General features: G+C 38.9%; 3 protein-coding genes across 4 annotated transcripts; 2 read left to right on the forward strand and 1 right to left on the reverse strand.

The window, feature by feature from the left end:
- Positions 1-3,553: 3,553 nt before the first annotated feature.
- On the forward strand, positions 3,554-17,496 carry LOC124161550 (putative ATPase N2B). Of its 2 annotated transcripts, none has more exons than XM_046537926.1 (8): positions 3,554-3,775; positions 10,766-11,021; positions 11,418-11,813; positions 11,902-12,143; positions 12,292-12,463; positions 13,751-13,891; positions 15,081-15,212; positions 16,385-17,496. In XM_046537926.1, exons 2-8 carry the CDS (start codon positions 10,773-10,775, stop codon positions 16,505-16,507), a joined length of 1,455 nt encoding a protein of 484 aa, XP_046393882.1. In that variant the 5' UTR covers positions 3,554-3,775; positions 10,766-10,772; the 3' UTR covers positions 16,508-17,496. The 2 variants fall into 2 exon arrangements, with proteins under 2 accessions (XP_046393882.1, XP_046393883.1); XM_046537927.1 differs by lacking the exon at positions 3,554-3,775 and adding an exon at positions 10,374-10,509.
- Positions 17,497-20,706: 3,210 nt separating this feature from the next.
- On the forward strand, positions 20,707-31,667 carry LOC124161551 (deoxyribose-phosphate aldolase). The gene is made up of 6 exons (XM_046537928.1): positions 20,707-20,865; positions 20,971-21,120; positions 23,862-24,068; positions 26,482-26,616; positions 27,947-28,191; positions 30,431-31,667. The coding sequence occupies exons 1-6, from the start codon at positions 20,835-20,837 to the stop codon at positions 30,638-30,640; spliced, it is 978 nt and encodes a 325-aa protein (XP_046393884.1). The 5' UTR covers positions 20,707-20,834; the 3' UTR covers positions 30,641-31,667.
- Positions 31,668-34,692: 3,025 nt separating this feature from the next.
- LOC124160485 (proteoglycan 4-like) lies at positions 34,693-40,010 on the reverse strand. The gene is made up of 4 exons (XM_046536341.1): positions 39,576-40,010; positions 37,022-37,477; positions 36,113-36,294; positions 34,693-35,158 (listed from the first exon to the last, which is right to left on the reverse strand). The coding sequence occupies exons 1-4, from the start codon at positions 39,993-39,995 to the stop codon at positions 34,990-34,992; spliced, it is 1,227 nt and encodes a 408-aa protein (XP_046392297.1). The 5' UTR covers positions 39,996-40,010; the 3' UTR covers positions 34,693-34,989.
- Between the last annotated feature and the right edge of the window lie 32,079 nt (positions 40,011-72,089).

Genomic DNA, 72,089 nt, shown 5'->3' on the forward strand with positions numbered 1-72,089 from the left:
GGCGCCCATGCGATTCCACTCCACGTGACGTCACAGGGACCTAGTTTCTACACGAGAGGATAGGAGTTTTGCATCGTCTGAGATTGCCAATGCATGCATGAGTCACAGAGTTCAGGGAAACATCTCTTAATAATCACTTATTAAAATTGTCTAAGGTCGGAAAGTTTCCTTCGTTTGATCAGGTATTAATAATAATTTTTATTTAAGCCAAGCGCTACCAGCTAGCATGGTACTCTACTACCTGCTAGCATCCTGCGTCGTATCAGCGCTCAGAGACTCGCCCCAAGGTCACCTCACTTGCGGCAGCGGGAACCAGAACGACGTCACACGGCGTTTTCCCAGCATTCATACTTGGCCGTCGCGTTTTCGTGCGCTTGAAAATTTTCACTTTTGATTTAATCGTGAAAATAGATATCGTCATTCGAAAATCTAAGAGCGTGAAATGCGTACTCCAGGTGTAATAATCTTTCGATTTAGGCAATAAAAAAAAAAGCAAACCATCCTATTCTTATATCACCTGAGGTTTCTATCAATTCTAACCGTTTGCGTCAACAGTGTCCTTTGGGTGCGGCTTGTTTTTCATCACAGGTCTTCTTGGTGATTCAAAACGTTTCGCTTATCAACCGACGCATGGAATGCTTGCTTCAGAAGAACACGCGTCGCCTCCGTTGACCCCGATATGAGTCGCGATGCCTCTACAAAGTGGAAAACATGCACAAAAACTCGTAGGTCTATGATTTAGGCGGCGGCACTTTACTCAAAGACATTAAATGACATCCCGAGCAATTGATAGGGAAGTAACGATACTTCCACTGCGTCTACATTGATTTTGTTCTTTAGATATGCGTATTATTCTTGCAATGAATCACAAATAACCGATTATGGCCATAATGTTACGCTGATTTTTTTACATTTCTTTAAAGTTTAATATTTAAAGAGAACATGTTTCGCTATATTTGAATATATGCAGAATGACAGCGCAAGCTTTTTCCATACTAGTCTACGGTGTTAAAATCTCACGAAAAACTGTTTATGTCCCTTTTCTTTTTTCTTCTTGATTTTTGGATTCTTATTATTGACAGATGAAGTTTTCAAATCACTTATGGAGTTTGAGCGAGATTCCGGCTTTTTAAAAGAATCATTGTTAGTATCTATATCCATACGGGTTATGAGCGCGGAAAATTTCAGTCTGGAGCCAAGCGCTTTAGCAAATATGCCAACCTATTCCCCCTCCAACTTTCATAATGTCGTCTATTCTCTAGCTAACCGCGTATACCTCAGCGCGACACGTTTGCTTGCGTTTGAAGTTGCGATCAAGAATATTTTTTCAGTCAGATAAAAATATTGTGATTCTATGGCTTAATTAAAACAATATTTTTATCGCAGCATAGCATTGTTTTAGTTAAGGCTTCAAAAATCACTTACTTAACTACCACTATTGTCTTTGATCTATATTTAACATTAAATTTCATTGTTTTTCTCATAAAATTTTGCGTAATTAATTTTAATACGGCGTAGAAATTTCCTCAGTTGCTTAGCACGTTAAATATGTTCTCTCTGCACAGTTTTTAAGCAAATATTTTAATCCAGGATATTTTCTGATCTACACTGTGGTTTAGGCTCCATTATTTTTTTAGTGTTGGACTATTGTTTACTAATCCGTTCACTATCGATGCGCTCAAAAGAAATCAAAGCTACCGCCATAACTCCGCACGATGAATTGCGATTTAAGAAATAGGTTGGCTCTTCGAATAAATTTTCCTATACATGTTCGCCGCCAACCCGAGCAAAAACTCTTCCCTATGCATCTTTTCATGTTTACTTTTTTTTTTTAAGAAACGACTTGCAGCTTCTTGTATATTGTATTTGACGTTCACTTTTATTTTTTTCGCACGAAGACGAGAGCCCATATAGCACTTCAGCTTTGGAGTCAATAAATGGTATGGTATTTGGAGGAGGCGTCCGACAGCTGGGTTATTTGCGCCATGAGGGAAGGGTATAGGTAAGGAAGGGTGGAGGGAAACCCGGCGTCGGCATAAGCCTGTTCTTAACGAAAGGCGCCGAGGGTATCCACGGTTTACCGTCCCATTCCACATTCAATCAGGGATCGGGTAGTCTCTGAAAATTCTCTGCTGCCGCCGGGATTTGAACCCGAGCCCACGAGGTGGGAAGCCAACACTCTACCCACCACACCAACCCGATCCCCGGCGTCAATCAATCTCTCCGCCAAAGAATCAGAAGAAAAATCCTGCAAACACAACGGTAAGAACAGCTCATGTACGTGCACAAGCAATCATTGCCACCGCTACGTCCAGAAACATTGGCATGTATATGGCCACCCTTAATTTTGCTACACCTTTTTCTGTGAGGAATTAGCAAATTTCCAAACTTGGACGCAAAGGTGTAGCCAGGATCAAAACTAGGGGGGGTAAGCCACGGTTGTTCAAGTTGTAAGTAAGATTTAAGCATGAAAAAGGCGAATGAAATCAAAATTTTAAGGAAACTGTAACAGCTCTTGATTAGTTTAAAAAATTATTTTCTTGAAAAAAATATTATTTTCCTTAAAGGTATTTGAGATTGCTGCTTCAAAGGTGGGGGGGGGCTCCTACACCTCGATGGGTACGTCTATGCTTGGATGGGAAACTTTTTATAGGGCAATGTGCCGTAATATTCCCGCCCAGGGGCGGATCCAGGATTTCTTTCTGGGAGGGGCACAAGCAAGGCCGTATCCAGGATTTTGTTCAGGGGGGGGCACAAGGATACCTCGTCATACAAAATGAACGAAATGATAATGGGACCGTATTAAAAATCTAGCATATTTTTTAGGGTCTAGGGGGGGGGGCACGTGCCCCCGTGCCCCCCCCCCCCTGGATCCGCCTATGTTCCTGCCCCATAAAATTCTATTTTGTCATCCATTCCCCTCCGAACGTTTCTATTCAGGAAATTGTGTGAAAGATTGGTCGTTGCTTCTTCCATGTACTTGATAGAAGTTCTTAGGTGTCATATAAATTGTAAATGCAGAACTTTTCTGCTACTGGTACCTCCCAGTGGACCTGTTTCGCTATGTCCTGCAAAAACTACTCCTCTGACTCGATTGACATATTGTACATTTTCTCGTCTTCCTTCTTTGATCCAATGTAAAAGGATATTTTCATTTTCGGATCGGCTTTGTACACTAGGTCCGCCATTTTAGGATTGCAAAATTATTTCACTACACAACAAGGTTAAGAATGTTTTAAGTGTCACCAACCTGAGAGCTCGTAATAATTCTTGTATCAGTTCGCTAATCGTGCCATGAGAGGAGGGAGGGAGGGGAAAGCGATTATCACAACAAGGGACTTATTTTCGTGGTGGAAACTCATCAATTAAGGGGGAGATAGATAGCGAGCAAAGCGTCGATTTCGTCTGATGTGTCGGATGCGAGCGTTCTTCATATTATTTTTCGTTTCCTAACGTGGCCAACCACCGCGATTGTTGATTGGGGCGCTGTATTGACTTTGACCTCGCCGTCCTCCTCCTCCTCGTGAGATAGTCTACTCTACCCTCGCGCCGATCCGTCTCTTCATTGAGGAAGACGACTAGCTCCGGAGTAGTCGCTCCCCGCTCATCAGTCTCCATTGGCTTACCCACGTTGCCGCACGGAAGCTGGATTCCTTCGAGTTTACTCCAATCCTGGAGAGAATAGTGCGACGCTTTAGCAACCCGTAGTGATTTGCTCGATGCGCACCTGTGGATGCAGTCTTCAGAATTAGGCTTTTCACTCAGCTCTCATCAGGTCTGTATTTCCAATGCTCTCAATTCATTATTTTTCATCTCTAGTACGCATAGAGAACGACGAAGTGCTCGTCAAAGTGTGTGGGGAGCAGGGGCGTAGCGAGAAACTAAGGCGGGGGGGGGGATTTAGGTGCAACTAATACAGGGGTGTGTGGGGGTATGGAATACCCACCAGGATAAGCGGTAGGTGCGAGATTAATAAATTGCGGAGTTTTAAGATAAATGGTTCAAAATGGTGAGTTTTGCGGCTTTCTGAGGGATATTTTATTAATCCTTGCACCATTATATTAGTAATATCAATCCAATTAAGTAAAATGGATTAAACTTAAAAATTTCTCCGAGCTCTGACCGGGGGGGGGGGGTTTATCCCCCAAGCCCTCCCCCCTCGCTGCGCCACTGGTGAGGAGAGGCAAATTCTAATCGAGATGAGGAGACGTAAGGTATAAGTGTTGCTAGTATTGAGCTGGTAGAGGATGTTAAGAACAGTGTTAGATGGAAGAATGTTTGGGAAACGAGGGAGAAAAAGGAAGAGAATAGGATTTATACATGGAATGAAAGGGAGTTGGCCTTATTGTGAATTTAAGAGGGAAATCCATGAGTGAAGGGTATACTGCCAGAATACTTCTTAAGTACTCCATGGAAACCTACCTTAATCGGTGGAATACTTTAACAATAGCAAAAATAGAGTGGAATTTGAATTGCTCGAACCTTAATGGACCAGATTAGTTATTCGAAACATAGATGGATTTTATTGATAAAATTATAAATTCTCTCGTGTCATTTTAAATAAGAGACAGATATTGAATTAAACATTCTGACGCGTGCGCAAGTTTCTTTTTTTCATTTTTACTTTCGAATAACAATTGTAAAAAATGAAAACAGTAGTGTTTTTAATTGAGAGATTATTCATTATTATTCACCAATCCTAAAATTGGTGTGAGTGCTTTCTCATTTTTACTTCTTTAATATTTTTTTTATACAAGGTGTGACGGATCAGCAGAAAGTTGGGTTTAAAGACGATTCTGAATGCCTAAAGTTCGAATAGTTCAATGTTCAGTGTAGCAGGGACGCAGGGAGAATGGATCTTTTTTGAATCTTTAACAGGATTCTACTCCCGATTTATTATTATTAGTGTGCGTATTTTTTTCCGACGACGCGACTTTTCGAGAATCAACTAAATTTAAATCTTCGTTTTAAGGGTTTCTGGATCTATTAGTGTCATCGCGGAGACAATTGTGATCAGGATGCTGTTTTTTTAAGCGAATTATACTTTTAACACTTCTTGACTCTTCACCTCGCGAGACAGTAATTCCTTCCTCTGTTGAAGTAGTTCATGTACAAAGTCGCTAGACATATCTCACCGTCCGTAATTGCAAGAACAAATTGATATTCGGAATTTTGTTGGATTTGGAGATTCTCAAATCGTGCAAGAGAACTCTTCAAAATGGATTTTTTCCAGAAATTCTTGAAAATTCTCGGCACTTTGTTAAGTGTTGAAATACAGCAAAGGGTAGAATAATTATCGCTCTTATTATTCTTCATAATTAGCCAGCAGTGCTATAATTGGCTTGACTTTGCTCACCTCTCAATATTCCCATCACGTAATCTGTTGATAACAGTTCGTTTCTTGTTTTCGATCTCCTTTCTCACTTGTTCCTTGTATTCCACCTTCATTCGTAAATATTTCTATTCTCTTGTCCTTCCACAGTTATCCTCATTTATGCATACTGGTTGTAAATGCCTCATGATCTGGTATTCTAAGCAATCCAAATTTTCTGTCTCTTCAGTTTTTTTCAGAAGAATTCACTTTCCTTCCACTCGTCTTGGGATTTGTGAATCTAGCTCATTTACTAGCTCATCTTCATTCGTGAATGGCACCGAATTTCTAATGCAACCAACCTTAACATCCGCTAACGATCTTAACTGTTTTGTCATCGCACCCGCGCCTTGCTGACATTTCAATAATATTAAAAGTCATCCTACGTCAAAGACATTTTCAAATTGAAGCCCCCCCGTCCTTCTTCTCATTAGTATTCTCCTCATTCGCAACCTCCACTCACCAATTGTACTTCCTTCTTCAGCCCGGCATACGGTTGACCCGACCTCCCAATTTCCGTTGGAGCAATTGATTTAAGTATATGTACTGTGAAAAGGAAAATTATTTCGGTTAGTTTCACCCTTTTTGTGCTGCAGTTTGCAAAATAAACTCGCAAATATGTTTCTATGCATGTGCCAATGATATTGAAAAGACCTGCTAATGTTCTTAGAGGGAGGTATGATGAAAAGGGTTTAGATTGACGAAGTTAATTGGTAGTTAGCGTTATTTGAGGGCGATATTGGATAGTAATCGTTTAGTTGCAGAAGTAGGTACAAGATGTAGAATTCAATGGACTCAGGAAATTTGTACAAAAATGAGGACATTGACTTCCATATGTCATAGTTCTGACGTCGAACTTGTTCATGCGAATGAGGATATATCTGAAGATTTTGCAGGGCGATTATCTTATTGTGGGGGCAGGGCAATTTAGGGTTTGTCCTTCCGAGGACAAGACTAGACACACATATTTCTCTATCCAACCGCATGAGTCGTGAACTTGAAATATGCCGCGGATGAATAGTGTGTGGCTTCATAAATAGAAGATGGATCCTTATGTTTATTCGTTCAGTTCACATCTCTTTCTATTATCAAATACATACTGTACCGGTAAAAGATTTGTCTAGGCAAAAGCTCCATTCTTTTTTCTCAAAAGTGTTCCCCTATAAAAAAATTACGAAAGAGTCCCTGTTGCATGTAGTTTACAAAGAACAAGTGACATTGAATGTATTTTGAACAGGGGCACGTGCCCCCCCCCCCCCCCAACGCTCAAAGAATAGACAAAATTCTTAATACGGTTATCATTACGTTCCTTTTGTTTTGTGTATTACGGAGCCTCAATCATTTAATTTCCTATTTATAAATTTCATGCTAAAATAAAGAGAATATTACGTACATAAATTGTTTCATCTTGTTTTTAATCTCTAGTATGAGAAGATTGTTTACTTGTCAGACCCTTCTGCCCCCCTCACCCCCCAGAAAATAATCCTGGATCCGCCCCTTGTCGGTAGGTAATTTTATCTAATATTTAGCTAATGGTGGTTCTCAAAACAGTCGTTTCTTTCCGTAAAGACTTCTTATTCAATCATGACTACCAGGGGCGCAGCTAGGAATTCAGTCTGGGGGGGTTTAGGTGCAACTAATACCAGGGTGTGTGGGGGTATGGAATACCTACCAGGATAAGCGGTTGGTGCGAGATTAATAAATTGCGGAATTTTCAGATAAATGCTTCAAAATGGTGAGTTTTTACGGCTTTCTGAGGGATATTTCATTAATCCTTACACTATTCTATTAGTAATATCAATCCAGTTAAGTAAAATGGATTAAACTCAAAAATTTCTGTGAGCTCTGGGGGTTTAACCCCCAAAACCCCCCCTCGCTGCGCCACTGATGACTACGACTGGCTTCATTCGTACGTGTAGATTGTCTTTTAGTGTCATCCGGAAGAAAGAATAAGTTGGGGCATTTCGTTCCACCCTTTTGCGTCTCAGAATTTTCTTTCCCGCCTATTACTATTAAAGGCGGGATCCATCGTATTCATCGAAAGGGTCATTGCCCCTCAGTTGAGGCTGTGTCGGGACGATATCTGCTCCGTTGCCGCTCTCCTCGGTTATTCCGCACGCGCAGACGTCAGCAGCGTAGCTCTTTCTCTTGCTATGATTCTCGGATTCAGCCTCGAAGAAGATCAGAAGTGAATAACGAGTGTAAGGTGTTGAAAACATTAGGTGTAGTATTAACACTAGGAATGCCCAGCTGGGTCAATCTGACCCAAAATAGAATATTATGTTGATTATTTTGAAACGAAGACATTATTTAGGCTCATATTTCATGACTTTTAATTATTTAGTTTGCTTTACCACTGTGCAAAATTTTGGCCAGATATTATTATTTTTTTTCTATTTTTTCTCATCACTTATATCTGCCGTGCCCAGATGGCTCATTTTGACCCAGACTATCAAATCCATTTCAAGCCTCTCTACTTTTCCTTTGTATTCAATGCAACGGTGTGTTTTATACTGATTTTTTGTCAAAATGTTACTGTAGTTTTTATTGAACCCAATACCATTGAAATCCATTGTACCTCCCAAAACCCGTCAGAGGAAAAGCGATAGGTATTCACAAATTCGTGGAAGCTAGTTTCCCATAATACCATATAAATTGTTGAAAAACAACAATTTTAATATTTTTCGTCTAATTAAATTTTTTACTACCCTCCCAAATGCTTTATAAACAATATTAATAAATAAACTGGGAAGGAATTAAGTATTTTGATTACAATATGCAAATCTGGTCATATTGGGTCAAATTGTCCCACTCGGGCATAATAGGGCGTAAGGATTGGTCGGGCATGATAGTGTTTAATTGGATAGTAATAATTTGCCTGTGGCCCTCAAGTCATTTAAAGAACGTAATGTATAAAACGCTATTTCGAGGATTCTATTTCTATTCATCAAGTGGCGCAGCGAAGGGGGTGTTTGAGGGATAAACCCGCCCCCCTCCCCCCCCCAGAGCTCAGAGAAATTTTTAAGTTTAATCCATTTTACTTATTTGGATCAGTATTACTTATAGATAGTGTTAGGATTGATCAAATATCCCTCAGAAAGCGGTAAAACTCGCCATTTTGAACCATTATTCTTAAATTTTTTTCTGGAGGAGGGCTCCCGCGACTCCTGCTTACCCTGGTTGGTATGCAATACCCCCACACCCGTAAATAGTTGCTCCTAAAATCCCCCGTAGCCTTAATTCTTAGCTGCGCCCCTTTATTACTCAATATATATTATTAAAGGTATGGTAGTATGAATGAATTCATTGAATAATGCTAATATTCATCCATTATTGTCTGTCAGCTGTTTATCTATGTATATATCTCCATTTTTACAATATTTTTTGTAGAACCTGTATTTTTATGCCTGAAAAAATTATGTGTGACATGTTGACGTACCCCATATGCTTCTGGAAGTCGTTAGAGAATAAAATATTATTACTATTAATATTATAAAACAAGAGCAGAAATGGAGCAAAAATAGGAAATGACAGGCCTAAAGATAATTTGAGAATTATTTGCTGAGTTTATTATCCGAGTTGCAAGGGAACCGTTTTTTCATTCATCCGATCCCAATCTCAAGCAATATTAGTGTCAGAATGCGAAGCTACAGCGCCTCAAATCCTGAGCAATAGGCTCTTTTTTTAAATTTACTTAGTGGCTATGACAGGGAGAAAATAGCTGTGAAGTCATCTTCAAAATTAGCTCATCCTCCTCTCCAGTTCATTAATCCAGATTTTAATATATTTCTTCAACTTAACGTTTTCCTGCTTCTCTAAATAATCCCATGGATTTTTTTTAAATATGACCATTGTTCAGATGAATAATTCAACGACTATAGTAAAACAGTAGCCTTTATTAGAGTGAAAAACTTTATTATAGTGATTTCTACGTGAAAACTAGCGACCTCTCGTTTTCGTTGTGTTGAAGTAGGAGTGTGGAATTCTAAAGAAGCTGATTATTCACTATTTTTGTTCAAGAAAAATGTTAAAATACATTCGGAATTTTTTATGATTTTCACCGGTTGACCCATATTTAAAATTTGACGAATATTTAAATTGAAAACTTGGAAACATACGGACGTTTCCTTTTATTTTTTTAATGCCTAAATCGAAAGGTTATTACCCCTGGAGTACGTATTTCACGATTTAGATTTTTAAATGATGATATCTATATTTGGCGATAAAATGAAAAGTGAAAATTTTCAAGCGCGCGAATACACGACGGTCAAGTATGAATGCTTGGAAAAGCCCGTGTGACGTCATTCTAGTTCCGGCTGCCGCCGTGTGAGGCCACAATGGTGCGAGGCTATGAGCGCCGCTACGATGTATAGGCTGCTAGCAGGTAGCGCTTGGCTTAAATAAGGATTATATTAATACCCGAAGGAAACGTAGAAATAAACGAAGGTAACTTTCCGACCATAGGCATCTAGGTCCCTGTGACGTCACGTGGAGTGGCCAATCTGACCTATTTCAAATTAGGTTAAAGTTGATCATTAGCGGTCGTCTAAACTGGGATCTCTAAAACAAAATAATTAGTATATTATGAATACACTAATGGTGAGTAACGAATTGCAATCAAATTCTTTCGTTTTCTTTGATAAAGGAAACTATCGTGTTGACTAGCCACGACTACGAAAATTGACCGCATTGGTGTTAAAAAATTCAATCTGGCCTCTTGAGTTTTTATATTCCCGTTAAACGTAATATCTTCTCCGTAATGATTGCATTATGGGAATAGGTGTTTGAGTAAATTATAAAGTCAAATTATTGGGCGGTTTTGGCGTATATTAATCATTTTTAATTTGTGAAAATGATATTATATTATTGTACCTTTTTCTAAATTTTTGGCTCATATTGGCATCTGAGATCTTGTCATGAATTCATAAAATACTCTAGAATATCAATATTTTGAATAAATGGCACACAGTTGATGTTTTTTGATTCTGGAGTGACGCCGTGTTGCCTGGCATACATGTGTTTGCTATTGTTGGTTGTTTGACTTCCCGCGCTAATTTTGATGGCGAGAGGTTCTCGCGGTTTCTCTCTGTCATTTGTCGACCCAATTTCGAAGGCGGAGGGTATCAGCTGTTCCAATGGTGTTTAAATTTCCGTTTTATAGAGTCAAATAACTTAATTTCTTGCGAGTTCACTTTAATGTGATGAACTCAATAGTTTTTTCTTCTTGTCATGTATCAATTAGTTATCTACATTCGGCTTCCAAACTTCATTGTGAAATTTCTATTTTTAGTGCCCCATCAGTTTGGCATTGACCTAATTTGCTGGTGTATTTGCATTATTAGAAATATTTTCCGTCAGCATTGTCTAACTTTTTCGCATTATTCCCATGCACAGCATCGACATGGCTCTGAGGACATTGATACGATGGAACGAAGTGGCCGGAAGGAACTCCTGGAATAGAGTTGGAGTTTTGGCCTTGAACAAGAATTTCCATGTTCCTAAGCATAGTGTGCATAAACTAGCTACCGAAACTCAGGAATCAGGACCTATTGAAGTGCTTCAAGCTAGAGTTGAGAGTGGAGAACTTCTCCCCGATGAATACCAGAAGAAAGTTGCGGAAAGTCTGCAGCAGGTGTACAATGAAATCCAGGTAGGTGCATGTTTCCATTTTTTAAGATTTTATTAACAACTTCTGGCTTTGATTTTTTCACCGTTCCAGTATTGAAAATTAAATCATTACACATGCAAGCTCTACTATTTGTCTTTTATATTTTATTCATAACATGGCATGTTTCCTCTTCAGTACTTAAGTGTTTCTTAACGTAATTTTACCTTCTTCCTTCCTGAAGTGTCAGTTTAACGTAAACGTTAACTATTACGGAGTGTAATGCATACTTCTATTTTCCATTTAAAGATAATGAGTTGTCATTATTCTTAAATGCTATACTTTTATAGTACGAATCAGTTAATGACTAGATTTTGCTTTATGGTGGAACTCTACGAATTTGAGTGATTTTTCTCTCTCTGTATTTGTGTATACTCTTAGGGTTACACTCCCCCAGAAAGAGGCGGAATATTTCGCCGCTGGCTGGGATCGAGGAAAAGAGGCGAAGATGCCGAAAGGGAAGCACTGAAAGGGACTCCCGGTGTGCCTAAAGGTCTCTATTTGCACGGGGCTGTTGGCGGAGGTAAAACCATGTTGATGGACCTTTTCTATGGATGTGTGCCCCTACCCAAGGCAGCCGGAGGACGAATTGGTGGAAAGCGACGAGTACATTTCCACTCTTTCATGTTGGACGTGCATTCTAGAATACATGATGTGAAGCGAAACATGGGCGCTAGAGATCCCAGCAGCACTCAGCCTCAGCCTTATGATCCTATTCCACCGGTAGCGCTATCGATAAGCAAAGAGTCTTGGCTCATTTGTTTTGATGAATTCCAGGTAATAATTGATGCCCAGGAATCTGAAAATTTCAATTAATTGGAGCTATTCAATGGAGGTAAATAATAAAAAATCATTCATGTTGTAGGTTACAGACATTGGAGATGCCATGGTGCTCAAACGCTTATTTACGGAACTATTTCGAAATGGTGTTGTGATGGTGGCCACGTCCAATCGCCCTCCAGAAGATCTCTACAAGAATGGCCTTCAGCGTTCCAACTTCCTGCCTTTTATTGGGGTTTTGAAAGCTCATTGCAATGTCGTCGGGCTGGACTCTGGTGTGGATTATAGATTGAAATCTCTTCCTTCTGATACAAAAACTTATTTTGTGTAAGTAATCCAATCTTTTAAAATCCCTTTTATTTGCTTTAAAAACTTCTCTTTTAGTTCCTCTGAAGAACCAATCTTAATTTGAGCTTTACTGATCTTTATTTCACTTTGTGCTAATATTACATGACCCTATTTATTTTATTTTCAGTACCTCTGAATGTGATGCCAACAAAGAAATGGACAAAGTATTCAAATTTCTGAGCTCAATGGAAAATGATATCGTTAGACCACGCACAATTAACATCAAAGGGAGAAATGTTACCTTCAATAAGACATGTGGCCAGGTTGCTGACTGTACATTTTCGGAATTATGCGACAGGGTAAGGACTTATTCCCACCATAAGTTCTGAGGGAGCACTTAGAATATCTGGAGAAATATCTGGATTCCAAAGTAATTTAGAACTGGAGGTTTCTAAATTATTTTGGAATAGTTAAACAAATTTTACATGTGGATTGGAATCCTGAAATTTCATTCCTGGTACATAACGTCATTACATGGCATAATAGTAAAAAATTACCCTATTATGGTGGGCAAAAATAAAATTATACAATCCATTATCGAATTTAACCCTTTCCCAGCTAATGCTTTTGGTGAACTTTTCTTGGGTTTGCTGCTGGATAAGAAAATTAAAGGCAGCCAATGTTTTAGGCCCCAACTTGTTGTCCATTCTCATGCATAATCAAATAATCTTGACTGTGGGCAATGAGTTTGAGCCTAATGTTAGTTGCCTCTAATTTTCTTACCCTTTGGTGGGTCAGAGACAAGTTCATATGGGTACAATCCATTGCTGTTGAAGTTTGCCAGTCCTACTTGTGGCAGAATAAAGCCCAAGGATGTTTATTCTGGGGTTGTATTATAATAATGATCTTTATTCATCCATGGCATGGGGAAGCCCAGGCAGATGTTGTCAATTATTGCTTACAATACATTTATATAAGATTTAAAACTCTAATATTACAACGAAACATTTTAAACACTATCATTACAAAGGCCAGCTCAAAGTATTTTGGAATTTTTCCAGTACATTATTAATCTTGTAGTGTTTACTGAGCAGACTTTACCTGGCAACTTATTAAAGAATTTTAATCTCATGTTATCAGACAGATCGTTGGTCTTTAACAGCGTGGAATAATTGATATTTAGATTATGTTTTTATGTTTTGCCTTAAGTGCATAATGCTGCAAAATACTGAGTGGCTTTTTATGCTGAGGATGTGCATGTTGTTAAAAATATTCCTGCAGTTGTCTAGAAGCACAGTTTTGATGTCACAGTCATGTCATGACAGTCACAGAAGCACAGTTTACAGATTTGATGAGAATCTTCAATTCTTTGAATAAGTTCTGCCTTGATGGGTTTTTTACCATTCACAATATTAGTGAAGTTCTGTTGATTTGGTCCCTGAAAAACCTGTTGACAGGCATTTTTCAGGATTCCAAGGGCAAAAGGGGAAACAATCATCGTGGAAGGAATTAAACTTCTGCATAAATACTTAAATATTTAGCATTTCACTGATTAATCTGTAATCAAATAGTTAATGGCCATTAATGTGCCAATTCTTAGGGCAGATGTGCATGTATTAATGCTCTTCTGCTCTTTGTGCTTACAGCCTTTGGGTCCAAGTGATTACCTCCAACTCTCTCAAGCATTCCACACGGTTATGTTGAGGGATGTGCCGCAGCTGAGTTTGAGAACAAAGTCTCAAGCAAGGAGATTCATCACGCTGATTGACACACTCTATGACAACAGGGTGCGTGACTCATTTCACGAGTGCATTTCAAACCAAACTCATTGTTGGATTTGAAGTAAATAAATATTTGTACTTTGGGAAAATGAGAGATGTATAGTAATTTTTTAAATCAGATATGTAGAGATGATTCTGAACTCATGGTAATCATTTGCATGAAATAGCTTACATACCATGCATCCATGTTTTTATAGAAATTGCAATTATTTTATGCATTCTGTCGTTAGCTCTCAGGATCCATCTAATAAGTATACTTTTGCATGTTTATATTTCATGGGCATTATGCTCTTATTTTCATGTGAATTAATTGTGGATAATGATTTTTGCTTGCTTTCTGTTGTAGATAATGGTTAATTTTTTGTACCTGTATTGAACACTAGCTTTGATTATTATATAATTTTTTAAAGAAAATTTTAACTACCTACTGTGTATTCAGACTATATTTCTTCACCTTAATCTTCTCCTCAGGTTATCTTCATATGTATTTCTCTTACGCATACTCAGCTGATCCTTTTCAAATTGCTATATTGTCATCAGTTGTTTTTATGATTTCCAATCTTTTTTGCACATGCTAATTCTGACCATGCTCTGTCTCCTCATCACTCTAGGCTATCCTTTCTTTCCATTATCTCGCTAATATTTCTTGGAATTCCACTGATCCATTCTACTTTCTGAATAATTTTCACCTTACAAACCTTAATTATGTCAGTTGAGAGCCTTAGATGCCTTGCAGTATGGATTATCATTATCTCTCAATCCAATGGATATTGTTGGTGGTGGTTTTTGGGAATTGCTGCGTAGGTAACATTTTCACACTCAACGTTTCACTCCTCCCTCCTGCTGGGAGCGTGATCAAGAGAGCGTTTCCAGCGAGCGCAGCAATTCCAGGAAACCACCACCAACATTCATAAAAGAAGCTGTGAAAATCTTCATACAAAAATCCTATAGGTATTTACCCTTAGCAGTTCAGTGGCTCAATTTTGATTGTAATATTCCTTTCATTATCATTTACACTCCTGTCTTTCAATTAGATACTTCTCTATTCCTTTCTCAGTACATAGATATTTGCATTTTACCTTTACAAATTTTCATCACAACGTGTTGGTTTTCTCTTCTGCAAAAATATTGGAGAGAGTTGGTGACAAGTTACGTCCATTGCGAGTCATATCGGTTGTATTTTCCTGGATTGCAGGTTAGGGTTGTGATTTCTTCTGATGTTCCTCATCGCCAGCTGTTCCGTGTGTCAAGGGCAGAGGAGGATACCGTTGGGGAGCTGGATGCTAATAGAACTCTGATGGATGACCTGGACATTCAAGTGGGCTCAGTGAGTCTCGTTGATTCTTATATACTCTGGGCGGGTTTTTAATTTCTGGTTAAAATTTTCGGGCGAATGAAAACGAGAGCTGATGAATTCTTCCTTCATAACTGTCGTGATTATTCTGAACTGATTTTCTATTCTGTAAATTCAAAATAATTCTTAAGTTAAAGTGTCAGCTCTATCATGCTCTGGTTCATTCTTAAGGCCGTTTTACACAGTACACGGAATTGCACAATCTGACGTAGGTGCGAAGGCGCAATCAAAATTGCGTCGTGTAAAGTGGTGAATTGCTAGAACACATGCGAGAATGAACGGATGCGAGACGGCAAAATAGCCCCTGTTCTAATTTAGTTCATGCATTCGTGCAATTCCATGCCATTTTAGTAATAAATGCAGCTCTAACCTGTGCAATTCTGTGCCCCGTGTAAAACGGCCTTTAGAAGGCATTATAAAACCAAACTTTGTAATTACAACTGAAATTTAAACTTGCACAAAAGTATGTCTGTAGTAGAAGAGGAGAGGCGTATTTTGGCGTAATTGATGATTATGGCAGTGGGTTTCACCACACTTTGGCCTATTCGTGTGTGCGGCCATAGTTTAAGGCAGGGAGAGATATGTATGAGAGGTCTATGGGGATGAATGGAGGGAGATGGAATGGGTAGACTGGAGGTATGTATTAAAAAAAAAGGTATTCAAAATGCATACATTCTGGAAGTACCAGAATGTATGCATTTTGAATACCTTTGAGGGGAAGAAGGGGGAATCACAATCTGTGATGGTAAAAAAAAACAAGATTTCAATTTTAACAACTGCTGAAACTGGTTATAAAATTAACCAAGGAAATTAAAGGCTAGTCGGTAGTAGACATTCTTAGTACTATACATAGTTACAATACGTAACATAAATATTTAGGTTTCAGTAAAAATTGAAGAATCCCATCGAAGGTGAGAAGTGTGTTTGATGATGCATGAATGAAGAGAAAAAAAAAACTTTCGGTGTATTATGTGTATAAAATTTGATTTAGGTTTACCCAAAAGAACATCACCGAGTGTCATGAATCACCAACCAGTTTTTACCGATGATTGATGCAATGATTATCTTGGTAATCAAAAGCAAAGAAAATCCCATAATTAATTGTATTATGTACCTATGCTCAAAAAGTTATTATTAATTTTCAGGAAAATGCATCAGCCAACATATTTACGGGAGAAGAGGAAGTTTTTGCCTTTGATAGGACGGTGTCCAGATTATCAGAGATGCAAACTCGTGAATACTGGGAGCAGTGGGAGAAGCATAGGTAAACTGTGATGCTGAGTAGTGTGGTTGATTATGAGTAGAATGTGTGGACCCTTTCTTTCATCTCATGTACGGGGATGAATGGAAATGTGTGAAAAATTGTCAGCCTAATGCCGCCCTCCACTGAAACACTCAGCAGGATAGGTGCACGTGAATGAATTGTTATGCTTGTGAGAGAATTATATAAGCAATTGAGGATGGCAAATGTCATCAATGTGATCAGTGTGTTTGGGTTATATCTTTGAAAATGCAGTTTAATGCATTAATCAGTGACTCCGACTCTAGTCACAGTGATATGTTGAACATCTCATGATTCTGAAACATGATTGAACCTTTGTGGTGGTCTCTATGAAATCTGTCGTTACTTGAATGGAGAATGGAATTTTAAGTTCTTCAATATTTTACCTTTAAATACTTTACCATTTATATTTTAACTTACTTTGAATATTACAATTTTGGTATACCCATTGTAACCAAGTATTTTTCGTCAGCGTTGTGGTCTGGTGATTACAATTTAATCATTTTATTTTAATTTATCATACACTTCAAAATTCAACCGCTTCGTAACTAACTTACCTGTCTTTTTTTAGACTTTCAAAGGCAGTTTTTATTTTTAACCTGATTTCATTTCCTTCCTTCAAAAAGGATTTTTGACACCTCTAAATTTTCTACAGAGGTTTAAAGATATTTTCAGAAATTATTTTCCCAATTTTCTTGTGGTAACACAATGAGAAACAGAGAATGAAAGTCGTTAATGACATTTGTTATCTCAAAATGCTTTTATTAAATGATTATTTTGTAAACATTTAACAAACATCTAGACAGTTTAGTTATTAGAATACGACACAATTGCAAATGTCTTTTCTAATTTTGTTACCAGCTTACCTAGTACTTACTGATATCCATCGGAGATCACTGGTAGTCTTTGTACTTAATTACGCTTCTAAGTTGTAATGGATTACATATTTCATTACTGAATATATTGTTGTGAATTTTATTTTGCCAAAAATTTCAGCTTTAGTATTAAGAGTCAAATTTTGCTTGTTATTTATTTTGTGTATTCTGTACATATTTTTTGAAATGTAAATATTGTTAACTACACATTACTCTAGAAAGGATAAATATATATTTCTGTTAAAAAAAAAATATTTATTTCCTTTAATAAACTGGTATCCTCCCGTCTTGGAATTTTGAGTCATATTTTCCTTCGTAATAATTGTTAATAATTATCTAAGGTTAATTCAAAGTCTCCTCTCAGCTCAAACATTTCTCTGTTGATTACATAAAAGAGTTTTGGAATGCATAAATGTTTCTATTTATTCATATGCTGAACCCAAATTTGGGTTTTGGGCTCATCGTTTCTGTGCTATGCTGAACACTATTAGCATGCACAGCAAATGGGGGCACATATTCTGTCGTATTAGACAGCTTTTAAACCCAAGAAAATCTACTCCAAAGTCAGCTATCGTGTATGCCAGGTCTGGTCTCTAAGTGATAGTTTTCGAACTTCCCTGCTTGACTTAAGAATGCTGGTAGCCACGTATGATAGGGGAGCTCAAAAACAGCTGCACCTGTGTCTCCGCTAACCATACTAAAGCAGTAACGGCAGCTCTGTTCAAGTAAAGATAATTTCGAAGCAGTAAAGTGAGCAAAGCACAACACTCATTTGTCTCCTGGAAAAATGGGGGGGTCATCTTATATCTCAGAATATTGTAGTAATTTAAATTTTGGTGACACAAACAAAAACCATTTTTCTCCTTAGCACAAGCTAAAATGAAGCTAAATCAGCTTTCTTTCTGTACCAAGCATACTTTACCTTCCCAATGCACAATCAGTCACTCCTCTAGCAAAAGTAATACATATTAAATTTGTTCCCATGCATACATATCTGTCCAGTCAATTGGATGTTTCGTGTTGTGCTTGTGATCACTTAATCTTTTTTACATTGAGTATACACTGGAAAATCTAGCCTTAGTACATTCTATTCCACAATGGTTTTAATACTCAACTGGCTTCCATACTTCCAGTACATATTATTTTAAATGGACCAACGCTTCTGAGCATGGGGTAAACTTTTATGATGCCCAGGAATGGAAGGGGGAGAATGTTACCATTGTAGGTTAAAATTCAAGGTAAAATCATCGGTGAATGCCATCGCTGAACTGGAACATGTATCAAAAAATTGACTCTTGAGCCTTGCTGATTTAATCTCCAGTAGTTTGCGCATCCCATGGCTCCCATCTGTGGTAATGGTCTGATGAAGAAAATTGTTCACAGACAAGTGGACCGGTAGAAAGGCAAAGGGCAGCCCTTCATGAGTTATGTAGGACAAGTTATTGGGCATGTACTATGAGGGATAAATATTAGCAATGATGTAGAAGAGAAGAACGTAAATATGAATTAGTAGATAGGAGAGCGTAGTGAGGAGTTGTGTCAAACCAACAGGGTGGTTTCCTTTTATTTTTTCATTGCCTAAATCGAAAGATTATTACTCCTGGAGTACACATTTAACGCTCTTAGATTTTCGAATGACGATATCTATATTTCGTGATTAAACGAAAAGTGAAAATTTTCAAGCACTGGTTCTGGTTCCCGCTGCTGCAAAGTGAGGTGACCTAGAGGCGAGGCTTGAGCGCTGATACAAGGCAGGCTGCTAGCAGGTAGCAGAGTACACTGCTACCTGGTAGCGCTTGGCTTAAATAAGGGTTATTATTACCCTATCAAACGAAGGAAACTTTCCGAACTTCAATGGTTGGTATTTTCAATGGTTGATTATTAAGACATGTTTCCCTGAGCTCTGTGCCTCATGCATGCATTGGTAATCTCAGACGATGTAAAACTCCTATCTACTCGTATAGAAATTATGTCCCTGTGACGTCACGTGGAGTGGCATCACATGGGCGCCATAGTTCCATTATAAGTTCCAGACACTTAAGCCTTTATAACCCAATGTTGCTTCTGAGCAACATCAAAAATATTTAAACTTTCAGCTCTATTTAGGAAGCATATAAACTACCCATTATTTAGTAGAGTAAATTTTAACGATGAAATGTTTAGCTGCCACGATACTTATAATTGAGTGTTAAATTTTTGAGTTTTCAAAATGAAAGATCTTCAAATTTGGTTTCTCCCATACTCAGCTCTAGGTTAGAAAGGGTGTGCAGAACTTTGGGGAGCGGATAAATACCGCAGGGGAGATTGATAGGAGGGGAAGGTAAAATACCCCCTCTGCTATTGCCATCAAGGAGAAGGAAAGTCATTGGCCAACACATGAGAGATCAGTTCATCTTGTGAAATCAAATGTATTTCGTTGGAAGTGAATGCAAGCATTCTCAATGGATTCCCAAAAAAGAATAATTACTCCTCTCTTCCTGCTATCCGTCAAAATAGGCCAAAAATGGGCTTTTGTACCAGTGCAAAAAACTTAAACGGAGCTTTATCTCCCAAAAATTTTGAGGGGGTTAAGACCCCTTTGACAAGTCTTGCTGTCCACGTTCATTCACAATTTTCCCCATGGAAGCGAGTGAATTTTAGTGCTTGTCCTTTCAAATCTAGGGAGTCTAGTCAATTGTGGCCAAATTAAGATACGATGGTTCAGTTTTAGGTTTTATTTTTCAGCAATATTTCTCAATGGGGAATTTTTAATCTATATGAGGATTTTAATTGAGAATTTTCATGGGTTTTGGAAAACAGGATCTTCATAAACTTCCACATAATCAAAACGTCTCATGTACAACAAATACAAAATGTGAGCAACAGTGGTGCAGGTACTTTCTACTTGACAATTGACATCAACTTGAGGAGGGTGTGATGGAACATAGTATGAGTGACAAACATATTGTTTAGCGAATATATTTACACTGAAGGAACTCTACGTCTACATAAACTTATAAGAGTAAGTACAAAGTTATACCCGAGTGCACAAGATGAGTTTTACAATGTCTCTATGTAAACGACTTTCACTTTGGTCATTACAAATTTCGCGCTTCTGAAATACGGCAATTGTACCACCTGTTGCATACTTTCAAACTCATGAAATAACATGGAATTGAGACCAATTTAGATCATAACTCTTTGTGAACTATTATGTTACGTCCAAATTGTACAGAAAAGCTTTTAGTAACCATACCATGGTGTAAATAATAACTTTTTTAGTAGATTATTATCTTATCAATTGCCATCAATTTCAACCTTCAATTTTTTCACTTTTTTGTAGTTCCTCAAATAGCAAAGCTGATATGGTAAACAATTCTTTATTTCGGAGGTAATTGGTTTACTACGGACTAACTTACTGTGCTGATAGTGTTAAAACCACAAATAGCGGTCGAAAACATGGAAGATAGGAATCCTGGGTGCGAATTGGGTACATAATTTTCAATATTGCGTGATTGTAACCACTTGCTGTCTCACTCATTTAATTGTTAGGTATTTCATAATTGTCCTGTTCTCACACTTTTGATTTTATCAGATCTTGGATGGATATCACAAGTTAGAGTGAATTTGCCTGCCGTTAACCGAAGAGCGAGTATCATTCAGTCCAGAAGAGGAGTGAAAAATCAGTGGCAAGCTGCGTGGCTATTACGTGCCGTCACATGCATTGATCTCACGACTCTTTCAGGTGATAGCTATGAATAAATTAAATATTTTCTTGTCTTTCCTGTCACCAGATCCAAATATCATAGCATATATCTCTATTTATATCAGCATTAAGAGCACCACAGTGGGTTTCTTTTCATTATCCAATTGCATATCTCGTTTGTACTAAGTTATTTTGTGTGTCCTAGGAGAGGATTAAAAGGTAATCAATTCAAGTAATTGATATGCAGTGTGCAACATATGGGACAAAGTAATTAGTATAAAATTCTCCTAAACTGCGAGAAAGCTTGGATGCGTTTGCCGATACTCATGAATTATTAAATGACACCAATGTCATGGTGTAGACAGTACTGCGTATTACAAGGTTGATATATTTGTGCGTGTTGAGTAACTAGAAAATTACAGACATAATTCATGAATTATTGGATTTTTGGGTAAGAGAACTGATGTAAATGAATATGTAATTACTTTTTAGCATAATACCATCTTGCAAAATCATGGAATTTTTCTTGGATTGTATGATGACTTTTTATTTATAAAAGATAAAACTTTTTGTAATTCTTAATTTTTCTGACTGGCTCAACGCACCATTTCAATATAAATATTTTTGGCCGGATATGGTTATAAATTATAGTTAATGCCATAATTTTTGAAAGGCTGGCAATGAGCTATTGTCATAAAAATTCAATAATGCATTATAAAATTATCCTTAAAATATGAGCTTTGACCCTAAGAAACAAGAATTATAGCTTTTTCATTCCTTCGATATAAAGTTCTGCCTTTTTGGAGAGCAATCTCTGATGGGCTGCTTGGGAACGGGTGTTTATATTTTCCATTAAAATTCTATTTTATCAATGATGGTGAGAAGCAATTGATGATGGATGTGCGTTTCAATACATCCACTGCCCAAGCACTCAACAATAGCCCACCCGACCAATCCCGCTCATCTTGGAGCCCAACGATACCCATGCGCTCAGCTTGCCGTAGCTGGAACAAAAATGCTCCCCTCCAAGTCTCCCAGCTTCGGAGGTAAGCGTTTGTGCTCCGGCTACTTCCAGCTGAGCGCATGCACATTGGTTAGCTCCTAGATGATCAGGTGGGTGATTGTTGAGAGCTTTTGCAACGGAGGTATCGACTTGGGCTCATTTTAAGCTTGTCTTATGAAACCAAATTGTAAGTGATACATAACAAGCAATTCATGCATGTACGGTAAACCCTCTATGTAGTGAACCTCTTTACATCATAAACCTCCATACTTCATACCACCCTTACGGTCCCGTCAGATTTTTATGTAAATTTATAGGCAAACCTCTTTGTAGTGAACCTGAAATGGTCTCTTTATCATGAAACCTCCACTTATCATACCAAGGGGACACCCCCAAGACAGCCTGACTACCTCTGCAAATTGTACTGAGACAACTAGAGACCATTAATGCAGCTGCTATTACGTACATACATGGAATGACATTTTCAGCAATAAATGTTTCACACTTATTTTTTTTCTTTTACACCTTTAATATGCTGTAATTTTCAAATTGACCATTTATGTTAAGTTATGGCCATTTTGTTCCATATGAGGGCGTACCTAACAGTAAATAAGAAAAAAGACGTTCAACTGTCCTAATCATTTTAAGTGACTGTTGAATTAAGAGAGAATCACATCGTTTCCTCTCCAATCAGGGTAAAAATCACGTGATAGCGCTCCCTTTGTGCTATTATTAAATAATAAATATATGTTCACTAATGCATGCATTCTTATTTAAACGCATGAATATAATGGTTTAAAAGAGTGTAGTGCCTTTCATTTCCAAAGGTTATGAAAAAATTGTGCATATCACTAAAACCTCTCTATAGTGAACCTCCATACATCAAATTGCCCAAATTTTGGTCCCCTCCATTACGATGTAGAGAGGTTTTACTGTACTTAGTATACTAGAAATGGATGAAAAGTGCCTCAAATTTAAGGATTCAAATTGTGATTTGAGATTTTGGCAATCATATGCCATAATGGCCACTAGGGACCTCAAGGCTCTAATTTTTCCTCAGCATTGGCATCCTCAGCATTTAAGGCTGGTAATGCAGCACCCACCTCTTGTCTGCATCATATACTTTAATCAATCCAAAGATTGGTTTGTCACAGCCCTCCACCAAATTCTCCAATCAGCTAATATTTTGATATTAGCTGATAGGAGAATTATTTTTCTACTTTACTTAGCATGTAGAAGGATTTCCTCTGCCATTCTTCTCTTCCAGCTGTCTTTCAACGATAATTTTCATTAGACTCTCATGTCTAATGATGTGGCTGATTCCATTGTCCTGTCTTCTTCCCGTGTTTTTCAAAAGACTAAACTCTTTTCTCGTTCTCTTCGTAGAACTTTCACATTACTCACATATCCTATCCTATATGAATCTTCATCATTCCTCCAGTCTGCAGTGACTTATTTATTTAGTTTTGTGTTAAAGATCTGAGCAAATGTTTTTTAAGTGGAATGATTATCAGATGGTGCAGTTTCACAAAGTAACACATACTGTCATTAACAATAGCAGATGCAGGATTGGGACAAGGGGGGGTTAGGTGGGGAGTTTGGGAGGTAACCTCCCAGCAGTAGTGGGGATCCAAACAAAATCACTATTTTATCTAGTGTAAATTTTATACCCCCTGTTGGGGGGGGGCTCAGCCCCCACAGTCCCTCTCTGGAATCTGCCACTGGTCATTTTGTCAATGTTAGTTGTGACCAAGGAGAATGTGCTCTTTGTTTATAGGTGATGATACGTGGGTGAATGTTGAAAGGCTCTGCCGCAAAGCAGCCAATCCTGTCAGCCGAGATATCCTTGATACCATTTTCTCAGACAGTGAAACAAAGCCTCCAATCCACACGGCTGCAGTTTGCGTGTATCCATCACGAGTGCATGATGCCTTTCGCACGCTTACTTCTATTGGAGCCCAAGATAAAGTCAACATTGCTTCAGGTAATTGTCTAGCTTTCTACACTTATATTCTACCATTTACATTCATGGGGTAATAATTCAATAAACTCCTGATTAACCATACATGGATTTTCCATGTTGTGAATTATCCGGGCATGGCTTTCAGCCTCCTTCAATTTTTTTGCGACCTTTATAAAAAGTAAAGTCGGGTACAAAAGTACCAGGATTATTGAATATTAATGCAAGGATACTTGAGGCATTTTTTTCCATTAGAACTCCCTATTGTAAAACAGTTGTTTTCATTACTTGTTGACTGTTTCAAGTTTGCTTGGACGTGTGCTACAGTATTGCAGAAGACAGTGAGGGGCAGGAAAAAACTATTGATTAATTTTAGAATACATTTTTAATGGATAGCCAATCATAAGTTAAGAAAAATGTAATCTGTGATCTATATGTATATGTATTTTTTATATTGCAAATGAGCAATTTTTGCTGTGGTCTTGCTTGCGGTTGAATACAGCCCAAGGGAACTGGATACATATTTAACTGCATTCAATAATGTTTACACCATGAACAGTGAAGGACAAATGGTAGAAGAAGGGAGATGGGGAAGTGGAAGCAGAGATGAAGGGAGTAGAGGTTGAATGAGTCACAGCCAGACAATCACCTGCATAGTCGGTTTGATGGAGTGAATCGACTATTGGGAATACATGTACCATGACATTATCACCGTTAAAAGATCCGTGGCTGGATGAAGATAACTCAGGATGAGTCTTTGAAGAAATTGAAAATAATACACTATGCACATAAATAGTAATACGGCAGACTCCCAATTATCCGGGTTGCAGATTATCCGTGCATGATTTTCACTCTCCCTCAATTTTTTCTGCAATCTTTATTTTAAAACATCGAATGCAAAATCATCGTAATTAAGGCATTAATGCTAGGATACACGGGGCTTATTATTTCCGTTAGAATCTCTTTCGTAAAACGGAAGCGATCACCTGCTAGCTGCATTCACGGGAGGACTGTATTACTGTTTTCCAAGCCTCGTAGTGCACGACCGCTCTCCATCATCACAGATTCACGTTCCGCAGCAGTTGCAACCTGGGCAACTTGAGCGAGACATGACTACTTCGTATGGTGCCTGACAGTGTAGTTTCCGATGTCTAGCAGTGGTTTTGAAGCATTCGTGTAAACCACTTTTCTGTATCCGTGATCACACAGCCTCGGAAGTGTGGTTTTCGAAACCAGGCCTTACACAGAGAATTAATAATACGAGTACAACCATATTATCGCTGCTAAAAAGAACATGAACTGGTGAAGAAAGCTTTCATTGAGACCGGGAAGCACTCTTAAATAACAGAATAACTGCATAAATAATAATGTATTGTTTGTTTTACATAAATTATGAACAATGTAAGACATTTGAGTAGAAATTCGGGTTATCCATGTTTTCCGATTATTCGTGCCGTCTCTCCCCATCTTTAGCCCATTGGGATAATCGGCAGTGTACTGTATATTTTTTTATTTGTGTAAATTACGAACGTTGTATGAAATAAAAGTGAAAGTTTGGGTTATCCATGTTTTCCAATGAATTTTCAATTCCAATTTCTGTTCTCGTTCATATGGTCTCCTCCATATAGGTACTCCTATCAATTTTGGAATTTGCTATTTCCCATCTCTAGCATTTAGATCGCCAGCTGGTATTAAGTAGTCCCTATTATTTAACTCCCTTATTTCTTTTTGCAACTTCTCATAATAAATCTCCGTGTCTTCCTTTTTCCCATCTTCAGGTGATTATGTTCCAGGTATTGTTAAATAGCCCCTATCAAATTTTTATCATACAGTTATTATTTTGTTTTTAAAAGTATATTCTCTGATTTTATTTTTCAATTTTTTGTCTATTAAAACACTCACTCCACAACATGCTCTTTTATTCTCATCAACTCCACTGTACATATATCATACATAATCCTCGAAGCCTTTCGCCCTAAGAGTTTCTTCTTTGTTACAGTGATGACCACTATATTCACTTTGCATCTTTTAAGGGTGCCATAAAATTCTAACTCATGATTGCCTAAGCCTTGTACATTCCATGTGGCTCTGTTTTATATATCCATTATACCAGCATTCTTGCCCTTACTTTTCCTAGTTATTGTCTATTGAATCCTAACCTATTCCAAGGCTCTCTGTGAATCTTATGAGTTAAAAGTTGTGTATGGACAGATTAGTGGCCTGTTGCACAATCTCCTACCTGGAGGACCAGTGGGCTACACTTAGTCTGTCCCCTACCCTTCAACCTTAACGTGGCTTGGGTGGTCCTACCAGGAGCATACGCTTTAGCCAGCATTAGCTCTCCACGTCATTGGGGTACTCAAACCTTTGCACCATGATAAGGAGGTAGCCCATGGAGAGGAATGGAATTAAAGCATTTATTATTAATTTTTAATAGTGGCAACTGCTTTCCCAACTGGCCAATGTCCTCTTAAAACCCGCCTAGAAGAGATAAGGTTTGCTGTACAAAATGGAGCAAATGAAATTGATATTGTTTTGGATCGAAGCCTCGTATTGGAACACAAATGGCAAGGTGAGTGATGCCATAATGGATACACTAGCAACCACAAATCTTGGGAAATTGTCATGAGAGTCGAATTTTTGCCCAAGGAAATTATTGTGTACATCATGGCTTTTCACATGGCGGGTGAGAGATACATCACATAGGTTTGACTGACAAAGTCAACGGGACAGATGGACAAAACTGTCACTCTTTTATGAGGAAATAGTCTCAGAATCCAAAAACATTTTCATTAAAATGAAAAGGAGACTTCGTTGCTTTCCACAGATTTATTTCGTCCGAACGACATGTTTCGACCATAGAGGTCATTATCAAGTACATATATCAACAGTACTTGATAATGACCTCTATGGTTCGAAACATGTCGTACGGACAAAATAAATCTGTGGAAAGCAACGAAGTCTCCTTTTCATTTTCGTGTATTAATTTCAACATACTTGAGCCTAATACTATTGAACGAACACTTTCATTATTTTATGGATAACTTATTATATAAATTATTTAAATGTGTTTTAAATAATAAATGTTTGAAGAAGTAGCAATTGAAATTTGTGAATAATTAAACTACCTTTACACTAGGCAAGTTTTTGATAAATTTGGGGAATGACTTTATTCATTATGCATTCAAAACTTTTTGTTAGAATAGATGTAAACGTAGGAATTAGATGTGCATAAATCTTCATTCGATGAAGTTTTTGTGCATGAACCTTCCGGTCAAAATTTTCAAATTAATGAATGGAATTGTGTAGTTGTAAGCTCACATTAATTGTCATGGGGAAAAAAGTCACCTGGAGCGGGAATCGAAACAACTTTCCAGGCCGCTGTAGACTGCAGAGACCCCTCCATTATCCTGGTTCCTTGATTCCCATGGCAATTTTATTGAGATTGATGGTGTTAGTTGTCAGCCAATGGTCCTTAGTTTGATTCCCCATCCTGCAGAATTTTTTCTCATGGCAATTAATTTGAATTTCACCATTGCTTATGTGGCAGGCTTGAAATACACCTTGCAATTCTAAGCTGTCAAATATTTTGAGTGCTTGTGTTTCTCCAATAAAATCTGAATACGGAGAGATATTACAGGCTAATTATCATGGGATTCTGACATATATATGGAATAAAAGTTACTGGCAATTTTCCACAAATTCATAGTATCATCATGTGTGCAAAATGAATGGAAAATGGTCGTTAAATTAAATTATTCCTGAAAAATTGCCCGTAACTTCTATTTTATTTCTGTGAAATCCGAAGATCAATGCAGAAATACTGGTTTTGATGTTGAAAGTAAAACATTCACAAACTTATTTCTTTTTATCATTTCTGATTTGGCAAAATCATTTCTCAGAACTTTATCAGGAAATCCAGCAGATGAAGGAGGCATGTGGTGAGAAGGCTCACATGAAAACAATCCTAGCGGTTGGGGATCTTGGTTCCCTAGATAACGTTTACAAAGCATCCTTGGTCGCCATGATGGCTGGCTCGGATTTCATCAAGACTTCAACGGGGAAAGAAGGAGTCAATGCCACCTTGCCTGTTGGTGTAGTCATGTGCCGTGCTATTGCTGATTATTATCAGCGAATGAATTACAAGGTGATTATATTGCTGCTTTCATGTCTCAATATGGTAATAACAGGTTTATGTTATTAGTGGTTCAAATCTGGTGCAAAATGTAATGAAAGACAGAAAGGTGAGCTTATTAGAACAACATGTTGTGAAGCCGATGCACACGCAATGCATTTGAAGCCGATGCACAACTCTTGTTTATTATGAAAAACTGGTTTTTATTATAAATACAGGTTAGCCTACTTTCCGAGTTCATGGCAGTTGAAAGTGGGTGGATAGGTGATGGGAAATGTTTCCACAATGTGTCAGCATTGATATAAGATTAATTATTATATAAGGTTAATTAATGCTTTCATCCAAGGAGTATGGCAGACGGAGGCATGGCAATGATTTACCAATCTTCTTTGTAATAGGTAGGGACACTATTTATGGATAGCATGAAGATGACAATAAGTGTCTTCATGCTTAAAAAAAAAATTTTCTGTAATGACGCAGTCTAATGTAACTAAGAATTTTCTACAGAATCTTTTCCATATTTTTTCTACTATTAGTAGGCATTTCATTTGCTGAAACTCAAGGTGTATTTTTTTAAAAGCAGACATCCAGATAACAGAGGTTGGGAATACGATGGGGATTCTTTTGCACTGCTTTATAGGTTCTAAGGAATCAAATCAAGCGTAAGGGAACTCATGAGACATAATTTGATGAGTTCCAGACCATTCTACATGTTGTTACGTTATACAAGTAATTCTATTTCACAAAAGTAAAACGTGGCTGGTGTGCAGTTAGCAGTGTGGGTGAGGTCTGAACTCTAAGCTGGATGCAAATCAAGAGGGAGACTTGGACAATAGGGCAGTTTCCTTCATCAAAGAAAACGAAAGGCATTGATTGCGATTCGTTACCCACGATTGGTACATTCATAATATAGAAATTATTTGGATTTAGAAATACCGGTTTAGACGAATGGCAATGGTCAATTTTATCCTCATTTGAAAAAGGCCAGATTGGCGCCCATGCGATTCCACTCCACGTGACGTCACAGGGACCTAGTTTCTATACGAGTAGATAGGAGTGTTACATCGTCTGAGATTACCAATGCATGCATGAGGCACAGAGCTCAGGGAAACATGTCTTAATAATCACCTATTAAAACTGGCTAAGGTCGGAAAGTTTTCTTCGTTTGATAAGGTATTAATAATCCTTATTTAAGCCAAGCGCTACCTGCTAGCAGAGTACTCTGCTACCTGATAGCATCCTGTGTTGTATCCACGCTCAAAGCCTCGCCCCAAGGTCACCTCACTTATGGCAGCGGGAACCAAAATGACGTCACATGGAGTTTTCCCAGCATTCATACTTAACCGTCGCTTTTTCGTGCACTTGAAAATTTTAACTTTTCATTTAATCGCGAAAAATAGGTATGTATTGTCATTTAAAAATATCAAAGCGTGAAATACGTACTTCAGGAGTAATAATCTTTCGATTTTGGCAATAAAAAAATAATAGGAAACCACCCAATTGGAAGTTTCGTCAAGAAGGGAAACTTGGTTCTTTTTGAGTCATTAGAAGAGGGAATTTGAGAGAGGTGTTCGAGGCATTGGGGAGAGCTTTTACTGGCAATGATTGGCTGATCCCTTCAGCCGATTTTTAGAGAATTCCTCTCGGCATTGTCTTAATGGAACTCCAGGGAAAACCAGTTACATGCCAACATGAAGGGCAGGTGATACGTACAGCAGGTGGGGAAATAGCTTCTTGATTTGCTCCCCTTCATACTCATGTCTGCCTATCAGGCTCTAGTTTGAATGTGGGAATCATTCAGGTAGGCAATTGTTCGGCCATGGAAGGGAGGGAAATGGAAGGATGACTTCTTGGAAAGAAGAGAGAGTGATGATTGGAGAATTACAAACAAATTCTCATTGCAAAATGCGGAATATAGGTCTGAACATCACTCTCCTGACTCCCAAAATCCCATGAATTCATCCGCAGGACTGCTACTGAAGAATTGAAATGAGGTAGGCAGGATTGGAAAGAAGGATCAGAGGCAGGTTCCAGACAGAGTTTCGGCAGTAGAGTCTCTGGCTTTTTGAATCGGAGATATTTTTGCCGTCCTTTGCACGAAAATCCTTGCATGAATTTCTTTTGTTGGAGTCCTGTGGCTAAGTCCAGAGGGTGTGATTTTCTGTGAAGGGTAAATTTCTGAGGGAATGGGGATTACTAAAAAAAAATGCCACAGTTTGAGTTGGCTTATCATTTCCTTATTTCTCTCCAGGTTGGATTCAAACCTGCTGGTGGAATCCGCACTGCCAAGGATTCATTGAACTGGCTTTTCTTAATAAAGGAAGAGTTGGGCAATGAGTGGCTTAATCCTCACCTCTTTAGAATTGGTGCATCTGGTCTTCTGACTGATATCGAGCGTCAACTCTTCCATTATGCCAGCAAGGGACGTTACGCTGCAGCTCATGAATTCACTTCATCTTGAGTCTGTTGATGACATATGTGCAAACTACCTCTCTTTTGAAAATTTATAATCGGTATTAACTCGTTTGGTAAGTTAAATGGCATGCAAGATTCCAATTTTGCATGCTGTCAGGGGTTTTAAAAATCTATTTTGGTGAGTATTTACTCATCAGTACAGATGAAAGTTGTATGATGTTGAGTTGAACTGGTCTTTTTTGATTGTATGTATTTGTCTTATAGTCATGTCTGAGGGTATCCATTCGAAAAGACTGTATAAACGTATGTACTAAAAAGGAAATATTTCCTTAGGAACTTGATTATCCTTCACAATTGAAAAAATGAAATTGTTAGTTCAAAATATATGTCATGGATAGTACATGTTTAGTTATTGATTATGCTCAAGTTATTTTTTTCAATGTTATTAGCAATTATATGTGGTGCCTATTAAATCGATTGCTCAATATCATATCATTGCCATAAATTTTTGCATTCTAACTGATTGAAGGGTGATTCTCTGGAATAAAAATGTGAGCTGATAGTATCTTGTAACTTAAGGTTATATTGTATTAAAATAGTGATTTCGAAAGATTTGTCACATCTATAGCAAATTTGAAACATTTTTTTATCCATATTGTGAACAATAAAAGCCATTAAATGGCACTTTTTTTTATTGATATTGAAGGAGCAAAAATGTGCTCTGGTGTGTCACAGGCTCTCCTTTCATAGGTTGTCTTTATGTTTGTTAAGGACAGCATGACAAGCAAATAACAAATATATGATAAAGAAAAAAATATTTAGCATACTTTTTTGGTAATGCTGTGTATCTTAGTGTCTTTCCAACATTCTCTCCAACATTTCTTGGTTTACTTTATATCTTAGGCTGTTAGATCTTTCTATAAAGTAGTTTAATACTTCTGAGAAATTTTATGTTTACTGCCCTAGGCTCTTTATGGTGACTAATGTGCAATGCAATTGTAAACAAAGCTTGCAGTTGGTAGCAATGAGTGCTGGCAAGGATCATTTACGTTAATAAATGAGAAAGATTGTGACCAATCTGTTTGAGTGGAAGATCTGGAATACATACTACTTTTCAACTGTATGCTGAATGAATACAATACGTACGGTGGCTAAGTTCTAATAACACGTATCTCAAATCCGGCCGGTTTGAGACTGGTATCTTAAACATAGTGTAATAACATTAAAAAATAAAATACAAGCAAAGAACAACTCTTCATTTGCAAATGAATGCTTCTTTTTCAGTTTTATGAACTTTTGGTTTTTAATTTCAGTGTGCAAGTAAAAGAAATTAATCGTTTATTTTCTCTCCTGAAAAGTTGCTATTTTTTAAATATGTGTTGTTAGAACTTAGCCATCGATATATAGGGGTAAAAATTGGAGATGGGTCGGTTCCAGTTCCCGGTACTCGGTACTGCCGCTTCTTGCCTGTGGAACCAGTATGGAGAACCAGTCGCATTAAGTCGGTACTTTGGAACCGGATCGGATCGGTGGCAAGGCTTTGAATTTAGCACCCAAAGCACCCTAAATGGTCTGCAGCGTATTCAAGGCCAAAAAGTTTAAAAAAAAAAAAAAAAAAAACACACACATGTACATATTACTTTCCGATCCCATGGCGTCCACGTTTTTTTTTTTTTTTTTTTTTTTATAGTTGCTCGATAACACATGCATTTAAGGGTTTGTCAGTTTGTTGCTCTCGCCAACATTGTAAAATTTCTGTTGCTGCGGCCGCTTACAAACGAGCTGACTTCTCGCCTGCTGCAATCCACGGCACGGCACCGTTCTTTCTACTTACCATAGGTCTCTATGTCAAACGAGTCGAATTGCTCTGTTGACGGCACAGCGATGAGCCTTCTAAGCATGAAGTGCAGACAATGCTACATTGAGGCTGCTTTCAGATGATATGACTTTTCGATGGCTGCCGTCTCGTGAAATTCAGGCAGCTTTGAGATGAGACGACTCTCTGCAACACAATGTGCCATGCCATGAAAATCGTTTCGTCTGAAAATGGTCTTAAGATTGATTCATGTATATATACAGTAATTCTTCGACATATGAGCAAGATGCGTTCCGAGAGCTTATTCTTAAGTTGATAAACCTATGCAAGGCATCGGAAAGTGTGGTTATTCTACAGAATGCAACACTACATTGCAATTTTGCATTAGCTCACGGCCGCTCAGTCTATCCATGGTGTCGCTGTACGGGCGTGCTGAGCAGTTTATTGTTGAGGTTATAAGAACTGTGACTGTGAAGCATGGGAATAAGTCGTCAATTAAAGTAACAATTTAAGCAACCTCGCAGAATGCAGAATATATTTTGAACTGACTCACAAGGTACAACAAATTAACAGATGATGTCGTCAGGAGTTGGTGGAGTTTCAATATTGATCCTGATGCCATGCAGTATGTAAACTGTGCTCCAAGCATATTTCGTGCGGGCCTTCAAAATCAACATTGACCACTTCTGTTTTCAGTGAACGCCTGCTCAGTGCTGCTGGCAATATTTCTACCAAAAAAAAAGAATGAATGGGGTAAAAATGTTCAATTTTTTTAAATCAAAACCTGGAGAAAGAAGTAGTGACTGCCTCATGTAACGTGACTAATCGGTTGATCATGTATTCTTTAACAGAACTCTCCTGCTAATTTACATATTAAATTTTTGTTCACTTCTTGTGGTTGTTCATTTAAATTTGCCATTAACCCTTTCGAGATGGCGGAGTTTTCGTCTTAGCATGACTGCTATACTGAGCCCCAGGGACTCCGAGAGTAGTTGTGCTCTCTCCTTTCCGGGTTTATGACCATACCTGCGGCATTGGTTCGCGGTCAACTTATGTATTGCTTATATGTATTTAGCAAATGGATAATTGTTGCTTGCACGTAAATTACAGACTTTGAATTGAATTCCTCATTTTTATCTGAGCATTGTCAAATTTTAAACAAAGTTCTAAGGCCATTATTAATGCATTTAACGCAGCAACAATTTCCATGTTGATGTTTATACATAACTCGAGATATAAGTTAATATTTGTTGTAGTATCATATTACTCACACAGTCTAAGAATTTGATCATTATCATTATTCTGTATCAACACATTCTTACAGTAGATAATTTAGTAAAGCTAAAATTAGCAACTTGGACGGCCGTGTGACGTCAACCGGATTTCATTTTCAATGTGCTGTGACATCAACTGGATTTCATTTCCAAAGTGCATCATAAGGAAGACTGCTGGATCTTATTGTGAACAACTTTTGTTTTTAAGAAATTGCACTCTAAGAAGTGCGATGTCTTTTTGTTCAGTATTTGGCTGTAGCAATGGCAATCGCAAGTGCAAAGTAAATGTGAAGCTTTTTTCATTCTGGGTTTCAAGGAATATCGGATGCTTGTTTTTGTGCAACATTATATGAGTTGATCACCTGCTTGGTGTTGCATTCAATTATTATATTTCAATGCATATTAAATGTTTCCATTAAATTTTTAGCCGAAAATTCCCCACTTGTTTCATCTTTCCCCTCATTTGTGTCCTTAAGCCTGAATCACAGCATTATTTTTTCCAAGCAATAGTTGCTGTGATCACTCCAATGACTGCAGGAAAATAACACTTTCAAATAATCATTATCCACTATGGCTCCAGGGATGGAAATCCCATCCTTTCTCCATCACGCGGCACACATCTTTTTCTGTCACTGAAACCACCCCTGCTAATGTCTCTCAGCTAATCGTAATGTACAGCCACTAACAGTGATTCTAATACCACAATTGGATTTCAATTGAATGACAGTTGTAAATATGAAAAGTGACAGAATAAGCAGAGGAAAAAGGGATGGTGAGAACGACTGTGTGATTCAGGCTAAACCAAGCTCACCTTCGCTTGCATTCAGGAAGGGTGCATAGATTCACTCAAAGTTCACATCAGCTTCCTTGCTGGTGACCCACAAGAATCGTACTCCATGAAACAAATGGAATGCCTATGGATAGCCTGACTGTAGCGTATCTGTTTGTGTAAACCTCTTGATTAGTCATTTGGATAACAGTTAATTATTGGGATTAATGGGCTTGAAATCATTTTAAAAAACTATTTATTTTCAAAACAAAATAAAAGATAACATCATTATGGCTGTTGGGGTTGCCATGAATTCATATCTGTGATAAGAGCTGTAATTCATTTTTTGACCTTTGGCATTTTGTAATTTCTCGTAATTTTTCAACATTCAACAACAAAATAAAAATTTATAAAATATAACAATATTTACAAATGCTCCAACTTAATAACAAAAATATACCTGAATAAATGGAGCAATAAGGAGCTGTACATTGCTTCTCAGCCAAAAGGAAGAAGATTTACTATTGATTTTAGATCTATAAAACTTCATGTTTTCCAAAATTACCGCCATCAGCACTAAAGCCATTCTTGGGATCTGCAGAATAATGCACCACCTGTAGTTTACCATGGTTGTCGTAGAATCCAAAGTGTCCCTTAACATTTCCGTCGTCATCCCTCTGTTCATATCGGAAATGCCTGTCAGGTCTGCAAAAACAATGAGCATAGTTTTTTATCCAATTCACATTTTTTAACGGCTAATCAAGAGAAAATTTTTCTTATTTTATGATTATTTAGAATACTTATTTACTTATAATGTCATTTGTATAGAGTGATTACATGTAATGGCTTATGACATTGATAGGCTAAATTGTCCGCTAATTCATTTATTTTCTTTTTTTACGGATGTATCAGTGACAATGAGTTTTCTTTGTATTTGGTCAACATCATGGATTTAATTGAAAATCATGACCCTCAAAAATAGAGTATTCTATACCTAAAAGCTACTGGTTTGTGCCATTGTTGCAGCAAAAAGTGGGGGAAAGGTGTGAAAGGGATCATGAAATGCACTCTTATATTGTTCTGTAGTTTCCGGAGGAGTGTTGTGCAATCCGAGCCATGCTTTCAGCGGAGACCCCCAAAATTGATTGATGTAAATTTTAAATATAGGGTAGGCCTGGACTTGAACAGTGCCCAAGGCCCCAAATTATCTTATAAGTATACTTCGGGGTTAGATAAGTGGAATGTCTTTAATTGATTTCAAGATTAATGTGGTACTACTTAATTGTTCATGCATATTTGAATACCTATATAATATCATGGGATGTCCATATTTTAAGTGAGTTAACCTAACCTAACAGCAAATGTAAGGGATGGCAGCCTTCCCCCTCAATCCCCTCAAACAAGGATCTATAAATTCCATTGATTCAGGGGTTTCTCAGATTGCCTACAAGGTTTTCTGCTGAAAATATATCCAATCATTGTGATATACTATCACTAAAAAGGCAAAAATATTCGCAAACGTATATTGCAGTGTTTAAAAAGTCCCTCTTGATGACAATTTTTCTTTAAAAATAATGTGTCATCTATTAAGTGTCCTCAGGGTCAAATTTCTTGTGCATGCTTACAATTTTCTTGAGTGTCGAGTGTTTTTTCACTCACCCTTTTCCGGTATCATAGCCAAATCGATATGATTTTGGACCCTTTTCCCCGTGAATGTGGAATGCTACTCTGTCTCCGCTGCCGCTGTTTATGGGATGTGCAGTCTCCTGCCCAATGAAACCATGTTCTGCTCCTGCTGACTCTGCAGCAAAAAGTGGAGCAAATCCACTCCCAGACGCCTCCTTGAAATTAACATTCATTATTTACAGTAAGCATATCATCATATATTAGCATATCTTTTGGAGATTAATGTAGCTTAGCATAATTTTTGGAGATATGTATAAGGAGATACATATCATCTCTCTGCATTTGCCAGATACGTAGCGTACAGTAATGAATTGCATGAGCCAACCTTCGGCTGTCATCTGCATTCCTCTAAAATTTTTAGTATAACGCACTCTCATGTAATTCATTACGGGACACCTGCAGTCATTCAATAATTTGCATTGTACATATGTATTGTTTTCTGAAGGTGATCCCATCAACAGGCAGAAGCCTTCAAGGTTGCATAAAGCTCCAATATATTTTTTTAATCTATGCATGTTAGTTGGAAATGTAAGACCCTTATGTTCTCATGGCAATGTCAGTTTTCACTCCCAGAATGCTCTATCCTGATTCAAGAGGGTGTCAGGCATTTGGAAGAAGAGACAAATTCTTTTGTTTATATAGAACACTAACTACTTTAGAAGAAATACCATTAACTCAGGAGTGATAAGCATTTGTAAAGTAAAACTGACTCAAAATATAATAAACAAACATTTTTATGTGCCATTTAACACAGGGCTGACATATGCATTGGCACCGTGAGCGTCTAAAGGTTAAGGAACAATAATTATTATTTTAAATTATAGATATGTGCCTACAAGTTATTCATTGTCAGTTACACTTCCTGTCTCTATCGGCACTCACCTGTTGGTGATTGAAGGCATATGGCTTTGGCTGCTGAACGACGTCCTGTGACTCCTCTGCCTTCACGTAGTCCTCGGCAGTCCTTGTGGTAGGGGTGGCCGGCTGGGGGTAGTGCGTTTCCCTGGGCTGGGGCTCGTAGGTGGGAGTTGCTGCTGCTGGGTAGTACTTCTTGTTCTTGGGCTGTTTCCTTCGAGGGTGAGTGCGGAGGACTTCGTCCAACCGAGCCTCAGGCTGCTCCGGCTGCACCTCGTCTCCCCTCAACTCCTTGTTGGTCGTGGACGAGAGGACGACAAGCTCCTGTCGGTGCTTCTCCACGTTCTTTGGCTTGATCTTCTTGCCATTGGCAGGCACTGGGATCCACTTCTTTGGGTACACGGGCACCCCCTTTGCCCCTTTGTATTTGGGTGGCTGCTGCTGAGGTTGCGGCACTGGAGGCCTGGGTGGTAACACCTGTGGCTAGAAGGTCAAACATCCATCTGTTAATTACAGGATTGCTATGGTCAGGGCAATCAGGGAAAATTTGGGGAATCTCATTGGTGATGCCAGGGTAAAATCTTAGAAATGTCATGGCTCACAAATCAAAAGAAAACACCCTTTGGGCCGGATGAGGGGTGGTTGCATCTTTCAAAAGGCATCACACAGCTCATTTGATGTTGGAAATATATACATTATTCATTACAAATCATCATTTTTTACCATAATTTAACAGAGTTAAATCTAGTTTAAAACAATTTGACTTGGCATTGTTATGGAGCTGAAAACTCAAAAAGTGTATCTATTGGTTTGCACCATCTAAAAATGGCATAACACAATTTATGATCGTCATCACTTGAAAAAATTTCTCTCGAAATTAAACAGGAGCCAGGAAATGACAGTTATTTTTCTGTTGACGAAAATATGGACAATCTGAAGTCCACTGAAATAAATTTCACGATTTATGGGCAGACTGAGGGGTTACTATAGGAATATGTCATTAACTGGTGTGGTTAGAGAATTTCAATTAACTTTCCGTCTTTTATTTTTTGATTGTAAAGCCTAATAGATTTATGTGTCAGTTTAAGTTTGACACCATATTCTGGCATTTATTTTGTTGAAATTAAGTTAAAAATCTGGACTGTCTATGTTCATGGCTATAAAATACTTTTTAAAGTGAATTTAAGCACAGTTTTACAATTTTGTATATTGTTGACTCTTACTTACTCTCTTTGAAAATTTACCTGCTGCTCTTGGAGGAGAGTTTGAAAAAGTTAGGAGGGATTAAGATTTTGGCCAGGGTAAAGTCAGTAACTTTGAATTCAGTAGTCTAGTGAAATCCCTGAATTAAAAACTGTATTACATTCAAGTTTAGGGATAGCAGCAATGGCAGCTTGAGTGATTGCTCTTTACAGATGTTATGGATACTACCAAAAATCCACTTCCCTTATGAAATTGGGTAACTCGAGTATATAGTGAGAAGTATGTGGGGTATGTTTTGTGGATTTGATCTTTCCCTTGCCATGGGTAGGGGAGAAATGAGAGGGTGATGCATTGGCCCAGAACTACTAGTAAGGCAGGACAGAGGGGGCATGTGCTCCAGGCAGCAGATTTCAAGGGGCAGCAATATTTAAAAAGGTCATTTAAAAAAGTTATTTAATTTCACAAATGACATTATTTAACAATAGTTATTAACTTACAAATTAATTAACAATAATATCAATAAAACTTCTTAATAGCAAACACACTGTGTGTAATTTCAACTACCGCATCTCAAAAATACAATTTATGGAAGTATTATATTTTAGTGGTAGGGGAGGGGTATGGAGGGAATGAGGGGGGTTCAGGGAAAGGGGGTTGGTCTTTGCCCCCCTGACAATACTCCTAGTTCCAGCCCTTGGCGTTACTTATTGAAGTGGCCGAGTCTGTAACATACAGAATGCTTTGTGGTGTTTAATTTCCTCAGTGTCTGCCTGATATAGTCGCTGTTGCACTCGGGGCAGGTGACTTTGTATATTCCGCACTTTCGGAAAGATTCAATTGGGTCTTTGGAGTTTCCAAGGAGAAATTTAAGTTTGTTGTTGCAGTGGCGCAGCCCGGGGGGGGGGGGGGACTTGGGGGATAACCCTCCCCCCCAGAGCTCAGAAACGTTTTAAGTTTAATCCGTTTTACTTAATTGGATTAATATTTCTTACAGAATAGTGTAAATATTAATAAAATATTACTTTGAAAGCCGTCAAACTCACCATTTTGAACTATTTATCTTGGAATGTTTCTGAAGGAGTGCCCCCGCACCTCCCGCTTACCCTGGCAAGTATTCCACACACCCAAACACCCCAGTTTTGGTTGTGCCTAAAACCCCCCCAGCCTTAATTCCTAGCTGCGCACCTGTGTTGTTGGAGGTATAGCTCGGTTTAATGTTGTATTTGCGGAAAATACCTAGAAGCCCTATAGTTGATTTTGGGTCGAATGGGAGTTTTTCGTATTTTTCGTACTTTGCTGGGGTAAATGAAGTGCTCTCTTGAATATGTTTTCTGTGTGTGTGCTTCTTGAGGATGTTATCGATGAGCTTGACACATACCTTGCTAGGGGCCGTTTGCTGCTGCTGTGGTGCAAACAGTGAGGAAGCGAAGTGGTCCCTTTGGGCAAAGGGGTCACTTGCCGATGGCCTCTCGGGGACCTCCCAGGGAAGGGAGGGTAGGGGGAGAGGGGGCCGCTGGACGGTGGACGACGCCGTGAAGAGCGGTGACCTGCGGTCGCCGTGGGACGGAGGCGGAGGCGGTGGGGGCAGGAAAAACCCAGACGGGATGGCCGGGATCTTTTTGTGCTGGCCCTCATTCTGGACGGAGAACTGCTGCGGCGCGTGGAAGGGGATGGGCGCGGGAGGAGAGAAGTCTGCGGAAGAGGCGCGGAGGAATAGGAAGAGGACCCCCAGGAACATCTGCAGAGGAAAGAAACAATCAGCGACGAAAAATACCCAGGTACACTTTAATATAGGCATTTAATACCTCAACTTCATTATCACTGGTACCCAGTTTGAAATTTATCCTGGTTTCAATACGATCTTTATTTAAAAACTATTTGTAATCTTTGAATACCAACATTCGGGATGAATTTGCCAGCATACCCCCTGATATGCTCGTAACAGTCATGAAAAACTCCAGAAAATGGTTTACTCATTGTCTGGAGAATGTGGGGCGTCACCTACCTGGCTTGGTCTTCAAAATACGGTGGTTTCCTATTTTTTTATTGCCTAAATCGAAAGATTATTACTCCTGGAGTACGCATTTCACACTCTTATATTTTCGAATGACGATATTTATTTTTCGCGATTAAACGAAAAGTGAAAATTTTCAAGCGCGCGAAAACGCGACGGCTAAGTAGGAATGATGGGAAAAGTCCGTGTGACGTATTTCTGGTTCCCGCTGCCGCCCTGTGAGGCTTGAGCGCTGATACGACGCGACGCAGGCTGCTAGCAGGTAGCAGAGTACCCTGCTAGCAGGTAGCAGAGTACCCTGCTAGCAGGTAGCGCTTGGCTTAAATATGTATTATTATTAAAACGTAGTAGGCACCTTATCAAACGAAGGAAACTTTCCGACCTTAGAAAATTTTAATCAGTGATTATTAAGACATGTTTCCCTGAGCTCTTTGCATGCATTAGAGTTTTTGAGCATTTGCAGATACTAATGCATGCATTGGTAATCTCAGACGATGTAAAACTCCTATCCTCTCGTGTAGAAACTAGGTCCCTGTGACGTCGCGTGGAGTGGCATCGCATGGGCGCCAATCTGACCTTTTTCTAATGCGGTTAAAATTGGCCGTTGCCATTCGTCTAAACTGTGATTTCTAAAACCAAATAATTTTTATATTATGAAAACCCTAATGGTGGGTAACTAATCGCAATCAATGCCTTTCGTTTTCTTTGATGAAGGAAAGTACCCTATTCCCCAAAGCACCCCCCCCCCCCCCGCGGTGTGTAACCTCTGCGCCACATTATCGTGAGGTTAAATGAGATCAATTGTTTGAAAAAAAGGAAGAATAAACTTACAAATTATCGAAATATGAGCAGTGGCAGATCGAGGAACGGCAGGAGATTGCTATATCCTTCTCGGAGGATTTGTTTACTATTACTATTTCCATTTCGTTGGTAGTGTGCATTGATTTTGAAATTTTTGTATTTACGAACACTTCTCTGTGCATAAAATCGGTTTGATGTTTAAATATTTTTGTTTGTCCACGCTGCCATATGCACTGGATGGAAATCCCACGAAGAGTGCTCTTCTGCGGCGCTTAATTTCATTCCATTACATAGTTGATGCTTATTGTATGCTGTGGATTAAGTGAATGTCCGATGGCCGAAAAGTCTCAACTTGACGCCATCTTTCTTGATTTTTCTAAAGCCTTTGACACCCTTAACCGTAAACTTCTGCTGCATAAACTCGCCTCCCGCTTTAATATCCATGGCACCTTCCTCAGTCTCTTGTCCAGTTTCCTCCGTGCCAGATCCCGAAGAGTAATACTCGCTGGTATCTCATCTTCCTGGTCTAATGTTACCTCCGGAGTGCCTCAAGGTAGCGTTCTTGGACCTTACCTCTTCAACCTATTTATTGATGACCTTGCCCCCATTGTCCGTTATTCCCAAGTCAATACACTACTCTATGCTGATGACTGCAAACTATTTAAAAAGATAAATAACCTCGCAGACTGTAATATGCTACAGGATGCCGTAAAAAAGACCACGGAGTGGTGCATTCTCTGGAGGCTGCAATTGAACTTTAAAAAGTGCACCACAATGACAATATCTGCGAAGAAAACTCCTATCCATTTTGATTATGCAATTGACTCCTTGCCTCTTAATCGTGTGTCATCCATGAAAGATCTTGGAATTATTGTGGACCAAATACTAAGGCACTCCAATCCTACTTCTCAACCATAGTTCTTCGGGTGATCAACTATTGCTCCCCAATTTGGTCAATGTCTGCCCCCACTAATCTTGCCACCCTTAACAGTGTTACAACTTTTTTTGCAAAAATTGTAAAATTTAGAAACCCAAATATCCGCGAGTCACCTACTAGTGCAGTTTTATCCTCTTTATCCGTCCCTAGTTTATCCCTTCTCCGACTTCAATCAGCCATCAAATTCATTTGTAATACCCTTAACTCCCACTTCGACAGTCCTAACATTGTTTCCTTCCTCAACATTAGAGTACCTTCCCGCCACACCCGATCTACTTCTTTACTTCACATTCCTACACCCAGGCGATCTGTAATTAAGCGCTCACTTTTTCATAGGCTTTCCTTTCTAATGAATTCTCTCCCCGGTGATATTGATCCGTTTGCTCTGACACTTAAAATTTTAACTCATCGGGCATTAACATATTTATCGCAATATGACTAGACAGCCGGATAAATGTTTGTTGTTTTTCTTTTTATTCTATTTAAATTTGTTATAAATAATTATTATTTAATTATTTAATATTTGTTGTTATAAGTGCACTTTAAATTGGAAGTCTTGCTGTATGTGTACCTCTTTATTTAAAAAATAAAATAAAAATAAATGTGTGAGATAAAGTCATATGTTATAATTACTTCCTCCCCCAACGTTAAATACTCGAAGGGTAATTCCACTTTCGTCGCGATTAATCGATTATGATTTTCCACATAGTGTTTTCGAGTGCAATAATTCACATCACTGATTACGAGTGAAAGTTCCAATTTTTTTACACTCCTGTACCGGGAAACTGAGGTAATTTTTTTTACTAGAAAACCGCCAACAATCGCCTCGATCATCGCTAAAGAACAGTTGAAGTGCTCTCAGAGAAGGCGGCGACAAAAACTGTATTTATTTGAAATCGAAAGTGATGGAAAGAATTTTAAAAATCTGAGCTGCCGGTTTTTTCTTTTAATTTCAACTGAACGGACAGCCGTAATGGTACTCTGTCCCTCAAATACATCGGTTGAAGGTCCACGGTGGGCTCCTTGAGGTTAACAATCATAATGGCCGGGACCAAACTCTGAAGACTTATTCGCCCAGTCACCTCAAGAGGGGGTGGAGAGGAGGAAATGAGGCAGCCGCCGTGATGAGAGCCCGACGACGTCTCCAGGGTATGGATAGGGATGGAAGGGTTAGGGTTGGAAGAATTTCGACGCTGTCAAGACGGCGCTAGCGAGACCAGCTTTCCTGCTAGTACGGAAAGACAATATTATTTTATAGAGTAATTCTACGAATTTTCCTTAGATATCCCTCAAGTACAGTGAAGTCCCGCTGATCGTAATTAATTGGGACCGAACCTTGTTCGGATTACTTGATTGTTCTGACTGCCGAACATGCCTGAGTGCCTATGAGTCAGCGTGAGTGTGTTGCGGCGGCGAACCGGAGGCTGTTCTGCGGTGATTGAGTCGGGGTACCATAACGATAAGGGAATCATAGTACTTGCGATTGTTTAGATCTGGGATAGCTTATATGGAGCTGTCTAAAATTGGCTCTGCATGTGTTGTTCATACCTCGGTACATTTGTTTATATAAACTATGCATGAATTTTTTGGCATGTTATCACCACGGATGGCAAGTGAAACGAAACGAAAATGTTTCGTTTCAACACGGAGGGAAACGAAAATACTAAGTCTAGGTTTAGTTTCACTCCTGCACGAAATTAAAATCACAAAGGAGTTTAGTTTCGACCCGGGACGAAACTTTACTCCCGGGAACGAAACTAAATTAATGACAACTCCGCTGCTCATAGTTATGTTTCAATCCCAGAAGTTGAGAGGAGGGGGATAAGAGGGAATAGTTTCACGTGTAGAGAGGTGAAAACATTGAGCTTAAAAATCGAATGGCCAGTTTGCGTTCGCCGTTCTCCTGTACGTGGTCAAAATATGAGTCCCTCATGGATCTAATGGCGGTAGGCCGAACCTCTACTTCATTCAATCATACTTCGTACTCGGTGTGCGGGTCGTAACTAAACTGTTCGAAAGTGAAGCACGTTATCTCTGCGGTGCGAAACATTATCTGCGTTTCGTTTCGTCCCAGAGTTTTAGTTTAGTTCCGACCCGAAGTAGTTTTGACTCCGATTTCATTTCGACCCTGAGTTTAGCTCCCCGGGTTCAAATCCATTTCGTTTCTACATTTACGCTCCCGGGAACGTAACTATTGAAATTTTACTGTTAGAGACTTTCGTTTAGTTTGTACTGCCATCCTTGGTTATAACTCACACATTAATCACTTACTACACTAACTTTTCGTTTTTCTATCACTAACTAGTAGTTTAATTAGAATGGTAGCATGTTCGTGTCCTTAGCACTCTCTTAAGGCCTGTTTACACGGTACATTAACACGTACGGGTTAATGTCTAAATGTATGAACGCGAGAATGAACGCCAAAATGCACCGTGTAACCACCCAACTTGTGCGAATGCATGCACAGAAAATAGAACCTGTTCTAATTTGGTTCATGCATTCGAACATGTTCCGTTCCGGTCCGCAAAAATCATTCACGCAAACGTACATTAACTCATACGTGTTAATGTACCTATCGTGTGAACAGGCCTTTAGTCTCTGATTTGACCGCATCTCGCAGTCCTGTGCGCTCGGCCTTCGTCCGGAGAATACTTGGCGTGGAATCACCCCGAGCGTAACATATAATGAATCACTTATTTCGTTAAGTGTTCGTTTTTCTATCCCTAACTTGTAGTTTTATTTGCATGGTATCATAGGTGGATCTGGTGAGGGGGGGGGGGGAACGGGGGTACGTGTCCCCCACCCCAGAACCTTAAAAAATAGGCAAGATTTTCAATACGGTCCCGTTATAATTGCGTTCGTTTTGTATTGCGGGGTATCCTTGTGCCCCCCCCCAGAACAGAATCCTGGATACGGCCTTACTTGTGCCCCTCCCCAAGAAAGGAATCCTGGATCCGCCCCTGCATGGTAGCATGTTCGTGTCCTTAGCACTCTCCTATCTTCTTATCTGAACGCGTGTCGTTATCCTGTGTGATTGGCCTGTGTCCAGCAAGCGAGCGCGTTTTTGATCGAGGCTAGGATGAGTGCCACCAGGGTGTGTGGCACGGGGTGTGGAATCACCCCCTACCACACACCTTGGTGGTGGCTTGCACGGCACCTCGTAGAATGAAAGTAGAACAATTTCGTCCTCCCCCAAAAATCCGCCCGCACCAGCGAATTCCATTCATGTGGTTCCATGGTCTCAGTATTCCTCCTGCTTTGTTCGAGGGCGACTGCCTTTCTGATTGGCATTGGTTCCGCCTCTTCGCCGCCCTTCCGTGTAATGTTTTGCTGGCCGCGGTTTGTTTGGAAGGCTCACTTGGCTGCGCAATGGGATACTACCATCTCCCTCTGCAGACGATTTTTTCCTTCGGTTTTTTCGCGTGCAGTGGGACGGCCAGCCACCGATCCTAAACATATCTCTCCGTCCGTGTTTTCCCTTTCGACGAACGCGCGGTTTTTACTCTGTTCACTTTTTTCCACCGTCCCCGGATCGACTCCCGAGGTCGTCACGAAACAGCAGTTTCCCTCTCACGGACCTAGAGATCGTTGAACCCAAGGGGACTTCATAGAAGAGCAAGCCCCATTCCATCCTACGAAGCGTTAATTTCTGTAGTTTCTTTCTGTAGTCACTTTCGATCGCATTTTCATCCGTTTTCATTAATGGTCGCTGCAGGAGCGCAGCTAGGAATTAAGGCTGGGGGAGGTTTAGGTGTAGCTAATACCGGGGTGTGAGGGGGTATGGAAAACACACCAGGATAAGCGGTAGGTGCGAGATTAATAAATTGCGGAATTTTAAGGTAAATGGTTCAAAATTGTGTGTTTTACGGCTTTATGAGGGACATTTTTATTAATCCTTTAGTAATATCAATCCAATTAAGTAAAATGGATTAAACTTAAAAATTTCTCTGAGCTCTGGAAGGGGGGGGGTTTATAGCCCCCAAAATCCCCCCTCGCTGCGCTACTGGTCCACAGCGCATCGATGTGTGCATAACGTTCCACTTTTTTTAACAGCATTGTGTAATATAGTATTAGCACTTGCGAAAAGTAGCTTTAAAAGTTAGGAATTTGGTAAATCACAATTTGATATTCAGGAATACAAAGTTTGGTTGACGGCTCTGATTATAGCTTATTTCTCCGTGTAATTCGGATCGTTTTGACCGTCAGTGACGTGAGAGTCGACTTTCGTAAACTCGTTTAAATGCTCGGTGAATGACAATGCATCTGGAGGATCCTCTTTGAGATATTCGAGGGTGACCGCATGGATCGAATAATGAGAGTAGATTTAGACTTAATCCGTTTGAGCTCTAACACATGGTAGAATGAAACTTAATAACAATTTTCCTGACGATGATACGAAATGCACTGAAATCGGTCGTGTGAATAATTTTTTTTTGGAAGATTGCTATCAAGTTTTAATTTACATCCTAGGCTCGGAGTATCCCCGAGTTTTGAAAATTAGCATTATCCTCCATTCGTAGGCGTTTCTTAAGAATAGATATCTTTTAGAGCCACACGAAGCATACGAGAACCCCGCTGTTCTTCCAGTTCCGGCAGAAACGATTAATTACGAGAGATATTTTGCCGAACTGATAGGTGTTGGAATTTTTTATTTCCCCAACAATAAACAACTTTAATACCATAATATGCTAGGCAGAACTTCGCATGAGCATTTCATTTTTATTAGTTAACGGCTGGAGTCCTAACATCCCCTACCACACCTACGAGGCGCCTTGTGGGATACTACGTCGATGTAGGTGTGAGGGTAAAAACGCTATTTCTATCGTGTGTGGCTTCACTGACTTTTGTGAGTCGCTTGAACGTGGTCGGACCGCTTTCGCTTACTGTTTAATGGAGGCACGTAGCTGGGGAGGATTGGCGGCTTCTGCTCTCCCCGAATTTTTTTCCCTTGACGCGCGCGATACATCTTCTGAGGAGACCATTAGGCCAAGGGGTATATTCTCTGTCAATTCATTTTTCGATAAAGTCGCTCATTCGATAACGTCTGCCAAAAACCAACGATGAATTTAACTGTCAGTATTTAACGCATCGATGAATTTTACTCATTGGCACTCCATAGAGAACATAAAAAATATTAATTTAACTTTCAGCATTATGCAAATGAGATTTATAGCTGAGTTATTGAAAGATATGGTTTCCCAATGCCTGGGAATTAACAGCGAAATAATGGAATCGGGCAACCCGCATATCACACAAGTCCTCTCCGAAGCGGACTTTAAGATAATTGCCTGTAACTTCGCGAACGAGTTTAAAATTATAAAAAAACAATGATATAATAATTGCTCGTTAGTACATTCTTTATCATGTAAACGCTATTTTAACTGATGCATGATTTCTCAAGAAGTATGATTCTATTATCTTAGTTCATTAAAAATTTATTTAACTATAATTTATAAATATTTTATAATTTTTTTCTTTCGATTGTGATATTTTAATTTGATGACCGCTGTTGTGGTTTAATGTATAAAATTATATTTACACTGTGTTTTAATGACAGAACAAAAACAATAATAATTTAATGATTAGTGTATTATGCCATGTTATTAAACTATATTGGCAGCTCGTTAGAGGATAACGGATATAGTAGTAAAGAAATCAGGAAGAGAATTTAATTGGCAGCGGAGGCGTTCATGAACAGGGAGGAGCTTATGAGATGATCGTTATGTAAGAGTAAGAAAAGAAGGTTATTGAAGAGTCTGATCTTTACGGTGCGGAAACGTGGACACTGAGGAAAGAAGACGAGAGAAGATTGGAGGCATTCGAGATGTGGGTATGGAGAAGAATGGAGAAGGTGAAGTCTTAGAGTATGTATTTTAGTGATTTAAAAACTCTGTGGGAGAAGTGGACGGAGAGGAGGAGGAACGACGAATTGCTGGACATAGTGGGTGAGGAGAGACGGCTTTTAGATGAGATACGGAGGAGACAGAAGGTATGGATGGAGCGAGAACTGAGCGGGGAGGGGATGTTGGAAACAATGTTAGAGAGTATGTAGAATGTTAGGTAAACGAAGGAGAGGAAGGAAAAGAATAGGATTTTTCGATAAAATGAAAGTCAGTGGGCCTTATTGTGAACTGAAGAGGGAAGTACTTGAAGGAAGGGGAGGCTTCCAGAATGCTTCTTAAGTACCCGATGGAAACCTACTTTAATTGGTAGAATACTATTATAATAATTATGCTCTGTATACTATCACTTGTTGTATGTATATTCAAATCTCAAAAGTGAGAAAAGTAAAAGACAGCGAACCTTCTGCCACATATGGCTCAGAAGATTCAAAATTTAAAGAAAATTATGACCCGCTTCCATAATTTTTTTGTTGCACTCAATGTAAATGGGAACTGCACGGATTATTTTTTTTTCGATTATTATCATCATCCCACTCTGCCGTGTTACATTTTTCAGCGAACGGAGGGTTAGTCCATCTTACCTCGTGTAAAACGAACTTGATGGCTTGAAAGAAGTTTTCACTTTGATAATAAATGCATTCATCTATCCAGTGAACGTGTTGGCACACGAGAGAAGAGAGTGTTCGGTAGTGTCACACGCATACACGAATTGTCATGAGGAATAATTCCACTGGACCGGCAATCGAACCTTCGGCCCTTTGACCTTCTAGTACCACGAGACTCGGTATAGTTGCCATGGGGATCAAAGATTCTGGAAAGCGTAGTGTTCTGCGCAGTGGCCCGAAAATTCAAAGGTCCGTGGTTCGATTCCCGGTCGGGGGGATTTTTTTCTTATGGCAATTCATGAATATTTCACCGTCGTTCACGCGGCAGGCGTCGAAATATTACACAATATACGCAAGTATCACAAGGCAGAAATCACCTCAAATTTCACCATCTATATCCTCACCCATCCAACTTTCATCCATGCACGCCAGAGTAGCGTGCATATTAACGACATATATGAATGTTCTCAGAACGAACGAGAGGCTTAGAAAGAGTAAACAATCTAACTGGCGTTATGGACGCGAAAACAGCGGGATGTTTACGCTATCACGCTTGGAGTCCTCACGACCCAAGATTACGTCGCTCAGTTGTTTTTATTTTTTGGTGCTGTAAAAGACAGCGCTATATTTATGGGTTGCGATAGTGAGCATCTTCCCTTCCCTTCAAGACGTAACGATTAAAGGAAGACTTTTCTTCCTTTGGATTTTGAGCCTTATATAGGACGCATTCCACTCTGTTATGTTTTTGTCTATTTTCGTCGAGTATTATTTGATTTACTTGGAGTCCTAACACCCCCGCCATACGCTTATTGAGGCTGCTTGTGAGGTAGTATGTTGATGTCGATGAATTGTATTGCAGTGGAGGATGCATATGGGGGCGTATGCACTCCTCTTGCGGGGACGCCCGTATTGCCAAAAATTGTAGAACAATAACTGTAATTTTTTTGCACCATAAATGGAGTTGTCTTGTATATGTGTATAATCAGTTCAAATAGAAATTTCTGAAACTTTGCATGTGTTTTTCTGTATCCGCTACTGTTGTTTTGTAAGGAAAAAATGTCCATTTTTCACATTTCCCACGTAAAAACATTTGACGAGTACATTTTTCAAGGTATAGGTGAATTATAAAGACTTCCATTGAGTCGTGTCGGCCCGTTTAATAAACATCTTACGTAATGAATGCAAATCGTACATCATTCTATTGCAAATGTCGTGAAAATTTTGCATGGATAGATAAGTTTTGAACAAGAAATGCGTCACGGGAAAAGACCGGGCGAGCGAGTGTGATGCGTCTCCTTAAAATAACTCACAGTATTACTAATTGTTATCTCACCACGAGTAGTATGCCATTAAACAGGTGATAATACATAAAAAAAGTATTTTTTAGTTGTCATCTGCTGCAAAGCTCGAGCGAATACTCGTTATAGTTGAACAATCATTATATTTTGGTAATCAAAATTGAAAATTTGAATTCCACGCGCAATGACATCACCAACTCACGATGAGTGGGTAGTGACTTCCGCGTTTTTTTTTTATTTAAACTTATGAGAGGGAATAATTGAGAAAGAAAGTTTACTTTTCCGTTATTTATTTTTCCCTCGGTCTTGTGATTTGCAGTGATGTGACGTAACAAAGTAAAAGACCTCGAATTACTGTTCACGATTACATATTTGATAATTTTTACTTTTAATCTACTCCAAAGCTCGTGCGAGTAATCGATGCATTTTGGTAATTTAAAGTGAAATTTTCAATTCCAAATTTTCAATTCCACGCACCGTGATCGGAAGGCATTTCCAGCTACGTTAACCCCATCCGCTGATGAATATTTGATAGAATATTGTATTCATGCTCACAATGGCTAAATCAAACATTTAAACATTTATTTTATACAATGACATTAAATAATAACAGACATGCTGTTTTTCATGTTAGTGCCTAATCCGTTTGAATAAATATTGACAGAGATTGTATTATTTGCAGGATTAAAATTAAAAGTAATTTTAATCATACCGAATACTTTTTCAGAGAGTATTAAGTCAACATGTAGAATTTGAAAACTACTTTCGATTTCTTGTATGACAAGAGAGCAGCTGGATGTCTGTATATATAAATATGAACATCAATATAAATCCTTAACCATATACCTAACGTAAGTATACAGAAATATATCTATCTAGACGTAAGTTAGGAAAAATATGAAATTTGTGTTCTGCAACTTAACCTTTAATCATTTTCAACACTAGTCTTGGAAATGGTACAATTTAGTGAAACTAGTTGACGATTATAGGTTAGGTTGTAGAAAGCAAAGTTGTTATTTTTCCCAACTTAAAGTGGAATTCTACAAGGTTAAGGCCTCGAAAATTTAGTACGTCAAATATATACGTGATCGAATGTATATAATTATCACATATTTTTTAAATAGTACACAGGATAATAGTTATTATAAGAATTGTGAATTATAATACAATGTTGCCACCTAATAAAAATATGTATATACTATAAGTATATGAAATGACCATATGCCAATATCGCAAAGCTCAAAAGTTTCTCCTCCGGTTAATTTGGCTAAAAAAGTTATCACGGAAAACTTTTCCCGAGGAAAGCAAAAAGCCGCAAAAAAGCGAGTGGCCAAGCCCTACTCTTCCGCTCTCCATTTCTTTATGAGCTGTCGATGCGAGACCATCAAAGAGGAGGCAGACGGTGCATGGCGGCAGTCTTTTGTCTTGGAGCAAACTCCTCGTCTTTTGCGATTCGATTGTTTCTCGGTCGAGTGGTTCCATTAGCCATCGGCCCATTTGCCATCGCAATTTTCAATCCGTTCCCCGACTCGGTGCGTTTTTTCAATCGACTGCCGCCTGTTTTTTTGTGAGCTCTGACGTTTTCATTCCAACCAGTTTACTATTTTTAGAGAATAATATATTTAATGATTTTTTGACGCATGGGAGCAGTAACAAAAGTGCTTTGTTCAATGAAAACGGCGCATTATGCACGCTACTGAAACCTTCAGAGTGGTAGTATTCATTGTTGTACAACGAATGAAATTGACGTTGAAGCATTCTATTTTATTTTGTATAATCGCAGATTTTACGTGTGGTTCTGGATACCTACGGAATACGTTTAATAGCTAATCATCATCATAAGTCAACAGTCCTAGGATTGGTTTGACGCAGTTCTCCATTCCTCTCTCCTATCCACTTTACATAGCGACGTATTTCTTCTCTTTTACATCCTTTACGACCTGTCGTATGTATCTCATTCGGGGCTGTCCATTGCCCTTCATCCCTTCCTCCAGTCCTTCTACGATTTTTTCCATCAGCCAATCATTCCTCATGATTTGGCCAAATAAGATGTCCCGTCTTCTTCTTAAGGGTTTCATCAGATCTTTCTTTTCTCCCACTTTCCTATCGAACTTCTTCGTTACTTACTCGGTCGATCAATTTTATCTTCATCATTCTTCGGTAGCACCAAATTTGGAATGCGTCCACTCTGCTAAAAGCTCATTTTTTTTTGTGTTATCCCCAGCCTCGAATCAACCAGTCTCATCTAGAATCCAGGGAATATTTTTGATAACACTTGTCTTACTTTATGCATATTGTTCTTTCCCGTAAAATTAATAGCTCCAATTCCTAAACTGTTCAGAGAGGAGGATAAATACTAGAGGCCTACTGGAATGTTGTTCTTCAGAAGGATAAGATGGTAAGAGCAAGTGTTGAATAAGGAGGTATAGAGGAAAGTGGTAGAAAGGGGAAAACCTATAGTCCTTCATCAAAGAAAACGAAAGGCATTGATTGCGATTCGTTACCCACTATTAGTGTATTCATAATATACAAATCATTTGGTTTTAGAAATCCCAGTTCAGACGAATGGCAATGGTCAATTTTAACCGCATTTGAAAAAGGCGAGATTGGCGCCCATGCGATGCCGCTCCACGTGACGTCACAGGGACCTAGTTTCTATAGGAGTAGATAGGAGTTTTACATGGTCTGAGATTACCAATGCATGCATGAGGCACAGAGCTCAGGGGAACATGTCTTAATAATCACCTATGAAAACTGCCTAAGGTCGGAAAGTTTCCTTCGTTTGATAAGGTATTAATAATCCTTATTTAAGCCAAGCGCTACCTGCTAGCTGGGTACTCTGCTACCTGCTAGCAGCCTACATCGCAGCGGCGCTCATAGCCTCGCACCAAAGTGGCCTCACACGCCGACAGCGGGAACTAGAATGACGTTACACGGGCTTTTCCCAGCATTCATACTTAGCCGTCGCGTTTTCGCGCGCTTGAAATTTTTCACTTTTCATTTAATCGCAAAAAATAGATATCGTCATTTAAAAATCTAAAAGTGTGAAATTTGTACTCCAGGAGTAATAATCTTTCGATTTAAGCAATAAAAAATAATAGGAAACCACCCTATTGTAAATGGAGGACGGGAAAAATTTATTGATAATGTATTGCGAGGTTAGAAAAGACACTTTCAGAAGGGATGATAATGATCGAACTGCATGAAGGAAGACCAAGATTGGTATGAATAGAGGAGGCAGCAGTTAGTCTCGTTGACGCTTCATTTCTGTCGCCACCTCGCTCGTTTTTTAATCGGTCTTCAAAAATACCCGCAGCAGGCGATGAAATAAAAACGGCCTATATATTCTTAATTGTGACCATGTAATGTTAAAGTTACGAAAAATAGCACCGAAAAGTTATGATATTGATGGATAATATCATCAGTAATAAAAATGAATGCCAACTGTATCAATAATAGCTTATACGTATTTAAATAAATAAAAGATCGCAGCACTTTCCACAAGAAGTTTTAATGCGTACAACGCGTTTCGGCTCACTGAGCCATCATGTGGTACAAGACACTTCAAAACATTTGAAAATCCCTTCTATACCCTTAGTGAAAAAAGGGGGGGTTAGGGTAAAAAGGGTTAAAGGTAAAACTTTTGGAGATCCTTTTTTTTTGTCACAACTCATTTAGAGGCCGACTGAAGGATCCTCTTTGGTAACGTTTGTGATTGGAATATTGAATGCTGATAATAGGAGGCATGCGGTACGGACTATTTCCTGAAATAAGATGGCAGATTAAGAAGAGAGGTTGACGGCAGAATCTAACTAATCCTGATGGCTTCACAAGAAAAGAGGGAGATCTCTCCAAAATTCCCATTAGTGCAACAGATCAACTTTCATTAATGGCCTTCCGTGACTATGATCTTCCCAGAAATGATAAGGTTACATTCCTGATGTGTTTGCAGAAGTTCATAAATAGTCTTCGGGGGCCAGGGGTGGATTTAGCTCGCGGTTTGTGAGGGGGTGGACATATGCGAATTTAAGAGAGGGGCACGGGGAACGTGTCCCACTGACGCTCAGAAATAAACTAGATTTTTAATATTATTATAATTTCAAAATAATATTTAATATTACTAGATAAGTTTATCATTACGTTCGTTTAGTTTCGTACATTACAGAGTCTCGATCATTTTATTTCATGTTAATATCTTCGATATTAAAATAAAGAGAATATTTCGTACAGTAATTGTTGTATGTTGTTTTTAATCTCAAATATGAGAAGACCGTTTGCCTGCTAGACCCCGGAAAAAAAAGACCCTTGGGGGCGGATCATTACTGCTCCATAGTAGAAGGATTAATTTTCGGCAAAAATGCGTTAAAATTGCATGAAACAAGTGACTGCGACACTGCGCGAGGACTCTAAAAATTTCACGGTAATTTTGCCTTTAAGTTTATTCTTATTGCAATTTTTTTATAAATCGGCCTTAGCTCTGCTATGCTTCAGTGCTTAACTTAATGTACGCTTTTTTGTCAATAAACCCGCTTCAAGTTACCGAAGACGGTGCTGATAACTGTAGCGATCGGACTGTTTAACGAGGCTGAGCGAAATATTCTAGAAACCCTCGCAAAAAGTTGCAGGGAAATGAAGAAAAAACTTCGGAGTCGTTATTCGTTTTCCCTGTGCGGGTCTGTTGCGTGCAGTGGGTAGGCAGGCGCACGTGCTGGCCTGGTACGAGAGACAGCGCCGCCACGGTCGAACGGAGAAATACCCACAATGCAGTGCGAGAATCCGGCGTGCGTCACCGTCGGCTTTCTTCCTTCGAACTCACTCTGCTCGCGGGGAACTTCAAGTAGGTACATACGTTTTCTTGCCACTCTCTCCTCCGCCTTCCCCGTTCACAAAGGAATGCAACAGGAAACAACTCTCAACCTAACTGATCCGTAATATGATCGAAGAATTGATAACGTCGATGCGATTTTCCTTGTCTTATTTTTTTTTGCGAACAATTTGACGAAGTGCTTAATTTGATTTTATACGCATTACCTAGGTTTATAATCAGGAGAAATTCTTTGACGTTTAATTGTCTTGCACACCGTGCCATCAATATTTGGTAACACCTTAGTTGTTACATCCACGAGACTATGAAACTCATTGCTAATCTAGATATAGAACAATGACTTGTCTTTCAATTCAATGTCTTGTTTCAGTAGAAGATTATATGCGATTTTTATAACTTTATATCTCTTTATTTTAAAATATTATCAACAATTCCGTTGTGTAGCAATTGGTGAAATATTTTTTGATTCCAGGATCAATACTGTGCTATTTCCACATTTTTAAATTTCGAATTAGAAACATAAAAATGATGTTTTTCCATTATGTATTTATAATTAATGCATTCAAAAATCATAAAGGCCCCTACGAAATTAAAAAATTTACCGCAATTTTCACTCGTAAAATATACTAATAGAAACTAATAAACATTGGAACAAGTCAAAATAGAAACAGAAGTTATGATAAAAAATACGTTTTTACGTAGTCGATGCTTTAAAAAAAATTGAGGCTCTGGTAAAATAAAAAATTAAAGGGAAAAAAATTATCACTCGCAAAATTCTAAATAAAAATTATCAATTTTTTTCTCTTCTCTTTTTATGAATCAAAATCATTAATGTAATTTGTTGATTATCATTATTTTTAAAATAATTAGGATGTTAATCATGTCCCTGTAGGGTGGAAACCAGAAAAAAATTCGGGGAGGGAATGAGTATTTGGGTCGGTTCATTTGGAAGGGATCACTTTAGACCATAATTCCTTAATATTCCAAGGGAGGGGGTGTTGGAACACTCAGGCCCCAATCTCGCTGCTGCCTTTATGGACCCACGGCCATATTCCTAATTAACCCTTTGCGCTGTAATGACGAGTATAGCTCGTCATCAACTTTCGACGCCAAACAGCGCAATGACGAGTGTATCTCATCATCGGATTTTCATAACTTTAGCACTATTATATAGATCTATAAGGTTTTAAGAATATTCTATAACCGTGTAGGAGAAAAAGTAAAACCCAGAATTTATAATCTATGATCAAATTCAAAACATTACATTCCAAAACCAAATAACGAAATATTTAGAAGATCATTTATTTATTTAGGCCCTAAATTATTTACTTCCTTGCCTCATCATATATCTTGTGAAACAAAGGAGAGAAGTTTCCTAAAATGTGTTAAAGATTGGTTATTCAAAAACAAGGAGGTGGAGTTCTTGAGTAAAGGTTATTTTCTGATATATTGTTGTTGTATCGAGTTTTTTGTGTTCCAGCAAATCTGTTTTTTTCCTGATTTGCTAATGTTTAGATTTTAAATTTACTTTCTTGCCTCATCACACATCTTGTTAAACAAAGAGTGATGTTTCCTTAAAATGTAATAGATTGGTCATTTGAAATCAACAAAATTATGTTTTTTGTGTTGATTTTGTGATTCAACAAAACTGTAGTGTGTTATGTACTTTGTGTTACGTAGCTAATATCTTAAAAGAGCGACTTTTGAAGAGTCGGTTATCCCCAAACAGGAATTACCCTAAGGGGGACCCAATGCTCCTTGTTTTATGTAAAATTTTGTATTACTCAAGCTCTGTATATTATACAAGGAATAAATTTCAATTTAGAGGTACAATTAAATATTTTGAAAGCTTATAAATGTTAAAGCATACCTAATTAAACATAAATAATTCATATTTCATGAAACATAGTGCATTTGAAGGATTAAAATGATTGTAATAGAGTAGCGATAGTTGTGTTCTCCATGTTTAATAATCACATTTTATTTCACGGTTCTACGGTTATTAAAAATTACAAAATATCATTTCATTACCTGCCATTAGAAAAAGAACCACAGAAAAAAATAAATAGAGAATAGGAGCACGATATTCGGAAAATTTATCGAATGGGATGGGGTTAAATGTCATTTTATGGAAATTATAAGCAATAAATCATGTTCCTTAGCCGCATCAATTTCTTTTCCGGAGTTTAATTAAACATTCACCTGACACTTTTTCAACACCCGTGCGTCGTTGCTGGCGTTCCAGGACAACCTGATCAAAATTAGCGTGAAACTGTATAACACGCAGTGTCGTAATCAATTCTTTTCAAGCGGTTTGCGAATGTGTTTTGTTAGTACTAACCGTGAATCGTGGAAGAAATTAACGTGGATGAAAATTAACGTGGATATAAAACGAAATTGAAAAGTAAATTACAAAAAAATCGATGCTGCCAAGAAACAACTCAATTTCAGCACTTGAAGATTGCGGCAGTTAGCTTTTAGTTAGTTCGGAAGAAGAATAATAGATGGGGTCCAGCTAGTGGCGGATACATATATGGGGGGCGCAGGGGGCTCGCGATCCATGGATTGCGGTTACATTGCAGAAACACAATTGTAACTTTTTTTTTATCATTCGATAGTATTATCTTGTATACTTGTAAAATCAGCTTAAATGAAACTTTCTCAAACTTTGCATGCGACTTATTTTTCATTCCGATAAAAGTAAAGGTAGCTCAAGAAATATTTTGCGCCCCCCCCCCTCGAGTATTTTCTGTATCCGCTACTGGGTCCGGCACACGCTAAGTTTTCTGTGAACGATTCAAAGCTGTGAAGCTGATAATTTCGATCATCCTGATTTATATTTATTGGAATTTTTTCTAAATAACAACAATGCTTCGACAATGCTTAATATTTCCGCTCATGGAGCATTGTGGCACGGCAAATTTCACATTTGTGCTATTATTACCAAACATAACGAGGGTAAATTTGATCTTAAGAAGGGTGATGAAGGTAAATAAATTCACCGAAGCGTCGGCCTAATTTCAACAAAGGAATTATTATTCTAACTGACCAACACCACACAGAGATCAAACTCGTATCATCCTACCAAATCTGATCAAAAAATGCGGAGAGCACCACATGAGTGCCCTTTTCCATTGAATAATTTTGGTCATTAGATGAATGTATGTTTATGAAAGCTCTAGGGTAACCTGTCAGAGAAATGAAAAGAAATTAGATATCGTTTTCCGCTCGGAAACAATTTAACATCATCTTAACGAAGCATTCAATATCAGTGGAACAAAAAAATTTTAAGGTTTAAAGAAATCATAACGAACTCTTGCAATGACAGAACATTTTGACAACAACCCAGAAATATGGCCAATAAACTTAAATGCTTGTCTTCTAATAACAATAAAATCTTTCTATAAGGGATTGAAGAAATTGTGATGATGATTTATCGGTAAGGAATTCCAGAATCTAGAAGCGGTAAATTGAAAGAGTAGGAATATATATGTCGGTGTGGGCTTGAGGAATTTGGAGAAGATTGGAGTGCGTCTTGGATTTGTGGCGCGGTTATATCACGACGACGCATCCGGTGACTGGAACGGGCGAATCCATGTGGCTATCCGATGAAAGTATTTGAGGGGAAAGAACGCGTCTCACTCGGCGTGGATCCTGGTTGTCCGACGGTGCGGAAAGCAATCAAAGATTTCGCCGAATTAGGGTTGCCGCCTTTATTTCAATGGGAAAAGTCGAGATGTATTAAAGTTCCATTCGAGTTTGAGGAATGCAGAGAAAAAACAAATGGCGTGGGCCATAAAATGAACCCTGCCATTTCGGAAGAAGTGGGACAGTTTGGGAAAGAAATGCATTCATCTAGGCTGTTGCCTGCTGGCTTCTACTAGAGGATGTGTATCGGAGTGAATACAGCCTTTTACTTTCTTGCGATAAATATACGAGGAAGAAGATACAGTAGCGACCAATGAGGCAACATGGGTGCCTTGGAAAATTATCTTGAACATTTCTTGATGATCAAAGATGCTCCAATGGCTTGGCCTAGTCATGCTACATTTAAACTACCTCGTAAGCCGCCACTATAAGCATGTGGAAGCTTACGGGGTACTTTCACTGTTATTTGAAGACCCGCATTTAAGTTTATTTATCGCATAATTTTGGTGTTATAAAATCGTTCTGTCGTAACAAGTGTTCGTTGCGACTTCTATAAATTTAAAGCCTATATTTTTTGTGTTATTGATTGATATTAAGTATTTTCTTGTGTTTTTTTTTCAAAACATTTTATTCTTGTGAGTGTTCGTTATTGTCTTATTAAAACCTTAAAAAATATGTTTTTTGAATAAATAAAAATGAAATTTTGTCAAAATGTTGTTTAATAGGGTAGTTTCCTTCATCAAAGAAAACAAAAGGCATTGATTGCGATTCGTTACCTACCATGAGTGTATTCATAATATACTAATTATTTGGTTTTAGAAATCCCAGTTTAGGCGACTGGCAATGGTTAATTTTAACCGCATTTGAAAAGGGCCAGATTGGCGGCCATGCGATGCCACTCCACGTGACGTCACATGGACCTAGTTTCTATACGAGAGGATAGGAGTTTTACATCGTTTGACATTACCAATGCATGTATGAGGCACAGAGCTCAAGGAAACATGTCTTAATAATCACCTATTAAAACTGCATAAGGTCGGAAATTTTCCTTCGTTTGATAGGGCATTAATAATAATCCTTATTTAAGCCATGCGCTACCTGCTAGCAGGGTAGTCTGCTACCTGCTAGCAGCCTGCATCGTATCAGCGCTCATAGCCTCGCCCCAAGGTCACCTCACACGCCGACAGCGGGAACCACAAAGACGTCACACGACGTTTTCCCTGCATTCATACTTAGCCGTCGCGTTTTCGCGCGCTTGAAAATTTTCACTTTTCATTTAATCGCTAAAAATAAATTTCGTCATTTAAAAATCTACAAACGTTAAATATGTACTCCAGGAGTAATATTCTTTCGATTTAGGCAATAAAAAATAATAGGAAACCACCCTATAGTATCTGTCCAGAATACAATATGTAACATCTTTTCTTTGCTCTTAGAGGTTAACCCTAAGCATTAATAAACATTCATTTCATCTTATTACGAACACTACATCAAGGCGCCGGAATAGGTGTGTGATGGGGGGTGTTAGGACACCCGCAGTGAACAAATAAAAAGGGAATGCTCTAACGAATTCCCGCCTGGTATTTATTAATTTCCTATATTTTTCGGAGGAAAACGAATTTCCATACCCATGAGCTCGGAAATCCGAAATCCAAATCGGTTCGAATAAGGATCGTCTCGTGACCTAACACAGAGTTGTTTTTAACAACAATCTTCGTCGCTATTGCAATGAAATGTATAAAATATTTTTCTTTGGTATGTAGATTTCGTCATGTCATGTCAAAATTTTAGCAACAATGTTCGCGGCTAATTCAATGATTATAAAAATTTCTTTTGGATGTAGATTCTGTCTTTTTATGATATTGGCTCTTATGTCAAAACTTGGAAAGTTTCTTGAAAAAAATTACCGTTCAAAGTGGGGCCACAGTCACAAATAGTAACTTTTTCATTCAAAGCCGAATGAAGTAATTGTTAATGTAAGCATGAGTCAACTATTTCATATTGAAGAGATAAATAGAAATAAATCCCCTTTCATTCAAAGTTTTTTCATTTTAACTGTTAAATAACTCGAGAGATACCGAGATACAAGTATTCAAACTCGGGTATCCTTTCAAATTGTGAAAGGCTTTTTGCAAAGTCAGATGTGATGTAACGGAGCAGAAGTAATAAAATTACTCTAAAAGATTAAATTAAATTAATTTTTGGCAAGTTTTACTGGTGGTCAATACATTAAAATTGTTTTTTACTTATAATCTACTGCAAAGATCTTGCGAGTAATCATTACATTTTAGTAATCAAATGTTAAAATATAAATTCCTCGCGCGCCAATCGGAAGGCAGTTCTAGCTGCACAAATATCTTCCAAAGGTGCAAAGTTTTGGTCGCACATATTTATTTATGCATAATGTGCATACATCAAACATAATAATTATTATTTTATTCAAATACCATCAAATAATAATTAAAATATTTGATAAATGCTATCGCAAAGTTGTTAAATTATCTTAAGTTTTCAAATGTTTCGTAATTGCTATTCTACTGGCTACCTTATCTAAGAGTATCTTGTAATTGTGAGTAATTACAAATCTGACTGTGAAATTGTGATCGAGGCTATTAAATTTTTAAAGAAATTTCCCATTTAAATTGCTGTTAAGTCGCTCAGAGAGGGGGAAGAGCCGTGGAGGAAGTGTTTCATTTCTTTGTCGTCGGCAGCGCGTCACTCCTCCCCTTCGATGCCGGAATTTATGTACTCCGCATGGAGGTCGAAGGAGGAAGAGACCTTCAAGCGACTTCATTCGATAAGAGAGAGGAGATCGTTTACGTCATCGACTGCAGCGCTCATTCAAGTCCCCTCCTGGAACTGAGTCTGTGAGGAAACTCCCGTCCCGTGACGCTCATGTGGTTCACTACTTTCATATCGGTGATTTGCAATGCCTCTCAGCGTGAATTGACTCCATGTGGATAAGAGCCTTTTAGATATTCACTAATTACTGTAAAAATCTCGCTTAACCGGAATAATGGGGGCAAGGCCGCTCCGAAAAAAGATTTTTTCCGGATAATTAGTAATTTGGACGAGGCTTGAACGTTGACTACAGCAGAGAAGTCAAGAATGGAAGCATTCGAAATGTGGTGCTATCGAAGAATGATGAAGATGAAATGGAACGACCAAGTAATGAGGAAGTGCTAAGAAGAGTGGGAGGAAATAGAAGAAGTCTTCTAAGATTTTTTGAAGTTAGGTGGCCACGTGAAGGGACATGATGCCCTGATGAAAACAATCGTAGAAGAACAGGTGTAAGGGAAGAAGGGCAAGGGGCGGCCCAGAATGAGTTACGCAGGACAGGTTATAAAAGATGTAAGAGAGAAGAAATACGTCACTATGACAGGGCCCGCGGATACGAGACCTTAATGGATAGCTGCGTTAAATCAAGCTTGCGATTATTAACTTATCATCGTGAATTAATGGTTTAATTATAATTAATATTTTCACCCAATCACCGAATGTTGAGGTGCATACATTAAAGGCTGCAGCACCCTTTTTCAAAATTTCTCCAGTTTCTATTTGACTGGCTTCCAACGTATCGATTATATTCACTACACACGTTTACTTTCAGTTGTCATAGCACCGAGCTTAAATTGAACTGAAAAACTTATAACTGTAACAAAAACCTAATGCACTGAGTAACGATATAAAAAGGCGTAACTGGCAGATCGGTCAAAATACGCCTAGAGGAGAACGAGAGAGCAATTTGAATTCAGCGAAGTCCGCGGTAGCTGAACACGCAGCGCTGGGCCACTCCATCGACTTAAAGGAAACAACAATTTTTGCCAAAGTAAAAGGTTTTATACAGAGACTCGTCAGAGAAGCCTTAGAAATATCTAAAGAGGAGAATAACAATTTCAACAGGGACACCGGCATTAAAATTATCCGTACTTGGCAACCCGTAGTGAGAAAAAACAAGCAGTAACCCACTCCTCCAACCTCCCGCTCCCCCACCACCTGACACACATAATTATATAAAAGAATTTAAATTCCTACCTCTTCATATTCCCTTGAGAAAGCGACCAGCATCGGTCGGGAAACGTTGGGGCCACCCAAAAATTGACGCGGCGACATATCCCAAAAGGTTTTTTTCAACGTGACGAGTACCCGCGAAAGTTTTAACGAAGGATATAAAAAGGGACAGGATTAAATCCCAAAATTCACCAACAAAGTTTTTGAGTATAAAATATGTGCTTCATAGTAGTAAAGAATAAAAAAGAATTCAGAATTGATACATAGCACAACTGTTATGGCTTCTACGTCGACTAGGTGATGCATTCAATACTTGAGCATTGGGAAGTCGGATTCGCAGATTAGCTGCGCGCAAGCGGGAATCAGGAAAACTCTGTGTTCTAACAAGCATCGAGGAATTAGAGAAGATCTCCAACTGCTGGCTCAGAGTCTGTAGTGACTTCCTCCTCAATTCTCGGATACAATTAGCTTTTCCAGCCCTTTCTTTTCCGTGTTCTGTCATACCTCTATTTCCTCATCCATGTGCACTGTGGCGAGAGGATGGCACACACACGGAACGCCATACAACAGAGGAGAGGGAACCAGCCAAAACCGTATCACGCCTGATAATGATACCGTACACAACGGGAACTTCGGAAAGAATAGTCAGGATCGTGAGGAAACATAACATTCAATTGCGTGACCACGAATATTACAAAAGAGTATCCTAAAGTCGGCCTCTAAATTCGATGCCACCGACCGCGCATTTCAATGGGTTTACAAAATTCGCCACTTGCGTCGCTGACGGACAAAGTGAGTTTAACGGGGAAATAAGGTTTAACAAGGGATCTTCACGGAAATTCATATTCCTGACGATTTTATCTAACAAATACATAACTTTTCGATGATACTTATCGAAATTACGAACATTTCACTGCAACATATTGGAAAAAGTGGATCGCATTGCACTCATCACAGCGTCGCGGACATTTTTGAAAACCGATTAAAATGCGACCGAAGTGGCGAGAACAGAAATCAGCCTTCTGTGGGATGGGATTGGGGGCCTCCTCCATGCAGTCCCCTTGTGCGTGACCAAAATCCACATCTTAGTGCCTGGGCCAAAAGACCGTATCTCACACGAGCTAATTCGAAGTGCCATGTTGCTGTGGAAAATCGTATGTTGGAGAAACATGCTGAGGATTGGCCACGAGGATCAAGGAGTGTGTTAGAGCAACAAAAAAGAAGCAATTTGACTTGTCATTCATTGCAGAACACGCATGGAGGACGTACGATTGATTTTGAAAGGGGAAGAAATATTGGAAATGGAGAGCCGCTTCTATCCTAGGCAAATAAGAGAAGCCTTGGAAAGCCACAAGATAGAAAACTTCAATAGAAACCATAGCTCTACTCCATCACTATCACGTGGAAGAGAGTGCTAGCCAATCGGCGTTTAGAGGAACGACAGAAAGCACTAGAGCTTCTCACCTATGACCTGTATATGGAAGCAAGATTGCTTTCGAAACTAAGGCCACTCCTAACAGTCGAACGTAGTCCTGGAATTACCGAAAAATTGCACTATTTTACGTAATTTTTTATATTCAAAATAAAAATTATTTAACCTAATTGTTCAAATTAGTCACAGAAATTAACAATAGGCTTCCTTTCAATTTCTGGAATGGTGCCAGAAAAGGATATCCGTTTAATCACCGAATATCGCTGAAGTTGTTTTCGGTGTAAGTTATGGCTTTAATATAATGTGTAGGAATTTAATATTGGACTACGTGTACGACTATAAGCCGATGTAACGTATTTAACAATAGCTAAAATCGTAATGATAAAATGCGCAATGGATTCGCAAGATTTCGAAGGAACATAAAGGAAGTAAAGTGACGATAAAACCTTGGGGAATAATAAAATCTACCGATTATTTTTCATATATTTCATGGACACAAGGAGGAAAATTGCTTTAGCAAAAGGTGGCGATCATAAACAGGAAGTAGTTGTTGAAACGATAATTATATGGGAGTTAAAAAAAAAATATTAGTGAAGAGTCTGATCTGGAGTGCAGCGCTGAACGACGTGGAAACACGGACACTTAGGAAGGAGAACGAGAGAAGACTGGAGGCGTTCGAGATGTGGGTGTGGAGAAGAATGGAGAGGGTGAAGTGGACGGTGAGGAGGAGGAAAGATGAAGCGCTGGACATGGTGGGTGAGGAGAGGCTGCTTCTAGATGAGATATGGAAGAGACAGAATGTGTGGATGGATCGAATACTGAGCGGGGAGGGGATGTTGAAAACATTGTTAGAGGGGAGAATGTTGGATAAAAGAGGGAGAGGAAGGAAGAGAAAAGGATTTTTTAGATAGAAATGTCCTACTAACAGTAAGAAGCAAGTAAGCCTTATTCTTGATTTAAAATGGAAGTCGATGAAGGATGGGGAAACTGCCCGAATGCTTCGTAAACACTCCATGGAAATATTTCAGTAAAATACTTTCAATAAAACGAATTGCATTGAAACCGGTCGTGTGAAAAAATGTTTTGTGGAACCTACTTATTAAGTTTTAATTTACAAACTTACTTTGAGGGCCCGCAAGAGGGCCAACAAGTGCATTATGCATTATTCGATAATGGTTAGGGAAAAAACATAAGTTATTTTGATGGTGGCTTCACTAAGTCGCTCGAAAGTGGTCGACGCGTTATAGTTCATACTGTTTTGTTTAGTGCAGGTGCGTGGCTAAGGGAAGATACCAGTTTGCGGAAAACGTTACACAGTTGTCAAACGACTTAGGCTGGGAGCCGCTGGAGAATCGGAGGTAATGCGATAAGCTTAGATTGCTTGAGCAATTAAGAATAGATATCTTTCAGAGCGACACGGATAGCATCATATCAGAATCCCACTATATTTCCAGGTCCGAAAGAAACGATGAATTGAGATATTTGCCGAACGGATAGGCATTGGAATTCGTTTTTTCCCCCGAACAATGAATAAACGTCTTCATGATAAAAGCGTCTATTTCAGAGGCGATTCGTGGTATATTTTTTTTTAATTTTTAGGTCAAATTTCTTGTTGACGTCAGGCAATACCGTTGGGTGTTGATTTCCAATAACGCATATAATAAGTTGCAGTCGCCTTCAGTAAATAAATGACCGCCTATTACTGACAATTTTATATCATCGAAGGTGTAAAGTTAATGATTTCAGTTCCAAATTGTTCAAATCAAGATTTGCGTTTTTCCTTTTAGATGATAGGAATATTTTTTCAAAATTGAATTTTATCCACGTCATTAATATCGTTAAAGCTATTTGAAAGAAATAAATGGTCTTTTCCTCAGCAACTCATCAATGACGTAAGACCAGTGTGGACGGTCTTACGTCAAGATACTTTCTATAAGCTCAAAATGAGCTGGTATTTGAATGACGGTCTAGTTCATGATACCACCGCAAAACCTGAACACTCCAGGAAAAAAATACCCTTCCCATTACTGTGACAGTCTACTTCCAGTTCTAGGAAAATGAGAAACTTATTACATAGATGGCAAAAAAAGTATGTTTTATAGTTTTGGTGAAATGTCACTGAGAGGCTTTCTATGAGGATTGGACATGGGTGTTTTTTTTCCGCTGTAATTTCAGTAATTAGAGTAGCGAGGCTAGGATGGATGACATGCCTTGACATCCATGTTGGACCAGGGAAAAACTTACCATTGGCCTGAATCTCACGATGATTTTTGTCCGTCCCTCACAACGATCAGGATCACCTGAAGAGTGATCGCTCGACACATCTTTTTCCTCAATCAAATGGTCAATCCCACCGTCCATTTTTTCATCGATTTTTCCAACATTTACATTTTTCCAACTGTCGTTCAACCATATCTAACGATCTGATCGTTGGATCATTCTTCCTCATAGAATGATTCTCCGAAGTCGTTAGAATATTGATGGCTTGGCGGGTTTCGCTTATAGTAGGGCCCTCTTCGCTTCTATAGCGTTGGGGTGTCTTTCCCTCTCCCGTTCCTTCCGCTCCTATCCTTACCCAGAGGAATCGACGGGCTCCTATCGCGGCGGCGCCTATTTCCTTTATTCCTTCCTCTCCAGCCCTTCCCCGGGTGATCGGGCGTATAAGTCTCTGACTTGGTTCCCGGCCCCGGTGTGTTGTATCCTCGAAGGGCTCCCCTTGAGCCCTCATTCTCTTTGTCATTCAACCAAAAACCAAGAATGGCGTTGCAATCGCTGTTAACGGCCTTGCGTTCTGATAGGCTGAAAGACGGTACCAGCGACGGAAAAAGGTACGTGCCTAGTGATGGAAGAAGGTTGGGATTTCCATCCCTGAAACCATCGCGAAAAATGAATGAATGAAACGGTCATTTTTACGCGACGAGAAAAAGCGATCGCAAGAGTAAGTCTTTACACTAAAAGTGAAGGGATGAACTTCATCGTTCAAGCTTAGGGACAAAAACATAATGTATCTCTTCGATACGATCCGAGGAAACTGTGCTTTTTACGTTTTTTTAACGCTCTCACTGCTTCGCTTGTTTTACTGTACGCTTTTCCTTGCACAGCATAGGCCATTCCCGCCGTTTTCGCCTTCGGATGGCGCTCTTGTTTTGTTTCGGTGTCGCGATGTATTGGCCGTTCTCTGCGACCGAGCAGTTCGAGCCAAGGGCCGAGGAGAAAATTCCGTCCGCTGAAGCGCGTCTTAATCGCTCCCGATTCGGAAAGCAAAGGTCTCGGCGGATACCCTCTTCTGTCCTGATCTTCGCTTTTGAAATTCAGCGCCATTGTTCTCGAGCGTGGACGTTGACATCACTTCCCTCACTGAGTCAATGTTAACCGCAGTCATTCGGCGGAGAAGTGGCCAAGCAAGACTCGGAGATATTTCAAAGTCGTAGTTTTTCTTTCCTTGAAAACTTCTTTCCCTGAGGCAGAGCCCTGAAGAAGCTAGGATTCGTCGAATGTGCTCTGGGAAGATTTCAGACGAAAAAGTAAAAGAGTGGTGCTATTTCGTACTCGTCCGGGAAAACCTTGTCATATTGCAGCGAGCATGTGGGATCCGGTTCAGAAATATTTAATCCGAAAGACGCCATGCAATACAACAATCACAGTAGCCTCAGCTTGCTTGCTCCCTACTGCCATGTGACGTCCAGCTTCACACAGGTAAAACTAAACATGATGAAATCGCAAGGAGTTTGATTGGGGCTGGGTTTAAGTGTTCCTTTCTTTTGTATCTAGGCTCCAAAATTGGTGGACTCTTAAAGATCCTCCTTCCATTGAGGCACCTCCCTTGGGTTTTTCAGAAAAATAGGAACTCGCGGTCGATTGGATTTTTGGCATCGTTTTTCATTCCGCCGCCGTATATCGGGTTCCCTCAAATTGAAAGCTTTCATTTTTATCTAATGAAATATTTGTGGCTGGTACGTGATGGTGAAGATTTTCTAGAAATTATAGGTTGCCTACGAAATAATACGAGGAGCAGAGAAAGTGACCTGCCGAAAGCTTCGGCATCGTAGTGTACAAAACGGAAAATTTTCGTAAAAAAATGGTATAATCTGCTAATCAATTCTGTGGTACTAAAGCGGAAGTTTCGTAACATCCGTGGAAATAATGCAAGAAAGGTGATTGGAACAGATTTTCCATCGTGTACGTAGACTTCGCATCTTAAATAACACAATCGGCGTTTCAATACACTGTGTTATTTTAGATGGTGATTGTTAGACGGGTGTGTCGTAATTGCGTTATAGTTACAGACTATTTTAGTCGCTTAATTTATTGCAGAATGTTCTTCTTGGGTTCTTACTTAAAAAAATATTTTATGCTTAAAACCGTAGAGGCTGCTAGGTCCGTATGCATAAGTGTGCCTCGCGCTTTAAAATACAAAAATATTCAAATATATGAATGTAATACTCTTATATATAATGAAATATACTTATATCATTTTAGCATTGCATTTTAAAACCTAAAAATAGGCCTTTCGCCTAGTCGGGATCCCACTTTCAAAATATGCTTATAAATGTTGCATGAATTCATTTGTATTTTGAGATGAATGAATTATTATTATTATTATTATCATCATTATTTTTTACTTTTATCACTTTCTCTGCAGGTATTCACCAACTGGAAATATTCACCTATCCTAAAGGTAAATTAGAATTAGTCTCGAGTGTTTAGGAAGAGAGCTCACCCTATCACACGTTGTCCGATCACACCCGACCCAGGAATCTCCTCACAATCTGGCGTGGCCGTAGTCACAGCTTTTTGCCCGTGGTTAATTAGGTGTTCCCATGATGTCCCAATAATTTTGATTCCCATGACTTCAATTTTTTATTATACTCACTCCGCCAAGTTTTTTAATGGGTTACGCTGAATTCTTTCAATTTTTAAATATTTTTTATTCCACCGGCCAGATTTTGATATTTTTGGATTTTCTCTCTTTCTGTAGACTCAGCGCTGTGACTCAGTGGCACAGCTTCATCAACTATATTTGCTTTTTGCTTTGATCGATGGATAATTATTACTATCATTTACCTTCATTCACATTTATCGTCAATTTTATTTAATACCTCATTTGTTGATTTGGCTAATCATTTAATCTTTAAATAATATCGAGCTTGGAAAGATCTAATTTCCTCTAACGTTCTTCCATCCGGTTGAGGACGATAGGCTACAACAAGCGACAAGCAGTACAATGAAAATGCTTTCTTAACTGAATGATTATACGACTAATTGTATTGTTAACCTAGGACTAATTTTGTCTTAATTTATTCGTAAATTGTAACTGTTGAAACTTTTACTTTTTCCGTTTTATGTATTCACAAATTGTAATTTAAATAACTGATTTATCGTATTATATTATTGCAGGACTAATTTTGCGGGGAAACATGCCGAATCTATTGGATCGGAATTTGAGAATATTTAAATAATGAAGCATGTTTTAGCAATGAGAAATCCAGTAATTTATTTTGAAAATATATGGGTATCAGAATAATACGAAACTTTTTCCCACGAATACGGCAGTTTGAGTACGATGCAAAACTAAAAAGAAGATAATTGCAAGGAATAATTTTATTTATAGGAATATAAATTTAGGTAATTAGTCTGATAAGCAATTGAGATTGTAATACCGTAGAATCCCGCTTTAAGATTCGTTCGAACTCGATAGATAAATGATACCATCTCAGCTGATTTTCTCGCAATTTTTAAAATTTCAAATTTCACCGATTTTTTCCACCCGCACATTATATTATACAGTAGGTATGTAATTTCACTTCGTGTTTGTAAACGAATTACATTTTTTTACATTGCACCATTGGCGTAAGCACTGATGGCCTTAAAACTGATTCCTCGTCTGGAAATAATGCCTAATGAACATGCGATGGAATTCGCTGTACGATCTGTCTTCCCCGAAGGGGCACCGTCTTTTCGAAGGCACCTTCAGTGCCAGGCGGGGAGGATTGTGCGTGATAATAGTGTCAAGGACTATGCCGGCGGTAACTTAGCACCGGCTTCCTCACTTGCCAAAAAGGTCTTGACTGAACTGACAGACTAAGTGTGCCTAACACCTAAGTGTACCTAAATGATAGGGCGTGGAAAGCTCTTTAAGTGTGGAGAAACAAGCCTTTATAAGGTAGTAAACCCTGAATATAAATTCTGATCTTCCAAGGCAGGTGATAGGTGAAGGGATTGCGACCCTACCCTGTAAAAATTAGCTTACTACAAAACATATAAATGCGCCCCGAATAGATAAGAAAGGACTTTGATAGATATCGACGTGGCAAACACACAAGGACAATGAATACAATATTTGAAGGCAATGGGAGGTACAAGATGGAGGGAGAAAGCAAGAAGAAGTGACGAATGGAGGCATATCGTAGAGGAAGTCAAGGCCCACGACGAGATATGAATCTGAAGATGATGATCTGTTCTCCGGCACCGATAAATATCGTAAGGCGAGGCTGTAATGTACCATAACAATTATGATGATGATGTGAGATGAATTAATGTCAAACTGGGACACATAGTGATGGGGATGTTGAATTTCTCTCACCATAATTCTGATAGAGTGCTGCATATCTGCACCAGTTGCTTCAGCGGCCGAGAGTAGATGAGGGTGGCTGCTGCTCCCCCTGCGGTAGATTCCTCTTCTGATACACCTCGAGTTGCCGGGCAAACTGTCCCGAGAGTGAGTGTCCAGAGCGAAATATGTTTTTCGTGTGGGAGCACTTTCGCATTTGATGCCGATGGCACGGAACGGCCTCGTCTTTATACCCTCAACGCTTCGATGGAGACGAGAGACGTCTTTGTGGACCGCTATGAGGGCGGAGGGGTTGGGGGCAGTGGAGATGGGGAAGTTTAGGAGGAGGGGGTGGGGGAGGTAGACCTCCCGAATGGACGAGAAGAAGAAATGGGGGAGAAAGTGCCACAGCAGTGGCTCCATCGGGCCAGGTGAGAAGATACCATCGGTTGCGAGGATACCTTCGGAAGACTCATTCCCTCAAATTGAACAATTCGTCCTGGCGCCTTACTGCCTTACACAGGAAAAGTTTAGTGAGAATCACTAGGATCCTGGTCAAGGGCGGATCCAGGATTTTTTTCTGGGGGGGGGGGAGACACAAGGCAAACGGTTTTATCATATTTGAGTTTTAAAACAATATGAAACCATTACTGTACGAAATATTCTCGTTATTTAATTATGAAAGTTATTAACATGAAATCAAATGATTGATGCTCCGTAATGCACTAACAAATCATTTATGATAACAGTTTTTAAAAGATTGTCTATGAAATAAGGATTCATTTTTTTATCATATTCGAAATTTGTTGGCTGGGGTTTTATGAGCAGAGTAAGTTTAATGTTGCTCTTAATTGAGTAGAGTCTTGTATAATTAATTTTTAAATGCAAAAAATGTTGCTTTGAATGACCAAGAATCAAACCACGGACCTATGGCTTCCCGTGCCATCCACGTTCCTGATTCCAATGGCAGATGAACCGAGGTTCATGGTGCTATACATCAGTGGCGCAGCGAGGGGGGGTTTTGGGGGATAAAACCTCCCCCAGAGCTCAGAGAAATTTTTAAGTTTAATCCATTTTACTTAACTGGATTGATATTACTAATATAATAGTGTAAGGATTAATAAAATATCCCCCAGAAAGCCGTAAAACTCACCATTTTGAACCGTTTATCTTAAAATTCCGCAATTCATTAATCTCGCACCTACCTCTTATCCTGGTGGGTATTCCATACCCTCACACACCCCGATATTAGTTGCACCTAACCCCCCCCCCCCCAACTTTAATTCCTAACTGCGCCCCTGGCTGAGTATGCCCACGAATCCCAGAGATTTTCATTAACTCTATAATAACATATGCCTTTTCTGAATATGTTCAAAAGTACCTCGTCCACCTTAATTAAGATTTAAATAACTTCAGAAGAGTAGTTACGTTTAGAATTATTTGATATAAGTACTAATTTTACTATTTTCTTATTATGCACGCCTTAAAAATACTTATTCCGCAATTTATTAATCTCGCACCTACCGCTTATCCTGGAGGGTATTCCATACCCACACACACCCTCGTATTAGTTGCACCTAAACCCCCCCCCCCCCAGCCTTAATTCCTAGCTGTGCCCCTGCTATACGTTAAGCCCTCGCGGTCCACCAAGGTAGGCAATGTGAAGAGGAAGAAAGAACTCCCACGAAGCCACAACCGGTCTATAACGTCAAACCAGCGCCAAAGCCACGCGTATGGGCACAAATTGCCATAAGAAAAAAATCCACCGGACGAGAATTCAGAAACATGGACAGCGCGATGGTGTGCACAGTGGCCCGGAAAGGCAAAGGTCCGTGGTTCGTTTCCCGGTCCGGGAGGATTATTTTCTC

This window comes from Ischnura elegans, chromosome 6, assembly GCF_921293095.1.
Source record: "Ischnura elegans chromosome 6, ioIscEleg1.1, whole genome shotgun sequence".
Lineage (NCBI taxonomy): Eukaryota > Metazoa > Arthropoda > Insecta > Odonata > Coenagrionidae > Ischnura > Ischnura elegans.

Coding starts and splice junctions, on each gene's coding strand:
- LOC124161550 (XM_046537926.1), top strand. CDS start 10,773: ATGGCTCTGAGGACATTGATACGATGGAACGAAGTGGCCGGAAGGAAC. Junction 12,464..13,750: donor TTTCGGAATTATGCGACAGG/GTAAGGACTTAT, acceptor TTGTGCTTACAG/CCTTTGGGTCCAAGTGATTA. Junction 15,213..16,384: donor TGGACATTCAAGTGGGCTCA/GTGAGTCTCGTT, acceptor ATTAATTTTCAG/GAAAATGCATCAGCCAACAT.
- LOC124161551 (XM_046537928.1), top strand. CDS start 20,835: ATGGAAGATAGGAATCCTGGGTGCGAATTGG. Junction 21,121..23,861: donor TGATCTCACGACTCTTTCAG/GTGATAGCTATG, acceptor CTTTGTTTATAG/GTGATGATACGTGGGTGAAT. Junction 24,069..26,481: donor TAAAGTCAACATTGCTTCAG/GTAATTGTCTAG, acceptor AATTTTTAATAG/TGGCAACTGCTTTCCCAACT.
- LOC124160485 (XM_046536341.1), bottom strand. CDS start 39,995: ATGCCTATATTAAAGTGTACCTGGGTATTTTTCGTCGCTGATTGTTTC. Junction 36,295..37,021: donor ATGCCTTCAATCACCAACAG/GTGAGTGCCGAT, acceptor GTTAATTTCAAG/GAGGCGTCTGGGAGTGGATT. Junction 35,159..36,112: donor GGCTATGATACCGGAAAAGG/GTGAGTGAAAAA, acceptor TTGTTTTTGCAG/ACCTGACAGGCATTTCCGAT.